The sequence below is a fragment of the Phocoena phocoena genome, chromosome 11 (assembly GCF_963924675.1).
Source record: "Phocoena phocoena chromosome 11, mPhoPho1.1, whole genome shotgun sequence".
Taxonomy (NCBI): domain Eukaryota; kingdom Metazoa; phylum Chordata; class Mammalia; order Artiodactyla; family Phocoenidae; genus Phocoena; species Phocoena phocoena.
Window position 1 is genome coordinate 791,312 of NC_089229.1, and position 70,026 is coordinate 861,337.

General features: G+C 54.2%; 3 protein-coding genes across 3 annotated transcripts; 1 reads left to right on the top strand and 2 right to left on the bottom strand.

Annotated features, from left to right (window-relative positions):
* Positions 1-13,578: 13,578 nt before the first annotated feature.
* Positions 13,579-21,388, bottom strand: CRELD2 (cysteine rich with EGF like domains 2). Its single transcript, XM_065887849.1, is given in 10 exon segments — positions 13,579-13,628; positions 14,870-15,016; positions 15,440-15,535; positions 16,549-16,632; positions 17,568-17,663; positions 19,027-19,203; positions 19,839-19,930; positions 20,232-20,342; positions 20,864-20,946; positions 21,266-21,388. Coding segments are annotated over 10 exon segments (1,059 nt in total).
* A 478-nt stretch (positions 21,389-21,866) lies between these two features.
* ALG12 (ALG12 alpha-1,6-mannosyltransferase) lies at positions 21,867-29,605 on the top strand. The gene is made up of 10 exons (XM_065887782.1): positions 21,867-21,915; positions 24,238-24,575; positions 24,649-24,781; positions 26,143-26,316; positions 26,925-27,119; positions 27,587-27,690; positions 28,260-28,483; positions 28,963-29,132; positions 29,221-29,296; positions 29,374-29,605. Exons 2-10 carry the CDS (start codon positions 24,408-24,410, stop codon positions 29,603-29,605), a joined length of 1,476 nt encoding a protein of 491 aa, XP_065743854.1. The 5' UTR covers positions 21,867-21,915; positions 24,238-24,407.
* A 16,846-nt stretch (positions 29,606-46,451) lies between these two features.
* Positions 46,452-49,976, bottom strand: ZBED4 (zinc finger BED-type containing 4). The gene has a single exon (XM_065888321.1). It carries the CDS (start codon positions 49,974-49,976, stop codon positions 46,452-46,454), a length of 3,525 nt encoding a protein of 1,174 aa, XP_065744393.1.
* Positions 49,977-70,026: the final 20,050 nt, after the last annotated feature.

The following is a 70,026-nucleotide window of genomic DNA, read 5'->3' on the forward strand; positions in this document are numbered from 1 at the left end:
GCATGATGAGAAGCCCGCGCACTGCAACAAAGAGTAGCCCCCGCTCGCCGCAACTAGAGAAAGCCCGCGCGTAGCAACGAAGACCCAACGAAGCCAAATAAATAAATAAATAAGCTAGGAAATATTACTAAAAAAAAAAAAGAATTCCTTTCCTTTTAAAGGCTGAGTAATATTCCACTGTGTGTAGAGACCACATTTTTTTAAATCCCTCCATCCACTGATGAACACATGGGCTTCTCCTGTCTTTGTCTGTCGTGAAGGATGCTGCCATGAGCACGGGTGTGCAAGGGTTTGTCAGAGACCCTGCTTTCAGATCTCTGAAAACAGAATCCTGGGTCGTGTGGGACTCGAGCCCATCCTGAGGAACGTCCGTGGTGTTTTCCACGCGGCTGCACCATTTTACAATCCCGTCAGCTGTGTGCACGAGGGTACCATTTTACTACAGGCTGCCAACACTTGGTACTTTCCGTTTCTTTGGTGGCAGCCATCCTGGTGGGCGTGATGTGGCATCTCAGGGGGGTCTTGATCTGCAGTCGCCCCAGGTTGTCACTGCCCGACACCCTCTCCCTGTCTTCACTGTCCTTCTCGCCCAGCTCAGACCCTGGACCCCCTGAACGCCCCCTTTCCCCCTCGGCCCCTCTCATGCCACTACCCCCGACTCAGGGCAGCTGGATGTGGCTGGAGAAACACCCTCCCCGCTGCCCTCCCCTTCTACTCCATCTCCCCCCCTCCCAAACCCTGACCCCTCTTGTCCTCTGCACCCCTCCCGCCCGCCCTGCGAGCCCCTCACAGGCCCCTCCATCCCCCACCATTAGTCCCCCCACCACCGTGTCCGACAGAGACCTGTGTGGCTTCCACCTCATCCGACAGCCTCTCTGGACCTCCCTCCTGCTGCGCGGGGTGGGCACTGCCCCCTCGCCCGGACACCCTGGTGTCTCCTCTCACACCCGCAGCTGGCTCCACCTTCAACATCATCTTTTGTTGTGTCTCGAGTTACCCCAAACCCTAATGGCCTACAACAACACAGGTTTATTGTCTTATGGCTCCTGTGGGTCTGGAATCCAGGCGTGGCTGTTCCCTCGTGCTGAGCAGGGCTGCGGTCTCATGGGGAGGCTCGACCGTGAAGGCATCGGTGTGGCCAGACCAGGTCCTCGCCGGCGGGGCCGCCTCAGCTCCACACACGTGGGCCCCTCCATGGAGTGACTGTCAGAGCCTTAGGAGCCGGCCGCCGGGTCCATGCTGGATGGGAGGGGACAGCACGGGGCAGGAGACTGGGAGGCCGGGATCCAGAATCTGCCTGGTGCTCACCACCCACCCCCCGGTCCTTGTCACCATCCCGTGTCGCCTGGATGACCCCAGTGCCCCTCCCCACTGGCCTCCCCGCCTCTACCCCAGCAGGACAGCCAGGGTGCCTGCGATGACTGAGTCACTGTCCTGCCACTGCTCTGCCCCCAGTCCTCCCAGGGGCCGCTCCACCCCAGCTCCACCTCTGGCTGAAGCCCCTGGCAGCTCCGAAGAAGTGGCCGGTGCTGGGGGGAGGACGGTGCAGCCTCGCAGGATTCCAGCGGGGTATCTTGTAGGGCGGACACAGGGTCTGCATTGACGTTGGTGCCTGGAAACCTGAAGAGTGTCGCGGCCCGTTAGAGCAGGGGCGCGTGGGGCCCTAGTTAGGGCAGGAGACCCACGGACCACAGTGGCCATTACCTCAGCCCCTGAACGTATAACCGGGGGGACATCTGTCCAGCTGGGGCGACCCCTGAACTAGATTCTCAGCCTGTGAGGGAAGAGCTCTCGTGGCGGGCACAGCCAGGTGGAAACTTCACCCCAGCCAAGACGGTAAACAGTGCCACATTCCGGGGACGTGACGTGGCGGAGCCCAGGGCCACCCTGCAGCCCTGAGGTGCAGGTGGTCCCCACCCCAGTCCCATCCAGTCACCACGCTGGCCCTAACCCTAACTCCTGGCAGAGACTGGACGGCTGCAGACTGCCTAGGAGCCGCTGAGCAGAGCGGCGGGGAGGCCAGGGCAGTCGGTAGCCTCTGGTGGGGGTGCATCGCCCCTGATTTGGTGAACGTGCTCTTTGCCGTCCCCATGGAGAAAGAGGACCAGGCACAGCTGTCACGAAGGACTGGCCGTGTGTGCGCTCCAGGCCTGTTCCAGGGCTGTCAAGGCTCCTGCGTTGGTATAATAAGGTCCTGGGACGGGGAACCCTCAGAAAGTCGCACTGTCCCCACGGTGGGAGAGTCACAGCACGGCCCTAGGCTCTGGAGCACGGCCTGCCACCCACAATGGGACCTGGGCGGTGCTGTGCCAGGGTCCACGAACGGGAGCATGAGTGGCCACTCCCGGTGTCGTCTCCCCACCCCCATGTCTATGCTCCTGTCCCCGCAGCTCCAGGCTCTGCAGGTCAGAGATCCTGGTGCCCAAGGAGGCCCAGTCTCTCCAGGGCGCGCAGCGAGGAACACAACCGAGCTGCCCAAGAGCAGCCGGTGGGCCGGCGGCCACCTCGTTGGAGGAGGCGGGCCCCGACCGGCGGGAGGTGGGGCTGCTTTCAACCCCGCCCCGGAGGAGGCGGGCCCTGACCGGCAGGAGGTGGGGCTGCTTTCAACCCCGCCCCAGTGTGACCACCAAGGCCAGACCCCTCAGGGACGGAGGCTTGGGTCAGTGAGGACTCACTGGCCGGAGTGTCCCAAAAGAGGGATCCTCGTTAATGGAGAAAACCTTCCGTCCCTGACATGCCTGTGGGTGCTTCCCCGAAGACCTGGGGCAGGAAGCGGGTAGGGGCTGAGGGCTGCAGGCAGGGAGGCCCTGGAAGGTCAGGGTGGCCGTGGGCTATGTGCCCTTCCAGCCACACTGCCCCTACCCACTCCCCAGCCCCCAGGTGGCTGCCGCTTCAGGGGCTCTGCTCTGGGTGTGTGGCTTCAGGGCAGGTACCTGAGGGTGATTTTTAGGGAAAGTGATTTTCAGGGAAAGCATTCAAAACTGCCAGGGTTGCTCACAGGGCTCCCCTGCATCCACGTCTCCCTGGGCCCCCAGGGCCTGAGCCTGGTGGGCGGCGGATGCCTGGCCCCCACGCAGGGGCAGCACCCTCCCTGCCTCCCCTCCCACTGCAACAGCCGGCCGGGACTCCGGTTGGGCCGACTCCAGGTCTGGGGGCTCTGGTGGGTGACGATGGGCCCTCCCATCACCCATCCCTCGGCCCAGGGCGGAGGAGCCTCCAGGGGGCTGCCCCACACCCCTCGGAGCCCAGCCTGGGTCCAGCTGCCCCGGGCAGGGCTCAAGCCTGACGGCCACCCAGCACAAGGCCTGCTGCGTCCTCAGAAGCTACAGGAGCGGCACTGAGGCCGCGTCTCCTCTGCTGCTTGGGAGCGTGACCTGGGGCTTGGGCAGGGGTCAGCAGCGGGACAGTGGTGTCGGGGGAACTCTTACCTGTCTGCTTACCTCTGCGGGCTTTTGGGCAGCCCCCCTGCAGGGGCTGTTACTGAGGGGGCAGATCCAGGCACTGGGACCAGGGATGTCGCTGGTGTCCAGCTGCCCGTGAGGGTCACTCTCCAGGCCTCAGTCCACACCCCGCCGGTCCAGGGCCTGGCATGAACTGGCTCAGTACCCTTCTTTCAATGGTTGAACAAAAGGAAGAACAATGGAAAACGCCAGAACGGCTTGGGTGGGGGTCCAAACACCGTCCTACCAGCAGCCTGAGGACGCGGCAGCATCAGGACGAGGGGAGGGGCAGGGGTTGACCTCCAGGCCCCGACAGATCCCGGCTTGGGGCTGCCCCTCCAGTCCAGGACCCTCCCCCTCTGGACAGCATCGCCTCTTGCCCACCCTCAGGGACACAGGTGGGCACGTGGACAGCGGGAAGGACAGGTGGGCAGGGGATGGCACGAGGGCTATCAGGCACCTGCGTGAAGGCCAGGATTCCAGGGCCCGCCCAGCCTCCCACGGACTCGACGTCCCTCCTCCCTGACTCCCCTGGACACCCACCCCACAGGACTGCGGTCCCAGACAGGGCACGAAGCAGGCGGACGAGCCCTGGGCCAGGGAGGGCTGGCGCCATGCTGGGGCGGGGGTGGGGAACGCTCACCCTGCCGCGGTGCTGGCCCAGCTCCCGCCCTGCGCCAGGCACCCTGTGGCACTTCACAGCTGCGCCGGGCTGGGAGACTCACAGGCCAGCTCGGGCCAGCGCCCGCGGGGTGGGCTGCGGGGTGAGCCAGCTGCACCTGCCCCGCTCCTCCAGCAGATGTGCGTCAGAGGTGGGGGGAGGGGTGGGTGCAGGGCGGTGTCCTGCACGTGGGGACGCGGTGACTACGTTGACGACCGGTGCCTGTGTGTCTGCGCCTGTGCGTGTGTGAGAACACGCGTGCGGATGCGTGTGACCGCATGTGCGTGGGTGTGCTCGTGTGAGTGCACACTTGCCCGTGCTGTGGGGGGTCCAGCTCGTGAGCAGCGTGTGAACCACGGGCTGGACTTGGCCTGGGTAGCAGCGACATGGCGACCTTTGACCCCAAGACCCACAGGGCCCCTGGGCAGGGAGGGGCAGTGCGCGGAGGCAGGAGGACACCTTAGGCTGACTAACCCTCCCCCTCAGCCCCTCCTCCCCGACCCTCCTCCCCCACGTCCTGTGCTCTGTGCCCCTTGGGTCTGAGGTCCAAGGATGCCCTCAGGGGCGCCCCTGCTGGCTGTGACCTAACAGAGGCCCCACTCCCACGTGTGTTTCCTGGCTCGTGGCGGCTTGCAGCGTGGGGCTGACCTCTCTGAGGGTTTCCGCATGGGTCTCTGGCTCCAGGGTGGCAGCACTCAGAGGGCCTGGCTGGGCCTGCTGTGCTCCCAGCTCTGCTGGAAGCCGGGCACCCAGGGGTGTTTCTCGGGTGTCCGTCCCTGTGCGACCAGGGTGCACCGTGCAGGAGACAGGTGACCTCCCTGACTACGGGCTGAGATGACAGATTTGCCCCAAAGCTGGAAGCCTGGGCCTCCAGCTCAGAGGGACATATAGACAAGTAGACGGACAGACGAGCAGCTGGTGACGGGCAGAAGCTGCTGAGAATTGCCGGAAGCCGGGCGGGTGGCCGGCGGGTGGCCCGACGGGTCCTGGAAATCCTCGCTTCCTGTTTTTCCAACAAAGGGCCTCTGTCCCTCGGGGAGGTTGCTGGCCAGCAGCAGCGGACGTGCCTTTTCCGTAAACAGGGCTGTTTCCTTTCTCCTCATGGCACAGGAACGGCGGTCTCCAAGCCCCCCATCCCAGCCACGGGCACGACCAGCCATAGGATCCCGTAGGGGAGACGGTCCTGGGACAGGGGCCAACCTGCCACGGTGCGAATGAGGGTTGTGGCTTGACCGGCTTCGATGAGGCCCCCAGAACAGGCAGGGGACAGGAATTCAGTGGTGCCTGCCCCCTGGGACAGGTGGGAGGCCAGAGCAGCCTGGGGTCCACGAGAGCCAGAGTCAGGGTGGGCAGGGGCTGTGCTGAGCCTAGACCCCCTTGGGGTTTGGCAGGGCCCTGTGACCCTCAGGCCCTGACCCAGCAGCCCTGAAAGCAGAAAGGCAGGGCTAAGTCCCCATGGGAGCTGGGTCTCCTGAGAGGTAGCAGCAGGGGCCAGGCCTGGCCTGCAGGTGGCTCTCCCTCCAGGCTGGCTGGGAGAGCTGCCCCTCGGTGCTCAGCCAGGTGGACACCACCACGGTGCCTGCTCCCCAAATGCGAAAGCTCAAGGGTCAGAGAGGACCTCTGACATGCCCAAGCCCCTGAGTATGGCCCTCGGGAGAAGACCGGGTGTGCTTCCCTCCGCGAGAACGAAGGCCAGGCCAGGCCCCGCAGGGGAAGGGCCGGAATGTCGGCTCCAGGCCCCTTGGCCGGGTGGCCTCAGGGGGTCACCGACATGGGGACAGAAACAACACCCCCTGGCTGGCCCTGGCTCGGGGAGGACCCCTGAGGGGTGCGGGGCAGCCTCAGCCAGGCGGCGTGAGCGGCCTCCGCGTCCTGGCCGTGCAGCCGGCCAGGAGTCAGCGCCCGGGCATGCGGCCGAGGGGGCCCGTGTGCAGGCGTGTGTGGGTGATTGTGTGCACCCAGGCGGCGGGTGCCTGGACTGGCTCGTGTGAGGGGCTGGTGGGGGTTATTTATAGTGGCTCCGCTGACGAGAGGCGCTATTAATAGTGAGGGTGGCGGGTGAATGAACAATATGCCTCCGGGTGGGGTGGGGGCCGGGCGCCATTCTCTGCCCGAGACACCCGGGGCTGGTACCCCGGCTGCTGGACAAGGGCCACTGTTATCCAGTCAGCAGCTGAGCCGGGGCCTGCGGTTCACCTGGGGCAGCAGGCTGGGGGGGGCCCAGGCTGATGCCCCGCGCCCTGCTCTCCCAGGGGGCCATTGGCCAGCCACCCTTCACCCCAAGGAGAGACGAGCTGATGCTGGGGAGTGTGAGATGGGAGGGGCAGGGCTAGGAGGGACCAGATGGAGGAGCGGGTGCTTAGATGGGCCCCCGCACCTGGCGTCAGGTGGCAACACGGGAGAGGGTGGACGAGGGGCCGCAGGGGGCTGGAGCCCTCAGCCCCAGCCCTGTGTTCTGTCACCTCATTTCTAGTCCACAACCGGAAGTGGCTTTGACACAGGGTCCCCGCTGACCTCGCAGGTCAACCCCGCCTCCAGCAGGGAGCAGTACATGGGGGCGGGGCAGCAGACCACACCAAGGGATGGGGGGCCGCTGCTCACCCCCGCGTCTGCCCGATTTAGCTTCATTCTCTTTGACTGTTTTCTGAAACCACAAAGGGATACTCAGCTCCTGGTAAAAAGGTCAGACCTGACCCCAGAAAGGGTGCAGCATGGAGCGGGGCTGCCTGCGGGCCGTCACTTGGATCCCCACTCTCCAGCCTCACGGGGCGGGGGCTGCTCCCCTCCTCTCCCGGAGCCCAGTCGGAGGTCCCCCGAGGCGCCCATCGGGAGGGTGGGCTGTGGTCCAGGGGCCCAGGGGCCGGCCGGCTGTAGCTCCCCGGGGAGGGAAAGCTGTGCGGGCGCAGGCCCTGCTGAGACCAGCCCTGGCGCGGCCCCCTCCCTCCCCAAGGCAGGGCCTGACCTGAGGTCCTGGAGGACACGGGGGGACGGCAGGGGAATAGACCCTCAGTGCCTGGGACGGGATCTCTACGCCCCGAGAGCCAGTGCGGGTCCGCGGCGCTCATCAGGCCCGAGCCCCTGGGCCCCGCCGGCTCCTTCCGGGGCTGAGACCCCGCGCCGCCGCCCCCCATCGGAGGACGCGGGGACGGATCTGCCGGGCCGCTCACATCTAATTCACCCGCCTGCTTCCGCCCGGCCTGTTTCTTTCGGGAACCCCCCACCCGCGATGACGTCAAGAGGGGCACGACCATCCCGCCCGCGGCCACCTGGCGCCAAGCGCTTTCCAAGAAGGTCGCGGCCCAGCGCGCACGCGCCGTGCCTACGTCCCCGAAACCTCGGGCTTTACCGTCGGCGTCATCACCCCTGCATCACTACAGCTCCGGGAAGGGGAAAGGGGGTTCCCAGGGCCCGGACGCGCGGGCGGGCCGTGGGCGGACCCCAGCCTTTCCGGCCGCCCTACCGCGGACGCGACGCGCGGGACGATCGCGCCCCTCCCCCGACTTCTCCGGCCCCCGCCACCCTCCGCCCCCACCCCCCCGCCCCGCGGCCCCTCCCGCGGCCGAAGCCTGGCCGACGCTTCCGGCGCCGCCCCCTTCCCGGCACGGCCGCGCCCCGCTTCCCGCCCGCAGGCCGAGCCCTTCCCCGCCCCGCCGCAGCGCCTGCCCTGCGAGGGCGGACACAGGGGTGGCGGATAACCCTCCCCTTGTCCGGGAGGTTAGTGGGGGGGGCAAGGCATCGACGGGTCGGGCCTGGAGGGAGGCGGGGAGGGGAGCTGGGGAAGGGGTGCCCCTGACCACGACCTCTTAGGCGCCGGGTCTCCCGAAGGGCTGAGCTGCCCAGAGGGTCCTCTGCCCCCTCGCGCCCAAGTCCGGAGCAGGGACACTGAAGCCCACGGGCCGCCCCTCTCTAAGAAGGTGGGCGCCCCGCACTGCACACGCCCCGTCAGGCCAGTGGTGTGGAGCCAGCCAGCCTGGCGTCTGGGATGACCCCAGCACAATGAGGGCTTTGAGGACCCTGAACTGGGAGGGGGCGTGTGGCCTGAACAGCAGCCTGTCCCCAGAGAGGCCCAAGGCTGGTCCCACCCAGCCCCGGCATGGAGCCGTCTGCCCCCATGGCTGCCCCCAGGACCGAGGCCTTCTGTGCTCCCCGCCCTCTACCCCTGCCCAGGATTCCAGTGCCCCCTCTGCATGGTCCCTGAGGTGCCCCCATCCCGGGGTCCATCGGGCTGGCTGTGGAGTCCCTCCCCACCCCTAGGCCTGCCTGTCTGAAAGACCCTGGCACCGCCGGATGGGGATGAAGAGCAGAGGCAGGAGAGCCCAGCAGTACCTGGGGGGCTAGAGGGCAGAGCCAGCGGGGTCTGGGAAGGCAGCTGGGGTGAACATCTGTGAGCCGGAGCAGTGGCTGAGGAGGCCCCAGGAGCCAGCCCTGTTCCAGGCCCCCGGCGGGTGGTCAGTGAGCAGCCCAGGAAGGATCACCCACAGAGGCTGGCCCTGGGCCGGGGCACCTCAGGGAGCCGGTGTAGTGGAGTTGGGGAGGGGCAGCCCCCCACTTCCACTGTGGGCCTCACACAGGGACACAGGCGTGAGAAGGGCAGCAGGCTCTAGGCAGGCGCCAGGGTTTGGGGCCTGGCGATGGGGCGGGGGGAAGGTAAGGCCTGTGCCCAGCTGCTGGGACCTCGCCCTTGGGCGCGGGACAGGTGTGAGGCCTGGCGGACGCAGCCATCTGGAGCGGGGAAAGGCAGCCTGCCCGGGCTCCCGCGGGCCCCGCTGCCAGTGGGAGAGGCTGTCACAGGATGGAGGGTGACGGGGGTGGTGGCGCCTGGTCGTCAGGGGCCGGTGCGTGCAGCTTCCGTGAGCGGCAGGGCTGAAGCTGGGCCAAGGGCCCGAGGCACCTGAGGTCATGGTTGACAGAGCACTGTGTTCCCGGGGACTGGACTGGTGGCCGAGGAGGAGAAGCCACGGGTGCGTGACCGGGAGGCCCCCGTGAAAGGTCGTGACCCTTGCCCCGTCTCCAGGCCCGAGGCAGGCTTCAGACCCAGAACCCCCACTGAAGGGCAGGCTGGGTCCCCAGTAGGCGGAGTCTGCCACATCGGCACACCTACCCCTGCCCTTCGCTGGACCCCGTAACTGAGCACACGGAGGAGAGATGCCGAGCATTTGAGGACTGCTAGACACGGGTGATGCTGGCACCTGGAGGCCCACAGCGTCCTCACGGCCCCCCAGGCCACGGGGGCTCTGCAGCCCGCAGTCACCTGGACCGGCTGCCCATCCTCCCTATCAACAGACCCGTGCTGAGCAGGCCAGGTGACCAGGAAGTGGCAAACACACTGGGGCCTTTGTAGGACACGTGCGCTCTAGGGAGAGGTGGGCCCCGCGCAGGGGCAGAGGCCTGGGGCCCCCCAAAGCAAGGTGCGTGCCACCATGAAGGAGGACGCGCAGGTCTGGAGGCTTCAGGTTCTGGAGCAGTACGTCCGGGCTCGGGCTCTGCTCCAATGCCCAGGGCCCCTAACGGCCCCCAGCTGGACGCAGCACAGAGCAGGAAGGCTGCAGCGCGGTGTCCCTGCCGCTGCATTTAATCCCATCCCGGGGGGCAGAGGCGTGGGTGGCTGAAGGGGAGGCCCTCCACGCGACCCCGGGGGCCAGAGCGGCAGGCGGTCTGCAGGCCGTGGCTCCCCCCGGGAGAGGGGGCACCTGGCCACGGGCTGCGGCCGTCGTCTCCCCAGAGGCCGACGCTTGGGGCTGGGTGTCCTGGGCTCTGGCCGGTGCCGAGCAGGATCCCTGGTCTCTACCCGCTTGAGCCAGAAACCCCGTTACCCCCGTGAGACGAGTGTCCCCAGACATGGCCTGTGTCCCCGGCGCCACCCATTGAGAACCGCTGGCTTCCAAAGCGTTTGATCCTGTGACACAGGCTCCCACGTCAGACCAAGGGACCCACTTTACAGCAAAGCCAGGACCGCGGGCACTCAGGCACCACACTTCCAGAAGCTCCTAACCCACGGTGCACAACAGCCTGCTGAGGACCAGGTGGACGGCCATGCTCTGTGGGGAGGGAAGCCACCCCAGGACCTGCATGTGGTGCGCACCTGGGCCCAGGTGCCGAGGGCGGGTGGGAGCAGCCCCAGGAGTCTGGGCCTCCAGACTCCGCAGAGCCGAGGTCCTGGCTCCCTCAAGGGATGCGGCAGAGTGCCCCCGCTGGGCTGCCAGGAACCTCGTGCAGGGCCCCGTGGGCGAGCAGAAGTGCCACCGGGGCACGGTCCTTGACCCTGACTGGCAGGACGGCATTGCACGCCATGACCCTGAGGAGGTGTGCGGAGGGGTCCCTGCAGTGTGGGACCGTGGAGGGCGCTGTGACTCACTGCCCCGGCAGCCCCGTCCATTCCTGTCCCGGGGCAGCACCCGAGGTGGGATGAGGGAGCAGAGGCGCGGCCCTTGCTGGAACCGGGTCACTCCAGCGGCCAGGGGTCCGGGCTCCCGGGGCGGGGGGGCCTCTGAGGTGTGACGTTCCGGCTCTGTCCCAGCCCTGCCCCAGCCCCGCTTCCTTCTACTCCCTGGACCTCCTGGTCCAGGGCTAGCACCCCACCCCCCGGCCGTCCAGACCGAGGGGCCCGGGGTGGTCCCACAGCGCCACCTGCTGGCCGCACCCGCCCCTCCGGCCCCGGGCCCAGTGGCTGATCCACCGAGGGGGCTGGACCTGTCCATCTGCTTGGCCAGAGGGGAGGACGCAGGACTTGGGCAGGGGTCACCGCCAAGTCACCCCCCCGCCCCGCCCCAGGCGGAGCCAGAGCCTCTGAAAGGACAGCATCGTTCAAGCCCCCGCGCCCACATCCCCACACCCTTGCACGTGGACGCCCAGCCACGGTAGTCCGGGGACCCTGCCTGCACCCTGAGCCCCTAGCCCGGCCTGGTGCAGCCCTACTGGGGGCGAGTCCCCCTCCCTGCCCAATCGGCAGCACCCACCTCCGCTTTGTCCGGCCCAGCTCCCGGGCTGGGAGTATCCTCCCGTTTACAGATGAGAAAGCCGAGACTGGGGGTGTTCCACCACTGACTCCAGACCTCGGGCTCAGAGGGGGCCAGGATCCCCTGCTGGGTGCAGAGACACGGCCCTGGGGAGCGGTGGGGGCTCACAGAAGGGTGCAATGTGGGCAAGGGGCTAGGGCCGACCTCTGAGGGTGACAGCTGGGCAGAGACCCCGTGGAGGGAGGGAGCGGTCGGAGCAGGTTCCTCCCCCGTGTCCCCAGCAGGAGGGACAAAAGTGCAAAGGCTCTGGGGTGGTACCGTGCATGGCGCTTTCAAGGAACCAGGTCAGCCTGACTTGCGCTGCCCTAGTGGGGCAGGGGCAGGGTTGGGGGGCCTGAGCGGGGGTCCCAGAGCAGAACGACGTGAGGGCCAAGGGAGCCCCCTGGGCTGTGGCCGCAGCTGCCGTCGGCACAGAGGTGCCCAGTGGCCTCATTCCTCTCCAAGCCACCCAGGGCCAGTAGTGCCCAATAGTGGAGGTGGTCTACCAGCAGGAAGGCAGCGTAGGGGCCGGGTATGGGACCCCTCGGGCCCCATGGGCCAGCGTAGTGGTCGCAGGGGAGCCAGCTGCAGGGCTCAAGCCAGGGTCCAGCTTTCGAGTGTCCAAAGCAGCGGGGCCCATCCCCTCCCCACTGCCAAGTGACTCTCCGGCCCCCTCAGGACACCTACTGATGCCACCTGTAGGGCGGATGGGGCAATGGCACCCACAGAGCTCCGGTGGGGGGAGGGCAGCCACCCAGGTGACCCTACCGTGTGTGTGGGGGGACAGTGCCACCCAGGGACCGTGAGCTCGGTCCCAGGGCCTGCAGTGAGGACGGGGGCCATCCGGTTCCAGCTGGAGAGGGGGTCAGTTCCCCAGTGCAGTCACGAGGCCCCACCCGCGGGATGGCTTTGGCACCTGAGCCTGGGCCCCACGTGCAGGGCCTGAGCCGGGCAGGGACCACCCGCCCAGGGTGCTGCCCCCGCCCCTCCCCGTCCCCAGCTGAAAGGGAAGGCTTCCCCTCTCTCCCCCTCCTGGGAGCCTTCTAGCCGCGCCTCCCTGAGGCGCCCCAGGCCAGAGGCCTCCCTCTCCTCGTCCACCCACTGGTCAGCACCTCCACCGCACCTGGCCACACCCACCTGACATGCATCCGCAGGGCCCCAGCCCACACGGCTTCCTGGAAGCCCCCAAACTGCAGGCTCCCCAGGGACCCCCGTCCCCTCACCTCCGTCTGGCCCCTCGCTGCCCTCCACACGCAGCCGTCACCTCCATCACCCCCGCTGGTGGCCGCGCCGTCCCATGTGCCCTGCCCCTCGGCCTGCACCGCCGTGTCCATCTCCAAGAGGACTGTGTCAGCTTGATGACTGGCCATCCCCCAGTGTGGACCCCCCAGGCCTGGACCAGACGACAGCAGCCTGGAACCCGTGCTGCTCGTTGGCCTTGCTGAGCCCACTGGACTCCACGCCCCCTCTAGGGATTCGGGCCCCCTAACCTCAGGCCTGGCACTGGAAGCTCCACCTCCGCCATGGCAGAGACGAGAGACCGGGGAGAGCCCGAGGTGCACTGGGGTGTGGCCAGCGCCTGCGGCCCTTGGGTGCTGTGGTCGCCCCTTCCCAGTAGGGACCCCTGAGGCAGAGTCCCACCTGCAGGTGCCCTGTCCCAGTGCCCAGGTGAGAGGGCCCAGCTCAGGCTCGGAGAGCACAGGTGCAGCAAGGGGACAGATGGATGGTCACTGGTGCCAGGACAGTGGGAGACGTTTACAGGGATGACGTGAGGCCTGGCGGGGGCGGGGGGGACAGGAGGCCAGAGGGGCTGGGGGAGCATGAGTGAGGGGAATGGGTGGGATGGTGGCCACTGGGCAATCACCGGGGGGCAGCCCTGGGGGGCTGGAGCGGAAGCCATGGTCTGACCGCCACACGGACTGGTGGGAACGGGCTGGGCTGGGCTGCGGGGGGTCCATGCAGCCTTCTTCCCACGTGACGACCTGGCCCTGGGGCTCACGACTGAGGTTTTCTCCAGCTTAGCCCCCAGGGTCCCTGGCGACACTCACTCTAGCGGCCCAAAGGTGGGGCCCTGAAACTCACCCAGTTAAGGTTCTGATGGTGCTTGCAAGCCTGGGGGGTGGTGGCAGGAGCCCCTTGGGGACAGCCTGGCTGTGCTGCCTCAAAAACCCCCGCAGGCCTGGGGGCTCCAGCAGGACGGGGCAAACTCCGTTCTAAAGGTCCACACGCTTCCAAGGAGACAAACGCACACCTGTTGTCTGCCCAGCTACCTTCAGTGGCCAATTTTATTATAAAGAACGGTATCAAAATATACAAATCTGTTTAAGAACAACCAAGAAATGCAGCTTTAAGGGTCAAATAAGCATCAGCCGTTTCAATGGAAGCAGCTTCCCCTGGAGCGACGGTGTGACATGAAGGGCCACGTCCAGGAGACAGTCTGAATAATTTAAAGGAAGGGTGTGACTTCCGACGTGGATGCACATCATAAATCTTCATGGGATGGCAGCTGTGTTGGGCTTGCTTCTGTGACTTCTGTCAGAAAGCAAACAGATCGGTCCGTAAAATCCTAGCACGAAAGGTCCTGAGGACGCGGCCACGAGGCAGGCGCTGGGGCCGTGGTAACGTGTGGACACGCTGCCCATGGCCGTGGGGTGGCTCCAGGCTCCCTCTGGATACAGCAGCCCCAAGCACCCCACGGCTGGGGTGTCCCGACGGCACCCCAGAGCCGCCACACCGCTGTGGGAGAGACGGGCGATGGGAGCCGATGAGGTGCCCCCAGAACCAGCTGGGACGAGACAACAGCCTGCGTGATGTGTGGGGACAGACAGTGCGTGGCTGCGGCCCCTCCGCGGCCCTCGCTGACTGTCAGGCCCCTCGGTTCCTACAGGGCGTCTACGTGTGGATTAGCTTCTCTTTATCCTGCCGGGACCCAGGGAGCTTCTGGAGCCTCAGCCGTCTTACTGCTTTGGGAAAACTCTCAGCCATTGTCTTTTTTAACGTGGCTTCTTTCCCGTTCTCCTTGTTGTTCTAGAACTTGTATGAGATGACTGTGGGAAGAACTGTGTACCCCCCAAAAGAAGACAGGTTGGCATCCTAATCCCCGGTGCCTGTGAACGTGACCCTACTTGGAAATAGAGTCCCTGCGGGTGAGCAGGTTAAGAACTCACTGGAGTGGGCCCTGACCCAATGGCTGGTGTCCCTATAAGTAGAGGGAACTTCAGACACAGGCTCCAGGGAGAAGGCCATGTGACAAACAGAGGCAGAGGCTGGAGGGACGCCAAGAGTGACAGCCACCAGAGCCAGAAGAGGCAGGAAGGATGCTCCCCGACAGGCTTCAGGGGGAGGCAGCCCTGCCGACACCTTGATCTCAGACATCCAGCCTCCAGGACTGGGAGACAACGCGCCTCTGGGGTTGAAGCCGCCGGGTCTGTGGCACTTTGTCACGGCTCCCAGGAGCCCCCGTGGAGCCGTCTGCCCCTCCCGCCACCTCCCTGCCCATGTCTCAGGCAGACCCGGGGGCTGCTCAGCTGGTGGCCCATCTGCTGACCTTCCTTTGCGTCTCCCTCCATCCATACAAGAGGGAGTCCCCTGGGGCTTCGTCCCCATAGAGGACTTTACGCTCTTGTCTTCCAGGAACCCCGGCTCCCATCATCCCAGGGCCACTTTTTGTGTAAATTTCTTAACTTGGGGACAGGTGGCAGCGCACCCAGGCCCCGCGGCCGAGGGCAAAGGGCAGAGGGCAGAGGGTGGCCGTGGGGTGAGCAGTCACTCACCGGCCCCCGCCGGCCCCGTCTGCACACAGATGTCCTCGGCCTCCTCGAAGCCCTCGGGGCACACGCAGACGAAGCTCCCGGGTGTGTTGTAGCAGTTTTCATTCCTCCTCAGACAGGGCCTTTCCGCCAGCGAGCACTCGTCAATGTCTAAATAAACACATTCCGCTGACCAGGTGACTTCGTTCAGCAAACATGCACATCGGGGATCGAGGGATTCACACGTCGTGATTCCCTCACACACAGAAAGCGCAGAGATGGAACCATCCCATTAGAGAAAGGAGACAGAGGGGAGGATTTAACAGGAGCCCCAGAGCCAGGCCGTCGGGGGCGGGAAGAAGAGACGGTCCAGGCAAACGTGAGGGCGGGAGCCCGGTGGTTCTCCACCCGGGTTCCAGCCGGGCTTGACTGTCGAGGTGGATGCCCAGACGGAGCCTGCAGGCCCTTGCTCGGCCCCCACCCCCATGGGCGCGTGAGAATCGGAGTCTGCAGCCCAGGGTCCCGTCCCCACCAGCGCGCATGGCCTCTGGGAAGGTTCCCGCCCCCGAGTTGAACGCAGATGCGCCCGCTGACCTGCGCACTGGCCGCTCTCTTTCGAGTAGCCGGGGAGGCACTCCTTACACTGTCCAGGACCCTCCCCTGTGCAGCCCATGCAGGTAGAATCACATTCTGGAAACAAGAGGGGAGGGAGATGACGACATGAGACCCCCATCCTGTGGGCAAAGTGCGACCCGAAACCACACACGAGATGGTGGAGGCTCTGCGGCCGGGAGAGCCCAGTGTCCCCATCCCGGGGGCGCTGGGGAGCAGACAGCGTGGGCTTGAGGCAAAGTGCACACTTGCTGCGATTGACCGATTGACCATTGGTCCTGCGTTGCTGAGGGACCTCGGTGCAGGCCGGGCTGCGGGAGCAGCAGTGATGGGGCCCCTCCATGACCTCTGTCATGGGAAGGATGGGGGGCAGCATCTTCTCTCAAACAAAACCCGCCTCCAGCTGTGACATTGCTAGGAGCTTGGTGCCAACAACGGCAGAGAACGTGTGATGCTTTGGGGGGCGTCTCATTGAAGCTGTGTGTCCACAAACATGGGGACAGGACGGCATGGCCGCGGACACGGTGAGGGGGCACGCGGGGGGGAAGGCGAGGAATCGGCACCACCTTTCAACCTTTCGGGGGCTGGGTGGCCCTAAAATCCACATTCCCTTGAACTGACCAACTCGGAAACTCATCCAAAGAAAATAACGAAGAATGTAAAAAGCTTTTCCTACAGGGGTTTCAAAGTTTGTAACTGTGGGAAACCGTGTATGACAAATATTCAATGATACAGATTGCTGAAGAAAACCGTGAAATCACAGCATGCTCCAAGATAATTAACACGACGTACAGAAATGTGACGTGCAAAGGCGGTCACGATACTGTTGAATGAAAAGCAGACAGGTAGCGAGGCGCCGCTCAGATCAGCACTGCCCCGACCGGCCTGCCAGGGCCCTCCCCAGGGACTGGATGCTTGCCAACTTCTTTCAACTTATCTGAATTCTCTGATTCTTCTTCAGGAAACATCTATCACTTGTGTTGCCACCTTCAATGTTTTAAGTAGGCAGAGCATACAGGGGTCCTGCGGGCACACCACAAACATCTCGGGGGAAGGCGTGCTGCAGCGGGCAGGCCGGGCGGCGCGCTCACCCTGGCACACGAACGAGCCGTTGAGGTTCTCGCAGTATTGCTGCTCCTCGCAGGGGGCCGGCTCTGCCGTGCATTCGTCCACATCTGGAGAGGACGGCACAGCTGTGGGCGGCAGCCGCGCCCCGACCGCTGGCCAGAGGGACCGCCGTGGGGAGACACACGGTCAGTCATCCTCGGGGGCCTCCGTGTGCAGGTGGGACCAGCGGCTGACCCGTGAGTGCTTCCCCGGGGCCTCGGTGAAGCTCCAAGGCGGGGCTGGGGGGCGGGCACCACCCTCCCCATTCAATTTGGGACGTGAGGCTCCCGACTTGCCTGAAGCTGAGCAGCTGTGAGAATGAGACCAAAACCGAGGCCCTGGCGGGAGGACGGCAGCCTGGCGGCCACCCACCCCCAACCCGCCATCCCCGCCAGCACCTGGGCCTGCATGGACTCGGGCAGGGCCGAGATGCTGGCGGCCGGGCTGTAGGGCTGCAGCTCGAGAAGACACCCCGGGAACAGGCGGGGCCCCAGCTGGCTGGGCACGGTGGACAGGGAGAGCCACGCGCCACGGCTAGGGCCTCCAGACCGAGGGGCCGTGCAGAGTCCACCACAGTCAGAGGCTGCCCACGCCCTGCAGTGTCCACTTGCCGGCCAGAGCCCCCCACCCCACGTCTGTCTCTTTTATGAAACCAGGGCCCGAGGACACACGATTGCGCCTAAGTCCCAGGCTTCCCTCCCGGGCCCTGAGCCAACAGGACCACCGGGGCCACCTGACGGCAAGGACGGGGGACAGGGGCCACCTTCCCAGCCCAGAGTCCAGGCCACAGAGGGCTCACGTGAGCAACCAGCCCACAGGCAGGCAAGCCCAGCCTCCACGCTGTGGCCCATTACAATACAGCCTGGAACGTCAGAGGCCGCTTCCCCACGAGTAAGAAGGGGGCAGGGGGCAGGAGTGGGGTGTCCTGAGGGTAGCTGGGGGCTGTGCAGATGCCACGAGAGAGTGGGGGGAAGGGGTGGGGGAGGGCAGCCGCCAGCCTCACCTACGCAGGCGTCGTCCTCCCGCGCCCAGCCCACTTCGCACTGGCCGCAGTCTCTGTTGGTAGGGCCCGTGCACGTCTTGCAGGACTCGTCACAGGCTGGAAGGCAGAGGTGGGACGGCCGTCAGTAGGTGGGGATCCCGTCTCAGGAGTGAACTCGATGCAAAGGGCGTTTCGGAAATTAGGAGCTGACATTCATAGGGTGAAAACAAAAACCAGCAAAAAATCCCAGCGGAGCAAGATACGTTCAACGACAGAGAAACTCGTGTGATTCACAACATCCCTGACCTTAAGGAGAGAAGAGGACACACGGGGATTTCCATGCCCAGGGGTGATAAAATTCTCAGCAAACGAGGACTCCAGAGGAATTGCTCATAACCTGGCAGAGGTAGCCTCCCAAATGCTGGAGCCCACACCCAGCTGGGTGTGTGCATGCCGCCCGCCAACACGCGTGGACGTTCTGGGCCCGGGAAAGGCCGGGGGGTAGGAATCGGAGGGGCTGGCCTCCCAGGCACCCAGCACATTCTCCACGGGGATGCCCAAGGGAGCGCAGCCTCACCGCCAGCCCTGACGGGAGAATTCAACACGACTGCTGACGCCCATAAAGGTCTTCCTGTATATCAGTGACAACCAACAAGAAAACACATCGAGACAGGGTGCGCCTCGTGGCTTCCTCCCTGGACTTACACATCTACACCCCGCCAGAGGACGCCATCCTGGGCTGGCGCAGCCTCACGAGCAGGGCATGGGTCTCCCCAACCACAAGGGAGAAGCGTGCCCATCACAGCCGAGAAGGCTCCATCCGTGCAACCCCACGGCCCATCTCAGAACTCACGGGGGCGCCCAGAACGACAGTCAGGGCACCTCTGAAGACCCAGGTGGGAGAGCCCACCTTACCCGACACCAGGGTGACCAAGACGGCGCGTCCTCTACACGGGGACCTGGGGCCAGGAGGTCACACTGCGTGGCCTCCGCTGTCCCGGTTCTCACCTGGGCCACCTCCCCACCCTGCTGGTGCCCTGACGTGGCCAGACTCGGCCCTGCCTCTGCTCACTCCGAGACCCTAAGCCTGAGTGACAGCGGGGACACCAGCCTCTGATCCCCGAGTTGCGCCCAAGGACACCCGAGCCTCCTGCTGGGACAGCCGCGAGGAGAGCAAAGCTCGGGCCAGACACTCCAGGTGCAGGTCCGGGGCCCCGGGACCGGCGTGGACGTCACAGAGCTGGAGGTGCCACACTGTCCACCCTCTGAGCCCTTCTCCAGAAGGACATCGCGGGTAAGCAACTCACACGTCCCTCCTGGGGCTTGTTTGGGGACAGGAAGTGAGACCATCCCCGGCTGCTGGTCCTGTCATGTCCCTTCTTACGTCGTACAAGGGCCCACGCCTTCCCCCTCAGCTCCCAGAAGCCTGGGTCAGCGGTCACCGGGTCCCCCTCCCATCTACACAGGCAGCTCCGGGTACCTGAGCAGATGCTGTGCGTCTCGTTCCTCAGTGAGTTGAAGTAGCCGTCCATGCAGTCGGCGCACAGCGGTCCCCGGTACCCCGGGTGGCACTGGCACGACCCGTCGCCCTGTCTGCTGCCGTCTCCGCTGCAGTGGCCGTTCCCGCTGCAGGGCCGCTCGGACCCACCCTGGCACGCTGCGGGGACCCCGAGCCCGCTCAGAGCGCAGCCCGCGACACATTCATAAAAACAGCTCTCTGCGTCTCGCTGAAACCCCAGCCCTGCTTCACCCCTTCTGTCTGGGAGCATAGGAGCCCCACACTGGTGAGGTGTCTGGAGGAGGCATCGGCTTGCCTCACGCGGGACACGGGGCCAAGGACGGGACAGTGAGGGCCCGCGCTGTGACGCCACACCGGCGGGACAGGCTGGGGCAGCCTCGGCCAGGGTGGGGCCTGAGCGCCAGCATCGTGCCCCATGCCCAGTTGATCCACGTGAACATTCTGGTGACGCCTGGGCGGCAGCCGTGGCTTCACTCAGTCTCTTCACCCCCGGAGGCTGGACGCCCCTGGCCCCGGCCTCTCACACAGGCTTCGCTGCTTATGGACCACCTCCCCGCACCCAGAGGGCGGCACCCAGGTGGGCGACCAGGGGTTCTGTGGAGCCCTGAATTAGGAGCATACTTGGGACCAGATACCCAGAGGCGAAGATCGCTGCAGCTGGGAGGAGGCTGCACAGGGCCCACGTTCCCACCCGAGCTCCTGCCCAGCCGGGAATCACGACAGGGCTAACCGGAAACACACAGGACGTGCACGAGTCCCCGCAGAAAACTCACCCAGGCAGTCTGGCCCGTAAGTTCCTGGAGCACAACAAACTTTCAGTGTTTTCACACAAAACCATTCAAATAAGTCAGGATACTTCTTCTTCCTGAGGATTTTAAAAAGTGTTCAATAAATCTCACGCGGCAGATTTCCTCAAAACAGAAACACAGTTGAACACGTAACGTGCTTCTGAGTATCATGGGATCTGGGAGACGAGGGTCTGGGTGCCAAAAGGCTCTTCCAGCTGACACCCTCGTCTGGATGGTCGCGCTTTGGTGATAAAGGATGGGAACACGGGTACGGAAGAAAACAGGTGTGTGGAAACCCCTACTATTCTTGTAGCTTTTTAAACCTGACATCATTTCAAAGGCCAGGAGTCGCTGGCACTGGTCCCCGGGGACGCAGGCACTCACAGCCACCAGGTCTCCAGGAGCCCCTCGTGCTCCTCCAGCAGCTGGTTGCACTCGAAGTCGCTGGGCCCACACAGGCCCTCCATGATCTCCAGCAGGCGGACCTCGCTGAAACACAAGGCCGTCAGCACGGCGAGGCTGGGGCAAGGGGCACCTCAGCGGTCAGCGTCCATTCCCCAGGGATGTCCCGAGGCCCCACCTGCGGCCAGGCCACGACTACAGTGGCACTTCCGTGAAAAAAGACCCTCAGCAAACACCCAACTGGGGCCGGGGGTAGAGAACTAAACATGGAGTGTGGGGCTGGTCAGGGAGGCCTGTCCGTGCTCACGGTGGGACTTCGGGTGTGGGGTGTGCCAGGGGAAGCCCTGCAATGGGGCCGGAGGAGGCCAGAGCTCGGGGGCGGGGGCAGGAGGGATTTACCCCACCTATGTTTTTAAGAAACCACCGTGTCTGCCGAGTGGAGGCCGAGCGGGACAAGTGTGCGAGCCAAAAGGCCAGCCAGGAACCAGTGTGCCAGCCCCAGGCAAGGACAGGTGACAAGCCCCAAGAGACGCTGTGTCTGTCAACGCTCCCAGGAACACGTCAGGCACCAAAGGCAGGCGCTGGGCCAGTAAGAGCAGGGCGCCCACCTGAATTCATACTTGGACAGCGTCTTTTCCTCCCAAGCCGTGTTTCCACCACCAAAGTTCTTCTTTGCTGTGTCCACCATTCCCTGCGGGGAGACGGCCGCACAGAGCTCAGCACTGCTGCCTCACCCCGTCCATGGTGAGGTGACCGGTCTATGGTGGGGTGACCACAGTTCATGGTGGGGTGACCCAGTCCATGGTGGAATGACCCCAGATTCATGGTGGGATGGCCCAGTCCATGGTGGGGCAACCCTGGGTCCCTGGTATGGTGACCACAGTTCACGGAGGGGGTAACCCCAGTAGATGGCGGGACAACCCTAGTCCATGGGGGGGTGACCCTGGTCCATGGCGGGGCGACCGCGGCCAGACCCCTGGCCTCGTGTCCCCGCGGGGTGATCGGCCCACCTGGTTGAACTTGTCCACCAGCTCCCGGCATCGCTTGCAGGGCGTCGGCTTCTTGGTGGCCTCGCCGGGCGACAGCAGCGTCAGAAGCAGCAGCCCCAGCACGGCCGGGGCCGGCGGGCGCATGGCTGGCCGACGTGGACAGCGCTGCGGAACGCGGCCGCACGGGCACTGGCCGAGGTCCAGCGGGAACCGGCCGAGCGCTCCGGCCTCCGGCCGCCCACCGGCTCCGAAGAGCCGGCCGTTCCCGGGGCTACTTGACGGCGCCGGCCGGGGCCCCGCCCCGCGCCAGCCTTTCCATCGCTATTGGTCGGCTGGGCCCACACCGTCCCCATGTGGCCCAATCCGGGCTCGCCACGAGAGGCGACCAATAGGAAGGCCCCGGGTCAGCGTCCAGCCGGGACGCCGGGTTGGGCACAGGGGGCGTGGAGATCCGAGCCCGCCCCTCGCGCCGGTTTCTCCCCTGCACCGCCCGCGGCGGCCATCTTTACTCCGGTCAGAGAGGGCGCCCGCCGCGACGGCAGCCGGGGTTTAGTGGCCATGTTAGGTTCGGGCAAGGGCGTCGCCTCTATTCTCGGTTTCCGCCACCCGACTTCCGGCTGAGGGCAGCCCAGGCGGACGCGCTTCGAGGGACCGCGCCGTGGGCCGGCGAGGTCAGCGTGCGCGGCTGGGGCTCTTGGGACGGGATGCGGGGACCCCGGGCCGGCGCTCTCGCGGTGCTCCTTGGGCCTCACCGTGCGTGGCCACGCGGGACGACCGTTGGGCTCCTCACCTGGGGGCAGTCTTCTCACCTAGGGTTGGGGCTCCTTGCCCGGGGCCTGATGAGTGTGTTTCTGGGGTTCCAGACATCTGCATTTCCCCACGTGCCCGAGGCAATTGGCACTGGAACCCGTGGTTTAAGTTAGGAAGAACGAAGGTGGGCATTACCTGGTTTCTAGTAGGACAGAACTGCCAGAAGGAAGCAGTACAAATGATAGAGTTTTCTCTGGCCGAATTTGTACCAGTTCCTTTGTGTTTCCAGCCAGGGATTAATAACGTGAGCATCTGACTTGACCAGTTTCAGTAGAGACCTTAGAATCCGAATAGACGGGGACAAGAAGCCCTTTGCACCTAATCTGAGGGGTCACCATCCTATAAACTACGTGTTTTAAAGGCGCGGCCTGTCTTGGCCTGTGGGCGCCTCAGATTAACAACCCGAACAGCTGCAAGCACGTGCGTCTGCTCAGCGTCTCGGGCCCGGTGGGGGTTGACCATGGTTTCTGTACTTGCTTATGTCCTGTTTGTCTCCTCGTGGTCCCGGGTGGGCATGCAGGGTGCCGCTAGCGCCTTCCAACGTCAGCTGCTTTGCCGGTTGGTTTCTGCCGTTGGTCATCGGCACAGAGCACACTCTCATCTGGGTGAGAAGCTCCTGGGGCCCGGAGCGGGGTTTGGCCCCACAGCTCGTGAAGTAACAGAGTCTAGATCTTCCCGCAGGGGAACCTCCTCTGGGCAGAGGTGTGGAGTGGGGTGTGCAGGGACTGGCCTGGGACAGCTGTGAGCCCGAGCGAGGTCCCTGCCACGGAGCACCTGTGCAGCTGCTCCAACCGCCTGGCCTTAGAGATGCTTCCTAGTTCTTTAGACTCTTTTTTCCTCTCGAACAGTAAGAGAACAGAGAGTAGTATATGAACGTTCCGTGGTCTCTTCGGCTTCACTGGAAATTAAAGCGTGAACGTTTCTTTAATGAAAATGTAAACTGGTGTGATGAGATCCACGCTTAGTTTTTATGAATTTCTTCTTCAAGTAGTTTATTGAGCACCTGCTATGCGCCAGGCTGTGCTGATACAGCAGTGAGTCAGCCCTGCCCTCAGGCTGTGAGCCCAGTAGGGGAGACAGATGGCCCCTGTGATGACCAGAGTCCATCCTTGCTGAGGTTACAGTGGGCAGCGGGGGACAGAAAAATCCCGCCCTTACATTTGGTAAGAGAAAAGTTCTGTTTCTTCCCTGGGAACTGCATGTTATTTTGGTAATTCTTAATTCTTAGAGCCCTTTGACCCCCTTACTTCCCTCACCTCACCACCATATCCGACAGGATTCCTGTTCCCCCAGTTGTTGATTCCCCACTTGCTATCTTAGGAGAGTACAGACTTCATACCTCTCCCTCGAACCAAAAAGTAGTTTTAGCAAACAGTAAGCACCGTGGTTCTCTCCTTTCACTTCTTGCCCTTCTGGTTTTGATCAAATAAAAGCAAACCTGTTTTCAGACAAGCCAGAAAGAGGAAGAGTTTGCCATCTTCCTTCCCTCGCCAGATTGAAAGATGGAGGTCTTCCATGAGTAGGAACTGCCCCAGACACTTCCATGGTTTTCTCAGGAAGCTTCGTGGCATGGGGTGCCCCCCAAAATGCCGTTGGTGTTTGGGTGGCCCATTGCAGGCACATCTGTCTGCATCCCCACCCTCCCAGGAACACACTCTTGCTTTCTGCCATATCCACGAGTTTGTGCTCATGACCAGCGTGGTGCTCCCCGGGGCTCTAAGAGGCTCAGGGGGTGAAGTTCAGAACACAGCAGGTGGGTGTCCGCGGCCCTGTCTCACCATCCTTGGGGTGCAGGGCTTTGCTGGTGCCCCGAGCCCTGCGCCTCACCTCCTCTCCTCTCGTGGCTGTCCCTCTGCAGTTCTCCAGGCGCACCGCTCCCGCCCTTCTACTTCACAGCCTCCCGGCCCGTCTCCCTCGGCCAGTACCGTGCGGGCCGAGCCCAGCTTGTTCCTAACTCTCCGGCCAGATTTCAGCTTCTCGAGCACGGGGGTCGTCCTGCTGCCCTCCAGCGCCGGGCTGGCCCAGGGCCCGGCTGCACAGTGGACTAAACTCGGGTCCTGCCACTCAGGTCTTTCTTCCTGGAAAAGTATTCACACAACTTAAAGCGTAAGAAGGCTGGTTAAAGTATGAAAGCTTCTCTGGCGTGATTTTTCTTTCAGCGTTCTATTTTGATGTGTTTTCAGATTACAGAAGCTGCAGCAGTTCAAAGGATTCCCATTCCCTCCAAACACATTTCACAGGTGTTAACTCGAGTGTGAGTTTTGAAGCTTGGGGACCTGCGACTCTGTTCTCTCAAAACGATTCGAGTGGCGGTGCCGACGGTGGATGAAGGTCCGTGAGGCTGACGTGCAGAATGGCCGGGAAGAGGCCGTCGGGCCTGGGCAAGCAGCGCCGGCTCCTGGGGCTGCTGGTGGTGGTAGCCGCTGTCCACCTGGTTGCCTGCCCCTACACCAAAGTGGAGGAGAGCTTCAACCTGCAGGCCGTGCACGACCTGCTCTACCACCGGCTGGATGTGGAGAAGGTGAGTTCCCGCCCAAGCCGTGCATCGACCCCCGCTTCCTGGGGCCTCTGCTGACCTGTCCTTCTCCCCGCAGTTTGACCATCTCGAGTTCCCTGGCGTGGTCCCCAGGACGTTCCTCGGGCCGCTGGTGATCGCGGCACTCTCCAGCCCCGCCGTTTACGTGCTTTCGCTCTTGGAAACGTCCAAGTTCTATTCTCAGCTAGTAGGTAAGGGGGTCTTCAAACGGGGACGGGGTGGAGAACTGCAGTGTTGTCAGAGGGTCTCAGTCACCCAGGTTGAGGGTCCCTCGTGCAGGAGGGTCCACCTGTTGGAATCTCGGCCACTCGGCAGAAGGACTCAGAGTGGGGACAGCGTCAGCCCCGCCGGGCTGTGACCTCGTGACTGCAGTGGGGGCCGAGCCCCGTCCCCCGAGCAGAAGCAGCACGTTTCCCAGCTGAGTCAAACACATCTCACGGCTGGTTGGTCCGGCCTGTATGGAGAGCTTTAAGAATTGCACATTCCTGGGGAAGAAGCAGTTCTGCTTCTTGAAAGATGAGGAAACGGAAATTCACCCTCGCTCTAGGCTCTTGTGGTCACATGGTGGGGGCCAGGAAGCCTTGGACGGGAGAGTTGGGGGCCACGTCTGAGCATCAGGTCCTTGGTAAACGTGGCCCTGGAGGTATCGGCCAGGTGGCGGGGCCGCTGGGGTCGGTGCCGGGCTGTCGTCCTGATGCTCCTGGCCTGCCCAGCGGCTGACTGCCACAGGCCCCCGCCTTGGGATCCGGGGGCCAGGGTCTAGGCTGTCCGTCTTCCACGGCCAGCCCATTTTTTGGACAGTTTCAAAAGTTTAATAAACAATGTGACAGGACACGAAATGTGGCCCACCACACTCAAAATTAAGAGAATTCAGTTAATAGTGAGTGAAACACAAAATGAACAAATTCACCTAATGCTAGTTTCAGTGAAAAATATACTGTCACTTTAACATATTTTAGTCTCATTCGTTTTACGTGTCTGTTTTTTTAAATTGAAGTGTAGCTGTTCGCAGTATGGCGTTGTATCAGATGTACAGCAAAGTGATTCCGTTATGTGTATATTTTTCAGGTTCTTTTCATTATGGGTTATTATAAGATACTGAATATAGTTCCGTGTGTTATACAGTGTATCTTTGTTAATTATCTGTTTTATATCCAGTAGCGTGTATCTGTTGATCCCAAACTCCTAATTTATCCCTCTCCTCCTTCCTCTTTGGTAACCATACGTCTATTCTCTGCGTCTGTGAGTCTGTTTCTGTTGTGTATATAGGTTCATTCGTGTCACGTTTTAGATTCCACACGTAAGTGAGTCCATGTGGTATTTGTCCTCCTCTGTGCGACTGACTTCACTTAGTTTGATCACCTCTGGGTTCCTCCACGTTGCTGCAGTGGCATGGTTTCCTCCGCTATGGCTGAGTACTATTCTGCTGTGTACACCCAGCCCGTTTTTAGTACCGAAGGCAGCTCCCCTCCCTCAGGGCCATTTCGAGACCCGGTGGTCGCTGAGGGCCCCGCCTCGCCGCTGTCGCACACACGGCGCCCTCTCTGTTCAGTCAGGGCCGTCCTTGGACTCGGCGTGATCTTTGGACTCTGGACTTTACAAAAAGAAGTGAGGCGGCAGTTTGGGGCCACGGTGGCCACGCTGTTCTGCTGTGTGACGGCCTCGCAGTTCCACCTGATGTTCTACTGCACGCGGACACTCCCCAACGTGCTGGCCCTGCCTGTGGGTATGTAGCCACCCGGCCGGCCTGCCCGGGGGGTCCCTCCGAGGCGTCTGCCCATCGAAAGCTGCTCCCCACCAGGCGTCTCAGAAACCCTGCGAGGGGAGCAGGGCCCTGTCCTCGGTGCTGGACTGAGGCCCGGCTGCCAGGGCTCGGCTTCTCTTGAGCAGGGCCGGAGCTGGAGCTGGTCCGCGGAGCTGGGAGGAGGGCAAGCCGCGTGCGGGGCCGGTGCGGACGCTCCGGGAGCCTCGGGAGGCCGAGTGCGGGGAGCAGGGACCTTGGAGGGACGGGGCGGGAGAGGCAGCCGGCAGCAGGAGAGGGGAGGAGGCGGCCGAGGTTGGCGCTGGCCGTGCGAGCGCGAGGCTGAGGAGGAGGCAGGAAGTGGCATGGACGCCGGCGTCTGGGGCCGTCTGGGGCCGTCTGGCCTGCGGAAGTGCCTCGGGCTATGTCACAGCACAGGACGCGGGCCGGGGGAGGGGGGGGCTGTCACGGTGCAGCCTCGGGCCCGCGTTGGTGGGTCTGGTTCTGAGAGGTGCTAGCTGTCTTCTGGAGGGTTCTGTGTGGCTTTCCCGAGGGAGGAGTAAGCGGCCTGCCTCTTGGCCTGTGCCTTACAGTCCTGCTAGCCCTCGCAGCCTGGCTGCAGCAGAGGTGGACGCGCTTCGTCCGGCTCTCGGCCTTCGCCATCCTGGTCCTCAGAGCCGAGCTGAGCCTGCTCCTGGGCCTGGCGCTGCTGCTGCCGCTCTGCCTGCGGAAGGTCTCGGTGGCCCGGGCCTTGCGCTGCGCCGTGCCGGCTGGGATCCTCTGCTTAGGTGAGTCGGGTCACCGCGGCTGCGCTGTCGGGGGCCTGTGCTTTCTTTGTCTTGTTTTATGGAGACAAAACTTGGGAGGTTTTCTTATTTTTGTTTTTCGTTAAATGAAATTACCTTCACCTTCAGTGGTGGTAAAATGTCTCGGTGCAGGTCCCTGGCTGCTCTGCCCAAGGGTCCCCCACCCCCTGCTGCCCGGGGCCTCCATCGGGGGGCTCTTCTCCTTGTGTGTCTCAGCCAGGCCAGGCGGCCACGAGGGACCTGCTTGAAGAGGCTCGTTCGGGGGTAGGTCCCGACGCCTCAGCTCCTTTACGTGAAGCTGCTGGTGGCTCCTGGTTTCTGTGCTGACGGGCCTGCGTCTCGGGAACATCTCCCTGTGACCAGGACTCCGCAGCTGCCGTTCAGCCAGCTGCGTCGAGATCCGAGCTTCCCAAGTGGCCGTGTTCTTTCCTGAGGTCTTCTTTTCTTAGGGCTGACGGTGGCCGTGGACTCCTATTTTTGGCGCTATCTCGTATGGCCAGAAGGAAAGGTGCTCTGGTACAACACCGTCCTGAACAAAAGTTCCAACTGGGGCGTATCCTTCCAGTGTCTGCACAATGGCCCACGGGGCGGGGCTGTGCCGTGAGCCACTCTCCTCCTGTGTCCGCACCTGATGGAGCACGGCAGCTGCTGCAGCGCCAGCACTGGCGCCTTCTTCCCCGTAGTCCGGGCCTCCCCTGGCCCAGTGGCCGCCACCCGTTGTCTGTAGCCGAGGTGTCTCCTTTGTCCTCGTGGTGATCTGCTTTTCTTTCACATTTTATTCTGGAGTAGTTAAACGCACGCAAATAGAATACTGAGTCCCGAGTGGGCCCATCACTCTGGGACAGTCTGTTTTTATGGTGAAAAATGGAGGGAAAAGTTAAAGAACTCTGCACAGCCCCACTCGCCATCCACGGCCAGGCTCTGGCACCGACACCCGAGTCCCAGCCTCTGTCCGCGTGTTGAAGCGGTCACGCCATGGCCCGAGGCGTGGGGGTCCCGGGTGTTGCAGGCAGGGGCGCCGTCAGGGCTGCATCTCCCGCACGCTCCTGGCTCCCGCCTGAGCTCGGCCCGGGGACGGGCAGCTGTGGCTGGCGCGTGGCCTCCTTAACCCTCCTGCCGCAGACCTCGCCTCTGCTCTGGTACTTCTACTCGGCCCTGCCCCGCGGCCTGGGCTGCAGCCTGCTCTTCGTGCCCCTGGGCGCCGTGGACAGAAGGGCCCTGGCACTGCTCCTGCCGGCGCTGGGCTTCGTGGCTCTGTACTCGCTTCTCCCGCACAAGGAGCTGCGCTTCATCATCTATGCCTTCCCCGTGCTCAATATCGTGGCCGCCAGGGGCTGCGCCCGTGTGTGAGTGCCACCACCGAGACGCTGCTGCCTGGGCTTCCCTGGGGGCGGTTTACCGGGTCACAAAGGGGAAGATGCTTAGGGTAAACCAATGTGTTTAACTGGGCACCTGGCCAGGCTTTGGTCAAGGGTCCAGCCCTAGTCTACAGAGCCCGCAACTGGCCTGTAAAGGACAGATGCCGAGTGCCTCGCTCCGTGGGCTCCGCGGTCCTGCCTGCGCACTGTGACAGCGGCCTCATCCCGTCCGCTTCAGCTACGCGCAGGCAGCGCGGTATTTGGCCCGGAGGCTACGCTCTGACCCAAGTAATGACGTGGGATGCTTGAAAATGTAATCTGAGTTTTAAAATGGCATCTGGGTGGAATTTCAGAGAGACAGTGTCACGTCTGTCGCTTGGTGATGACTCTCGCTCAGCGACAGCGGGCGGCGGGCTTCTGCTCTGCTGCTGCCGCTGCCTTCCCGCAAGGGGCACTGCTCTTTACAGGCTGAGTAACTATAAGAAGTCCTGGCTGTGTAAGGTGGGGTCCCTCCTCGTGATAGGACACCTCGTGGTGAACGCCACATACTCGGCCACAGGCCTGTACGTGTCCCACTTCAACTACCCTGGCGGCGTGGCGATGCAGAGGCTGCACGAGCTGGTGCCCTCCCGCACAGGTAGGCGCTCGGCCCCCCGCTACCGGCTGCGGCTCTGGCCAGAGGTGCCGGATTCGCAGCGCTAACCGAGCAGACGCGGTTTCCACAGATGTCGTTGTGCACATCGATGTGGCTGCTGCCCAGACAGGTGTGTCCCGGTTTTTGGAAGTCAACAGTGCCTGGAGGTACGTCCTCGTCTCGTGCACGGGCGCCCGGGGGCCGCCACGGACCCCGCAGTGCACAGCCTTGCTCTCGTTTGCAGGTACGAGAAGAGAGAGGACGTGCAGCCCGGCTCCGAGCGCATGCTGGCCTACACGCACCTCCTCGTGGAGGCCGCCCCCGCGCAGCTGGCCCCCTACCGGGACACGCACCGGGTGCTGGCCAGCGTCCCAGGCACGACCGGTCTGAGCCTCAACCTGAGCCGGCTGCCCCCCTTTGACGTGAACCTACAGACCAAGCTGGTGCTTCTGGAGAGGCTTCTCGGGCCTTCCTGAGGAGGAGCCAGAGGCCCTCCAGAAACATCGGCAGGACGAGACGGGAAACGCGCAGAGGACCACGGGGGTGCCCTCAGGGGGGCGCGTCCACAGCCACAGCCGGGGCACCCACGTCCATGCTGCCCGCCGCTTGTGAGAACGAGGGGCCTGGCACCCCCGCCAGGGTGACGGTGGGTGGGATGCCGTTTACCGTCCAGACCGCAGCGGGATGTGGATCTTGCCCGCGGAGCTGCTTCTGGGCAGCAGGCTGTGGCCTCTCGGCCCCTGAAAAGTCGTCCCCCTGGGGCAGCGTAACCGCAGAAACTCAGCACCCAGCCCTCGGGGCGGGGCCTCCTTTGTGGTCTCAGCCGTTTCCATTTCAGATGAGGCTTTAGGAGATAAACTCGTTCAAAAAGAGTGAGAGTCAAATTGTAAATGTCTTCTTATTGTTGATCTCAGGTGATGCTGCCACAGACTGCTTCCACCTGCGTTTGGTTTAAGTGATTTGGGCACTTTCCCACTTTGCTCAGTGTTTACTGAGTTCCTGACACGTGTCTGACTTCACCAGGCACTGAAGACGATGCAGGGAACTGAGCGTGCTTTGCCCGCATGCCCACACACCGTGCACATGCGCGCACACGCTACACACGTGTGCGGAGACGCAGGCTGTCTTTCCTGAGCCATTCCAGAGGGAGTTGCCTGCACCTGGCCTCCGGCCTGAGTGCCTCGGAAGGAGGTGGCGCTTCCTGACCTTTAGTTACTGTTTCTCCCACCGAAGCTGACTAGCAGGCTGTGCGGGCCCCTCCCCAAACCTCCCCGACACAGCGCCCACTGGTGATTCCTGCTGCGGCCGCCCGCCACTCAGCAGGCGCCCGCCTTCCCCCGTTGCCTGTTTCTCGTGAGCGTTCGTTACTTACCTGTCATCGGCAGTTCTCAGTGTTTAGATGTGGCCCCCGGTTGTCAGCCGGCACGCGTGGACTGCTGCCGGATCCCGATGGGCCGTGAGCTGCCCTGTCGGTTGCCTTGGTGTTCAAACTGCAGATACCCCTGGGGGGGGGGGGCCTGTCAAGCCGTCCTGTCCCGGCTGCCTGCCGCGTCGCTAAGGTTTTGAGCACTTCCCTGCCTCCTGGCACAAGGAGTCCCACCCAGGCTCCTCGGGCCTCTCTGTCTCCACCCTGGAGTCGGCCGTTTGGAGGGCCCAGGCTCCTCCCGGCGGGGACTGGTTTCAGAGACCGATATCTGGGTGCACGGCGCGCTCACTGCCATCAGGATGCCCGTGTTTCTAGGCCCTTTCTTCGGAGACGGAGGACAGGCACGCCTGCACGCGGGCACACGCTGCACGTGCACAGGCGTGAGAGGTCACAGCACCACGCTGACCCCTCCAGTTCCACCCCATCTCTGCGGGCGTCTGTTTGCCTCCCTCATGCCACGTCTGCATGTCCTGTCCCTGCACTGAGAGTCCTGACCCCGACAGCATCAACGTACGTTTGACCCGTGTCAAGGGACACCGACCCCCACGCAGTCGGAAGTCCGCATATAACCTTTGACCCCCCCCACCCCTGCCAAGGCTTAATTACTAATAGCTCCTGTTGAGTGGAAGATTTACCCATAACACGAACGGTCGATGACACATATCTATATGTTACATGTCAGATGCTGTATTCTTTCAATTATGTAAGCTACAGAAAAGAAAATGTTAATTAAGAAAATCATAGGGGGACTTCCCTGGCGGTCCAGTGGTTAAGACTCTGCCTTCCAGTGCAGGGGGTGCAGGTTCGATCCCTGGTCGGGGAGCTGAGATCCCACATGCCTCGGGGCCAAAAAACCAAAAACATAAAACAAGCAATATTGTATCAAATTCAGTTAAAAAAAAAAGAAATCATAGGGAATTCCCTGGCGGTCCAGTGGTTAGGGCTCTGCGCTTCCACTGCTGGGGGCCTGGGTTTGATCCCCGATCGGGTAACTAAGATCCTGCAAGCTGTGCGGTGGGCCAAAAAAAAAAAAAAAGAAAATCAAAAAAGAAAATATTTATAGTACTGTATTTATCAACAGCATGAGTTTTCGTCATGTTTCCAAGATGAATAGTCAGTACCTACATCATTATTGTCTTAGACGATACGAAAGGCTGTAGATGTTACACGTATAACGAATACTAGACATCAATAATGAAAAGGTAATGTGAAAAAGAAGTTCACGTTTATTTACAGGTACAATGATGTGTGCATTGATAACGAAGCAGCAGCAACATGGCTGCTTTATGGTTGCCTACTGTGATCGATGCGGTCACTCCCGGGTAGCCCGGCCTATACACTAATGGGTGGGTCGTCGTAAAATTTTTATGACATATAGTATTGCAGTCATATTCATACTACAGTATTGGGAACACTGTTACATTAAAAAAACCCTAGGATGATAGACTGCTCACAGTTTGTCCAATGACGAGTCAGGGAGGGAGGGAGACTACCTAATTCTTTGAAAGCAAAGTTATAGAAACCACATTGTTAATTTTATACTTAGTATCACTCAGCTTATGCCTGTGTGAGGATGCACTGTCCACTTCAATGTGTGTCGTACACGGTGTACAGCTGTTAGATTTTCACATCGAGGCACACAACAGAGAGGTCTCAACCGCAGCGTGATGACTGTGTACTGTGCGTTAGGCGGAGGTGGGTCGTCACAGGTCTTCATCCCCCTGGTCCTCACGCTGAGGCTGGGGAGGAGGAAGCGGAGCGGAGGTCTTGCTGTCTCGGGCGGCAGAGCCGTGGGGGGTGGAAGCAGGGGAGGCCGGTGCACTCGGTGAACTTGGCAGAACTGCCGACTTATTTGCTTTCTCATTTCTCTAGAGTGTTTCTGTCTACTACCAATCCTTCCACCGTTTGCTTTAGCTTCAGTACCCGTATCACGGAAGGGTCCATATTGTAAAACAAGTCAAAAGTCGTCTTGATTCATTGGAACTGTTCTGCCAGGCAGTCTGATGTCAGTTTGTTTCCTGGCGCTGCTGCTTCTGCACCTGTCTCATCGTCTGCCTCTAGCTCAGGAGCCCTCGTCTATCTCCATCAGGTCGTCTTCTGTGGGTTCCTCCGGTGTGCTGCCTAGTAGCCCTTGAATTTTTTTTTTTTTTTTAGACTGTGCCACGTGGCTTGTGGAATCTTAGCTCCCCAACCAGGGATCGAACCCAGGCCCCTTGTAGTGGAAGCTCGGAGTCCTAACCACTGGACTACCGGGGAAGTCCCAGTCCTTTAATTTCTTGAAGACCCATATCTCGGAACCGTTCACCACCCCCCCCCCGCCCACTTTATTTGCCAAACCCACAATCTCATGATTCCCTTGATTGATTTATTTATTTTTGGCTGTGTTGGGTCTTTGTTGCTGTGCGTGGGGTTTCTCTAGCTGCGGTGTGTGGGCTTCTCATTGCAGCAGCTTCTTGTTGTGGAGCATGGGCTCTAGGCGTGTGGGCTTCAGTAGCTGTGCCATGTGGGCTCAGTAGTTGTGCCTCACGGGCTCTAGAGTGCAGTTGTGGCACGTGGGCTTAGTTGCTCCGCGGCATGTAGGATCTTCCCGGATCAGGGCTCGAACCCGTGTCCCCTTCACTGGCAGGCGGATTCTTAACCACTGCACCACCAGGGAAGCCCCCCATGATTTCCTTGATTGAGTGTGTCCTAAATCCTGTGAAGTCACGCACAGCATCTGGACAGTTTTCTCCAGCAGGAATGTATTGTTGTGGGCTTTATGGCTCTCACGGCTTTTTTTTTTTTTTTTTTTTTAATAACAACGATCGCATCCTCAGTGGTAAGATCCTCCCAGACTCTCACGACGTTCTCTGTGTCAGGGTTCTCTTCCATAGCGTTGACGATCCTTTCCACACAGTGTCGTGTGTAATGAGCCTTAAAGGTCCTATGGCCCCCTGACCTAGAGACTGAATAGAGACATTGTGTCTGGGGGCAAGCAGACCACTTCAGCACTTCAGCGCCTTTGGTGTTGAACTCATGGGGTTCTGGGCGGGCAGGCGTGTTGCCCAGTATCAAAAGAACTGTAAAAGGCGGTCTCTTCCTGACAAGGTGCTTCCTGAATTCAGGGACAAGGAATCGATGGAACCAATCCAGAAAGAGTGTTCTGGTTGCCCAGGCCCTTGTGATGTCCAATCAAAAGACTGGCAGTTGCTGTTCATCTTCTCCCTGCAAGGCTGGGGGTCAGCAGCTTTACAGATGAGCGCAGTCCTGGCCGTAAACCCGACCACATTTGTGCAGGGTAACAGAGACAGCCCATTCCTTCCTGCCTTAAATCCTGCTGCTTGCTTCTCCTTACTGATGAATGTCCTTGGTGGCATTTTTTCCCAGAATAGGGCAGTCTCATCTGTATTAAAAACTTGTTCAGGGCTTCCCTGGTGGCGCAGTGGTTGAGAGTCCGCCTGCCGATGCAGGGGACACGGGTTCGTGCCCCGGTCCGGGAAGATCCCACATGCCGCGGAGCGGCTGGGCCCGTGAGCCATGGCCGCTGAGCCTGCGCGTCCGGAGCCTGTGCTCCGCAATGGGAGGGGCCACAACAGTGAGAGGCCCGCGTAACGCAAAAAAAAAAAAAAAAAAAAACTTGTTCAGGCAGATGTCCTTTCTCCCCAATGATTTTCTTCACAGCGTCTGAGAACGTGTCTGCGCCGCCTCTCCCGTTACCTTGACATTTTAAAGCCAAATCTCTTTCTAAAAGCATCAAACCATCCTTTGCTGGCATTCAAGTCTCCAGCTTTACAACCTTCCCCTCCCTTTCGCTTAAGTTGTCGTATGATGATTTTGCTTTTTCTCGAATCATTCTTAGATTCTATATAGGTGCACCTTTCTTAGGGCAAGCCTGCGCCCGCCTAAAAGCTGCTTTTTCAAATAAAAAGGTATTTCACAAGAAGTGCAAGGTTTTCTGCCTGCTGGTGTAGCTGCAGTGCCAGCTTCATGGATTTCCTTTCCTTTTTTACATTCATCTTGAAGTGGCGGCAGCTGCAGCTGCGGACCTCACTCTGCGACGCACATCAAGCCATTCAGCTTTTTCTCTTCACGTCTTGCCTTTTCTCTGCGTCTCGGGAGCGCTTGCAGCATAGCCAGGGCACTTCGTGGGTCCCGTGGTGGTGGTCAAGGTTCCTGGTGTTGCGCTAAATACAATGAAATAATCCGCAAGAACCACAAGAGATTGCGATTTACTGGAGAGACCACCTGCTCCGGAGGGGGTGAGCGCACACGGCGTTGTAGGCAGACGCGGGGAATACGCGCGCCGGAAGCAGCAGCAGGGGTGGCTGCAGCATTATTACTATAGGTGCTACAGTTAATTCATGCAGTGAGGACTTCATACGGCATCTTTACGTTTGCTTCCTTTCTCTGCACTTCAAATGGAGCCATGTGTTGTGTGCCTCAGGTTTGTTTTTTTAAAAAATAAATTTATTTATTTTTGGCTGCATTGGGTCTTCATTGCTGCGTGCGGGCTTTCTCTAATTGTGGCGAGCGGGGGCTACTCTTCGTTGCGGTGCATGGGCTTCTCGTTGCAGTGGCTTGTTGCAGAGCACGGGCTCTAGGCACGTGGGCTTCAGTAGTTGTGGCACATGGGCTCAGTAGTTGTGGTGCATGGGCTTAGCTGCTCCGCGGCATAAGGGATCTTCCCGGACCAGGGACTGAACCCATGTCCCCTGCATTGGCAGGCGGATTCTTAACCACTGCGCCACCAGGGAAGTCCTGTGCCTCAGGTTTGATACGTTTTAGCTTTATATCATAAATTCATGTATGTTTTATGGTAGTAAATGATAAGATAGACTAACATCTACATATGTTTTATGCATTCATGACACACCTTTTTAATTTTTTCAATATTTGTAAGCCACATGGTGCATCTGTGAGTTTTTTGAAGCTGTCGAAAGTCTCCAAAAACTTTTCCAATTTATTGAAAAAAATCCACGTATGAGTGGACCGTGCAGTTCGAACCTGTGTTGTTCAAGGGTCAACTGGGATTACTCAAGATGATACATGGTTTCGGGATCCCTTTGCCATACAAACAAGACATCTGGATTCATGCACTTTGCTCCCTTGCCCACGACTGTCAATACTGCATTATAAATTCCTTGGATTACCCACCTCAGTGTGTTACGTTTTTCTTTTGATTCACTTTTCATTTGCTTTCAGCCCTAGGATCCGATTCCGCCTCCTGTTTAATTGGTAGAACGTGACCACACACTCTTCTAGATGTCCGAACTCCTCCTGAAGGCGTGCTCAGGGAAGTCGCTCCCTCCCTCCCATAACTCCTCCCCATTTTTTGTAGCGAATGTCATTGTTTTCTGGTTTATCCTTCATGTGTTTCTTTTTGTAAAGACCAGCAGATACACATATTCTTTATTCCCCTTCGTTCTTCCCGAAGGGCAGTGGCATTCCATACGCTCTTTGTTTTTTTCACATCTCCTGGAGATCTTCTAGAAATCGCTCTGTCTGTTCACAGGGATTTCTCGCATCCTTTGGAACCACAGTACTTCATTATGTGGACGTGCACTAATGCACTCGGTCAACCTCCTGCATGTGGGCATTGAGGTGGTTGCCCATAGTTTGCAACTTCAAATAATGCTACAAAGAATAACCTTATGCATTTGTATTTTCAAATTGTTTGAGGTATATCTTTAGGGCAAATTCCTGGAAGTGGAAATGCTAGGCCAAGGGTAAATGCGTGGTAGCTTTGCTAGGTATTGCCAAGTTCCCCTCCACAAGGGTGGTACCATTTCCCATTTCCACAGGGCCCACAGAATATGTTAACCTTTTTCAATCTGCCAGTCTGATGGGTAAGCAGTAGCATCTCAGTATAGTTTTAATCTTCATTTCCCTATGAGTGGAGCTGAATGTCTTCATAGGTTTAAGGGCCATCTGTCTTTGTAAATTGTTTGTAGTTTTTGTCCATTTTCCATTGTATTTTTGGTCATCTCCCCTCACTTTATAAAAATTCTTCAATTAATAGGGGTACTTGCCCTTTATATCCAATATATATTGAAAATAATCTCTCCCCGTTTGTCATTTGAATCTGCTTCCGAAGTCCTTTTCCCATGCAGAATTTTTGTCAATTGTATGTTTTCACGTTGATCAGTCTTTTCTTTACCTGCTCCTAGTTGGGAAGCTTCCCCACTCAGGAGCTCAGCTCTGCCTTCTTTCAGTACTTGTATATTTTCATTTTTGCATGTAGACCTGCTGATCCAGTTGGAGTTTACTTTAAAAAAAAAAAAAAGAATATTTATTTATTTGTTTATTTGGCTGTGCCCAGTCTTAGTTGTGGCACACAGGATCTTTAGTTGCGGCATGCGGGATCTTTAGTTGCGGCATGTGAACTCTAGCTCCCTGACCAGGGATCGAACCTGGGCCCCCTGCAGTGGGAGCACAGAGTCTTAGCCACTGGACCACAGGGAAGTCCCTGGAGTTTACTTTTGTGTGCAGTGTGCGGGGTAGGCCTAATCGTATCTTTTTCCAAACATACCTTATTAAAGGTACATCTTGGCCTCTGAGATTTGAAGCCACAAACTGAACTTCCACATTTTAAGTTTTGGCAATCATGAATAAAGCTGCTGTAAACACGTGTGCAGGTTTTTGTGTGAACGTAAGTTTCCAACTCCTTTGGGTAAATACTGAGGAGCATGATTGCTGGATCGTATGGTAAGAGTATGCCTAGTTTTTTGTAAGAATCCACCAAAGTGTCATCCCAAGTGGCTGCACCGTGTTGCATTCCCAGCAGCAATGGTGAGAGTTCCTGTTGCTCCACATCCTCGTCAGCATTTGGTGTTGTCAGTGTTCTGGATTTTGGCCATTCTCATAGGTGTGTAGTGGTGTCTTGCTTTAATTTGCATTTTGCTGATGACGTATGATGAGGAGCATCTTTTCATATTATTACTTGGCATCTATATGTCTTTTTTGGTGAAGCAGTCTCCCTGCTTTTTTTTTTTTTGTGGTACGCGGGCCTCTCACAGCTGTGGCCTCTCCCGTGGCGGAGCACAGGCTCCGGGCGCGCAGGCTCAGCGGCCATGGCTCACGGACCCAGCCGCTCCGCGGCATATGGGATCTTCCTGGACCGGGGCAGGCGGACTCTCAACCACTGTGCCACCAGGGAAGCCCCTTCCTGCTTTTTTAAGCCCCCTTTTTTTAGTCAGTTTGCTTGTTTTCTTATTGTTGAGTTTTAAGAGTTCTTTGTATATTTTGAATGATAGTCCTTTATCAGATGTCTTTTGCAAATGTTTTCTCCCAGTCTGTGGCTTGTCTTCTCATTCTCTTGACACTGTCAACAGAAGTTTCTAATTTTAACTAAGTCTAGCTATGGATTCTTTCATGGATCGTGCCTTTGATGTTGTACCTAAAAAGTCATCACCACACCCAAGGTCATCTAGGTTTTCTCCTTTGTTATCTTCAAGGAGTTTTATAGTTTCTTTAAGGGATATGGGCCTGCGGTTTTCTTTTCTTGTAATATTTTTGTCTGGTTTTGATATTAGGGTAATACTTGCCTCATAGAAAGAGGAAGTATTCCCTTTGCTTCTATCCCCTGGAAGAGGTTGTAGAGAATTTGTATAATTTCTCCTTAAATGTTTGATAGAATCCACCAGTGCACTCATCTGCCCTGGTGCTTGCTGTTTTGGAAGGTTATTAATTCTTGATTCAATTGCTTTAACTGATAGAGACCTATTCAGATAGTCTACTTCTTGTGTGACTTTTGGCTGACTGTGTCTTTCAAGAAACTGGACTGTTTTATCAAGGTCATCAAATTTGTGTTCACGGAGTTGTTCACAGCATTCTTCTATTATCTTTTTAATGTCCATGGGATGTCATGATGACTCCTTTCATTTCTGTTGTTAGTAATTAGCATAATTTCTCTTTTTTTTCTTAGTCTGACTAGAAGCTTATCAATGTTATTAATCTTTTCAAAGAACCAGCTTTGGGCTTCATTGATATTCTCTATTCATTTCCCATCTTCAAATTAATTGATTTCCACTCCGGTGCTTATTATCTCTTTTCTTCTGCTTATGCTGGACTTCTAGTTCCTTAAGGTGGAAACTTAGATTACTGACTTTACATCTTTCTTCTTTTGTAATATATGCATTGAATGCTGTAATGTAATATATGCATTACATTTTCCTCTAAGCATGGCTTTCACTGCATCCCACGAGTTTTGGTAAGTTGTGTTTCTCATTTAGTTATAATTATTTTAAAATTTCTCTTGAAATCTCCTTTGACCCATGTGTTATTTAGAAGTGTGATGTTTTTAATCTCCATGTATTTTCCAGTTACCTTTCTGTTACTGATTTCTAGTTTAATTCCATCATGGTCTGAGAGCTGACATTGTATGAATTTTATTCCTTTAAATCTGTTAAGGTATGCTTTATGGCGAGAATGTGATGTATCTTGGTGAATGTTCCATATAAGCTGGAGATTATGTGTATCCTGTTGCCGTTGGACAAAGTAGTCTGTCGATGGCCAATTGACTGATGGTGTTGTTGAGTTCAACTATGTCCTTACTGATTTTCTGTCTCCAGGATCTGACCATTTCTGAGTGTTGTTGAAGTCTCCAATTATGACAGTAATTCATCTATTTCTCTTTGTAACTCTATTAGTTTTTGCCTCATATAGTTTGACACACTGTTAAGGCACATACACATTAAGGATTATTATGTCTTCTTGGAGAATTGACCCCTTTATCATTACAGAATACCCTTCTTTATCTCTGATAACTTTCCCTGTTTGGAAGTCTGCTGTCTGAAATGTGGCTACTCCTGCTTTCCTTTGACTAGTGTTATCATGGTATACTTTCCTCCATCCGTTTACTTTTAATCTATATGGGTCTTTATATTTGAAGTGGATTTCTTGTAGATAACATATAGTTGGGTCATGCTTTTTTAATCTACTCGGACAATCTTTTAATTGAGCATTTTATATGATTCCATTTTCTCTTCTTTTTAGCATATGGGTTATACTTCTGTACTTTTTTTTCTTAGTGGTTGCCCTAGAGTTTGCAATGTATTATATATTTACAGCTAATCCAAGTCAATTTTCAAATTATTGGGTTGGCCAAAAATATGCACAGAAAACCCGAATGAACTTTTTGGCCAAGCCAATACTATGCCACTTCCTGTGTAACGTGCAGACTTACAGTTCCTCTCTCTGATCACCTGTATCATTGTTGGCACTCATTCCACTTATATAGCAGCTACACACAAACACACACACACACATATACGTATATATAATATACACTCATATATATTCATACATGTATAAGCATACAGAATTGAATATATTGTTGGTATTATTGTGAACAAACTGTTAATTCCTAGATCAATTAAGAATTTAAAAATTAATTTATTCCTTCTTTGAGCTCTTCCTTATTTTATGTAGATCCAAGTTTCTGACCTGTATCATTTTCCTTCTCTCTAAAGAACTTCCTTTAACATTTCCTGCCAGGCAGTCTACTGGCCACAAATTCCCTCGACTTTTGTTTTTCTGAGAAGGTCTTTATTTCTCTTTCATTTTTAAGAATAATTTCAAAGGGTATAGAATTCTAAGTTGGTGGGGTTTTTCTCTCAACACTTTAAATATTTCAGTCCACTTTCCTCTTGCTTTTGCACGATTTCTGAGGAGTCAGTTGTAGTTCTTATCTTTGTTATTTTGTAGGTAGGGTATTCCCCCCCTCAACCCTGCCGGTTTCTTTGAGGTTTCTGTCTTTGATTTTCTTTAGTTTAAAAATGATACGTAAAGGTGTAGATTTTTTGTTTTATTTATTGGCATTTATCCTGCTTGATGTTCTCTGAGCTTCCTGTTTTGGTGTCTGACATTTCAGTTGCGGAAATTGTCAGTCGTTATTTTAAATCTTCTGTTTCTTCCTCTTTGTTCCTTCCAATATTCCTATTATACAAGTTACACCTTATGTAATTGTCCCATAGATCTTGGACATTGTTTTTTCCAGTCTTTGTTCTCCCTGCTTTTTGCTTTTTGAGGATTCTACTGAGACATCCTCTAGCTCAGAGGTTCTTTCCTCAGCCATGTCCAGTCTGCTAATAAGCCCACCAAAGGCTTCACTTCTGTCAGTGTTTCTTTATCTCAAGCCTTCCTTCTCAGCTCTTTTCGGGGAGTTCCGACTCTCTGCTCGCATTGCCCATCTGTTCTTACATGTCGTCTACTTTATCCACGAGAGCCCTCAGCATATTGAACTTAATGGTTTTAAATTCCCAGTCTGATAATTCCAACATCTCTGCCATATCTGGTTCTGAACCTTGCTCTATCTCTTCAAATTGTGTTTTTTGCCTTTTACCTGTGTAATTTTTTCCTGGTAGCCAGACATGATGTACTGGGTGAAAGGAACTGCTATAAATAGGCCTTAATAATGTGGAGGTGAGGTGTGGGAGAGGGGACGCCTTCTACGGTCCTGTGATCAGGCCTCAGTTCTTTTACTGAGCCTGTGCCTCTGGACTGTGAACTTCACAAGTGTTTCTCAGTCCTTTATCTCCCCTTGGTTGGGACGGGCTGCCCAGAGAGGCTGGAGCTGGGCATTTCCCTTCCCCTGGTCAGTTAGGCTCTGATAACACCCCAGCAGGTCAGGCTCTGGTTAACAAGTTTCCCTTGAGAGCAGCCTTGTTAAGGGGAGCAGAGTGCTCTGTCGCGGTAGGAAATGGTTCCTTCCCTCCCCCTGCAGAAAGCTTGAGGGGGCTTTGCTGATATTTACTTGGGAACCTGCTCAGGCTCCAGGGGTAAATCTCACAGTATTGTGTGGGCTCCCTCATGACTGGGTCCCCCGGAGTTTTTTGTTTTTTTTTTTTTTTTTTTGTGGTACGCGGGCCTCTCACTGTTGTGGCCTCTCCCGTTGCGGAGCACAGGCTCCGGATGCGCAGGCCCAGCCGCTCCGTGGCATATGGGATCCTCCCGGACCAGGCCACGAACCCATGTCCCCTGCATTGGCAGGCGGACTCTCAACCACTGCGCCACCAGGGAAGGCCCCCCCATAGGTTTTAACTCTCACAGTTGCTGACAACTTTGAGTCTCCTGAAATCCATCAACTGCAGTTTAAGTTTTTCTGCCCCAGAACTGGTTTCCCAGGCCAGGTTGCACTCCTGACTCTCTACTCTGGTAAACCATGATTCACTGTACTTGCCTGTCTCCCCAGTCTTGGGTGCAACAGTTTGACTTGTGTCCGCCAGGAAGAGTTTTTGATTTTTCAGATTGTTCTGCTTTTTACTTGTTAGGATGGAGTTGCAATTTCCAAGCTCCTCACATGCAGATATCAAAACTGGAAGTATATATATATGTGTGCGAATGTGTATATATATAATTTTTTTTTCTTTTTTAACGTATTAGTCTCTTAAACATGGGGGAGAAAAAAACCAAAAGTGGAGTTACAACGCACTTCACAATACTAGGTTTTGTAGCTGCGTATATATTTACCTCTCTGAACACTTTATTTCTTCACATGGCTTTGAGTCACTGTCTGATGTCCCTTCATCTCACCTGCAGGGCTCCCTTGAGCATTTCTTGCAGGGCAGGTCTAGTGGTCACTAACTCCCTCAGCTTTTGCGTATCTGGGATTGTCTTCATTTCTCCCTCGTTTTATTTTTGGCTGTGTCACGCGGAATACAGGATCTTAGTTCCCAGAGCAGGGATCAAACCCATGCCCCCTGCAGTGGAAGTGTGGCGTCTTAACCACTGGACTGCCAGAGAAATCCCTCTCCCTCATTTTTGAAGGATAGTTTAGCCAGATATAAAATTCCTGATCAACAATTTTTTTTTCTCTTAGCACTTTGAATATATCAGCCCACTGTCTTCTGGGCTCCAAGGTTTCTGGTGAGAAATCTGCTAATATCTTATTGATGATCCTTGTGTGTGGTGAGTCACTTCTCTTGATGCTTTCAAGATTCTCTGCCTTTCGACAGTTTGATTATATAACGTGTCTCAGTGTGGGTCTCTTTGAGTTCATCTTACTTGAAGTTCATGAGCTTCTTGGATGTTTATATTTGTGTCTTTCATCAAATTTGGGAAGTTATCGGCCATTATATCTTCACATATTCTTTCGGCCCCCACCCATAGCTTCTTCCTCTGGGACTCCCACAGTACGTATGTTGGCTTGCTTAGTGGTGCCCACATATCCCTTAGCTCTGTTCACTTTTCTTCAATCTTTTTTCTGTTTCTCAAACTTGATGATTTCCATTGTACTATATTCAGAGTTGCTGATTCTTTATTCATTCTGCTTAAATCTGCCTTTGAATCTTTCTAGTGACAATTTCCATCTCAGTTGTACTTTTCAGCTCCAAATTTCATTTTGGTTTTTTAGGTTTTCTATGTCTTTATTGATATTTCCACCTTTTTCATACATTATTTTCTTGACTTTCTCCATGTCCTATGTAGTTCTTTGAGCATCTTTAAGACTGCTGTTTTAAAGTCTCTGTCCAGTATATCCACCATCAGGTCTTTTTGCAGGGAGAGACTGTTGAATTATTTTTTTCCTTCGGGTAAATAGTATTTTGACCATACTTTCCTGTTTCTTTGTATGCCTTGCGACTTTTTTGTTGTGCACTGGACATTTTCATTTAACAATTTGGTGACTCTGGAAATCAGATTCTTCCTCTTCCCTAGGCTTTGTGCTTTCCCTAGGTTTTGTTTTTGTCTTTGTGCCAAGGGTCAGCCTGAGGCGTAAAGTTAATGTCTTCTTAAGTGTTTTCTGAGCCGTTCCCTGGGCACAAGTAGTCACATTCTAATTCTCCCCGTATATGCAGTTATTTTTATATGTCCTTAGTCTTTAATGTCTGGCTCCTGAAAGGGGAAAAGCAAAAAATACAGGGGATTAAAAAAGGGCTCTGGGGACTGCCCTGGTGGCGCAGTGGTTGGGAATCCACCTGCCAATGCAGGGGACACGGGTTTGATCCCTGGTCCAGGAAGATCCCACATGCCGCAGAACAACTAAAGCCGTGCACTGCAACTACTGAGCCTGTACTCTAGAGCCCGTGAGCCACAACTACTGAGCCCATGTGCCATAACTACTGAATCCCGTGTGCCTAGAGCCCGTGCTCCACAAAAAGAGAAGCCACCGTGATGAGAAGCCCACGCACCGCAACGAAGGGTAGCCCCCACTCGCCGCAACTAGAGAAAGCCCGTGCGCAACAATGAAGACCCAATGCAGCCAAAAGTAAATAAATAAAAAATATTTTTTTAGAAAAAGGGCTCTGGCCCTTTAAATCCCCTGGAAGACACTCGAGGAGAGGCAGAGGGTCTTGCAACAATGCAGGGGTGCGGGGTCGGGGTCGGTACAACAACAATGGCGTCTGCCTCTTTCTCTGCACCTGTGAGATCAGAAGCAGTGATGAGCTATCAGAGCACAGATCCCCAGTATCTGGAGGACAGGGTCCTTTCTTTCCCCGCCCTGGCTCCTGTAAGCTGTGTGCAAGCTGCTCCAGGACCCATGCTCAGCTGCCTGCCAGGTGGCTGGGGCTGGGGGTGGGGCGCTGCCACCCTGCAAGTCTCCCCTGGGGGTTACAAGCCTTCTGTATTCTCCAGCGTTCCCGACAGTTACGGCAGACCGGTTCCGGCAGGGGATGGGGACTTGCGGTGCTCCTACTGCGCCATCTTCCCAGACCCTTTCTCGTTCTGACACTAATGGATTTGTCTTAATTGAACTATAACTGACATACGATGTAGGTATACCACAGTGATTCGATATTTTTATACGTTATAAAAACGATCACAGTAAGTCTAGCTACCATCTGTCACCACACCAAGCTTTTCCAGTATTACTGACTATATGCCCTATGCTGTACATTACAACCTGGTGGCTCATTCTGTCAATGGAAGTTTGTGCCTCTTCCTCTCCCTCACCTGTTTCACTCATCCCTCATCCTCTCCCTTCTGGAAACTACCAGTTTATTCTCTGTACCTATGAGTGTGTTCCTGTTTCATTTTGTTTTTAGATTCCACATTTGCGTGAAATCATGTGGTATTTGTCTCTCTCTGTCCAACTTATTTCACTTAGCATAACACTCTCCAGATCTATCCATTTTGTTGCAAATGGCAAGATTTTTTTATGGCTAAGTAATATTCCATTGTGTGTATATATATATATATATATATATATATATATACACATATATATATATACACACACCATATCTTCTCTATCCATTCATCTGTTGATGGACACTTGGGTTGCTCCCATATCTTGCAATCATAAATAATGTTGCTATGACATGGGGGTACATATATCTTTTCAAATTAGTGTTTTTGCCTTCAGAAGAATATCCAGGAGTGGGATGCTGAGTCATACGGTAGCATGTGATGTTTTGAGGAGCCTCCATACTCTTTTCCACAGCGGCTGCTCTTCCCCTCCAGCACCACAGGCTGCACAGCACTCGCTCTGAACACAAGGCCCGGAGAGTTCTCATACATCACTGCCGCTATCAGAAATGCTGTTGTAAGAATTACTCCTCCACTTCCCCTGGGTCCCACCTGGGGCTAAGGTGAAAGTCCAAAGGCTGCATGAATGTGGTTTCTGTGTATGTTGGCCCCCAAGAGTAGGACTGTTTTATTATCCTAAGAATAAAAAGCCAGTGTCCTCCAGCAGTAGAAAATTGCAAATAAAAAGTTTAATTTCAGAAACTGGGTTCACCATTTATAAATACACTAAAACGTAGTCGATGCAAATTCAGATTAACAACAGGTACAGTATCTGAACAAAACGCCAACTTTTCTAAAAGGCCACAGGCAAATCAGTGACTTGTTTCACCCAGAGTATTTACCTGGTTCGAAATAAGAAAATGAACCCTTTTCTAGACACTGAGGCAAAAACTTTGAAGACGTATTATTGTTAAAAAAACCTGATGACTGATACTCCATTTTGATGTCCTTGGGATTCTAAAATATCCCATTGATGGCTGAATCTTCCCTATTATCAAAAACAAAATCTAAACACCTAAGGCTATTCTTACAACTGTATTATAGCAATCTTCTTCCCTGTGAATAAGCCACCTCTTCTAAAAAGGACTGTATACATAATTTGATCGAATTGGGGGTCAGTGCACAAATTTCAAGATAGCTTCATGGTGTAGAGCCACTGAGTCAGAGGCTTGGAGATTCCATCAACAGGATGCTGTAAACGTGTCACGCTGTGCACTAGCTACACAGCAGGCACCACCGGCGCTCACTGTGAATGGCGGGGATGTGTCCGAGCTAACAGCCCACGTGGCACCGAGGGCAAACCCCTGAAACGGCAGTGCTCTCTCCCCTGAACCCTACATGACTGACATTCCGGGATACGTGTGAGTGCAGGCTTGTCTTCGAAAGCCACGTCTCTGTCGTGTAAACAGTCACCTCCCAGAACACTCGCCGTCCCCTGAACGTACTTTGGAGCCTGCAGCCAGGAACTGCTCAGTCGGGATGGCTTGAACTCCACCTCCTGTACACAGGTTTTGTCTGACAGCCACAAGAGCGGTTTTGTTGCAATTAAAGCAATTTTAAACTAAAGTACAGTACCTGATTTGTGGTTTTTACATAATCGAATAAAGAGCCTACTGAATAAAACTGCTTATATCTCCTCCGCCATTCTAGTAAAACAAACTCCTAACCCCCAACTTTTAAAAAATTTTACAGTTACGAATGAAAACCTAATCATTGTATTTCATAACTGACAAGACAGGCTGTTTCTACTGGACTTCTTAAAAAACACACCGTGGTACCTGGCCTGAAGGACTGGGTAAGGCACATGTGGACATGACGGCGAGGGCCGGGACGGGAACCTCCCGTGGATGTGGACCTGAGCGCCCGGCCTGCTGTCCCGCAGGGCCCCGACCGCAGCGAGCCGCCAGCCCGGGACAGATGCTGCTTCTCGTCTGGTGGCTCCACCGTGAGCTTCAATACTGGAAGCATATTAAGGGAAGATTCACTTTCAGAAAAATAAGTTTCTCGAAATGCTCCATCGTGAGCCGGGACTGGCCAAAGCTGCCGTTCTCAGTGGGTGTGCTGAACAGCCTCTCGGAGGGAACGATGCTCGGGGGGCAGCCCAGAAACCGCACGGCCAAGGTGGAGAGGCCCGGCCAGGCCGCCCTCTTCAGGTTCCAGTAGGCGAGCGGGTCACAGCTGTGCTCCAGCACCTCCTCCTCCAGGTACGCGAGCACCATGTCCTCCGGGACCTTCGTCCTCCCTCTGGGCTCGGTCTTCTTCATCTTGGCCATGAGTGACCACAGGCTCTCCTCGCCGGCACAGTCTCGCGGTGGGGAGCCCGGGTCGCATCCGTTGGAGACGGGCGTGGGCTCTGAGGTAGAATTCAGCGTTTCTAGTTCCCTGATCAAGTCCTGCTTATACTGCTCCGCCTCCTCCTCAGAGAAGAGGGAGGCTTTGTAGCGCGGGTCCAGCAGGGTGGCCAGCACGTACCTGGGGTCGTGGAGGGTGGCGGACAGGCGGCTCACCATGGCCTCCCTGAGGGACTTGAGCATGGTGTCGATGCCCATGGTCTCCTCAAACAGCATCTCCACCCTCCTGTTGAGGATGTGGATCATGGGGATGACCTGGCTGAGCGTGGACACGTGGGTGCTCATCTCCCGCCTGGCGGCGTCGAAGGGCTTCAGCGCATGGCAAACGGACTGCATCACCTCCCACTGGTCGCAGCTGATGAGCTCCCGGAAGTTACACTCGACAGACAGCTCGTTCACCGCCCTCTTCTGCTCGATAAGCCGCTCCAGCATGTGAAACGACGTGTTCCACTTGGACGGGACGTCCTGGAGGAGGTGGTGGGGCGGCAGCTCGTACTCTTTCTGCAGCTCCGCCAGCTTTGCTTTCGCCCGGGGCGACCGGTGGACCCGTTCGCATATTTTCCGTGCGGTGCTGAGTAGGTTCTGGACCATCCTCTGGCTCTTGATGGCCTCGCTGACGATGAGGCTGACCGTGTGACTGAAGCACTGCACGCTCGAGCGGGCCCCCTCGTTCAGGGCCTTCCCTATGCTGGGGCTGTCGGTGACCGTGATGCCCACCTGCAGGCCAGTGGACGTCACCCAGGCCTCCCACCAGCACTCCAGCTGCTTCTGGACGCTGCCGCCGCTGTAGTCGCAGTCGACCTGCGACACGTCCAGCAGCGCCGAGCAGTGGTGGTCCTCGCGGTGCGGTCGGGCCGACGACTCAAAGGTGACCCAGTGGGCGGTGAGGGTCAGGTACTCCCGGGTCTGGCTGCTCATCCAGATTCCAGACGTGAAGTGGACCACACCGCTCTCGGCTTCCTGGAGATGTGACATGATGATGTGTTTCACATTGTCGTACATACCTGGGATGGCCGTCCTGGAGAAGTAGGACGGAGGGGGCAGAGAGTACTGAGGTTTCAAGTATCCGAGCAGCCTATTGAAGCCAACGTTGTCCACAAACGAGTACGGCTGGAGGTCAAGTGCGATCATTTCAGCAACGAGACTTGTTATTTTTTTGGCAACTGGATGCGAATCATAAAACTTCTCGTTGGTGTCATCGCAGGAGGAGGCGCCTGCCGACTCGGAGCTCAGGGGCCCACGGGCACCAGGAGGGGAGGGTGGCGCCGTCCTGGGGGCGTCGGGCTTCAGCACGCCACCGTGGAACCGCTGTAGGTGCCTCAGGAGACAGCTGGTGCCCAGGTTGGTCGGCTTCTTGCCTCTGCTGATGGTCCGGCCACAGTGCAAGCACACGACCTTCGTGGGGTCTGCGGAGCAGATAGAAAAGTGATTCCACAACTTGGAGGTCTTTTTGCTGTTGACAGGAAACACAACTTGATTGTTTTTTGTGACCATGGTCGGCAGGTCAGTTAATCTGGAGGAGGAAGTTTCCGCAGAAGCCAAGGTGGCGTATGGCGAATTCGCCAAGCTGGCCCCCAGAAAGCCCTTCTGGTTCCCAACGACCTCCGGGTGGCGCCTGTAGAGATGCCGCATCAAACAGCTCGTGCCCACGTCGCCCTTCTTGCCCCGGCTGATGACGCAGCCACAGTGCCTGCACACGGCCTTGAGGCTGTCCGTGGGGGCCAGCGAGAAGTGATGCCAGACTTCCGACTTCAGCCTCCTCATGACCTTCTTGTTCTGCTGGAACACGGCACCGGACTCGAGTGGGCGAGGGCTGGGCGTGTCGCCCGGCTGCTTCTCGGGAGAGGACGCCCACGAGGCCTCACCCACGTCAGAGGAGGAGGACAACGCCCACGTGTCTTCCACCTGCGTGTCTCCGAGGTTCCAGTGTGCTGGCGGGTCCTCCGCCAGCCGGTCGGGGGAGGAGGGCGCAGAGGCGGAGTCCTGCACCGGCTTCCCCGGAGACGAGGACGTGGGGCTGGGCTCTCCGTCAGGCGGCGGCGGGGTGGGCAGCAGGGTTGGGGGTGCGGAGTAGGGGGGCGGCACGCCGGCGCCCCCGCCGTTCTCCCGAAGCACGATGGCACGGTGCGCCCGCCACATGTGCCTGATGAGGCAGCTGGTGCCCAGGTCCTTCCCGTTCTTGCCCCGGCTGAACTCGTTCATGCAGTGGATGCACACGGCCTTGGAGTTGTCCAGGGGCGACAGGTAGAAGTGCTTCCAGACGGCAGACCTCCTCCTGGACCCGGATGCGCTCCTGGGCAGGGGGAGGTTTTTCTCAGCCCCATTCTCTGCAGGCTCGTCGCAGTGAAGGCTGGAGGGCTGGGGAGGCGGCCCCGCCAGGGCTTCATCCCTGCTGTACCTCTCAGAGACTGACACGTCAGAGGGGGCCTCTTCGGAAGAAACCACAGAGCCAAGTTCCTCTGTCACCTGATGGGGAGATGGGCTCTTAGAGGCCGTTCTGGGGACGAGTTTGCCAGGTGACAGGACGGTGCCCGGGTCTCCGGCATCAGTGGGCGGCGGGAGCCGCGGCAGAGGAGCAGGGAGGGGGGCCGGGGCCGGCGCGCTGCCGTTTTCCTCCACAAGAACGGTGGGGTGTGCCCGCCTCACATGCCGCATCAGACAGCTGGTGCTCAGGTCCTTCTCGTTCTTGCCCCTGCTGAACTCCTTCATGCAGTACGTACAGATGGCCTTCGTGCTATCCCGGGGTGAGATGAAAAAATGCTTCCAAGCCGGGGACTTCTTCCTGGAGCTGATGCCGCGGCCGGAGAGCAGGCTCTGCGTCACGGCCTCCATGGCCACGCTGTACAGGGTGCTGTTATACTGTGACAATAGGGCCCCGTAGTCGTCCTCGGGGTCAGGAGAGACGCGCCTCCCCGGGGGCTGGCAGCCACAGCTCGCCTCTCTGCCCTCTGCCCGTTCATCCCCGCTGCCAGCCCGTTTCCTGTTCTCCTGCTCGTTTCTAAAGTCCATTCTTTCCAAACTGTGGTCAGCGATGTGATCGTCATCTTCCTCTTCTATTTTAAAATGTATCTGATCAGAAGCAAAGTCCCCACCCGCTTCGGGACGCGTCTCCTGGTGACTCTCCATGACTGACCATAACTATTCTGGCTGCCTCACGATGCTGACCGCCTGGGCTGGTAGAAAACTGAGGCAAACGCTCCTCTGTGCCTCCAAATGTACATTATCTCCAGTTCTTTCAAGAGAATCCTATCTTCCGGGATGCTCATGAATATGGCTAATCATACATCTCACTGAGGAGTAGACCAGGGAACTGGTGAGCGCGTCATCAGGGTGCGGACCGCTGCCTTCCAGAAGTTCTACTCTTAAACACTCCACGGTGCAGACACGCATTCACGCCGCGGGGACCTGCTTGTCTCAGACACAGGATCGCCGTCATCTTGGTGGCACAGCGATCCTTCTGCATTATCTACAGAAGAGGAGATCAAGTCAGACACTGGACTCAGTCACATTTCAAATCTACACTGTCATGGATATACGAGTCTCAGTGTATGCAGAGTAAGGAATTCCATAATGGGAAATTAAAACAGAAAAGTCTGTTCCTTGACTTTTTTACAAACCAGTTACACAATGAAAGTACCCTCTAAATAGACATGTCCCCCAAGAAGACAAACAGATGGCCAAACGGCACGTGAAAAGATGCTCAACGTCACCAATCGTTAGAGAAACGCAAATCGGAACTACAATGAGGTCCCACCTCCCACCTGTCAGAACGGCCATCATCAAAAAGTCTACAAATAACAAATGCTGGAGAGGGTGTGGAGAAAAGGGAACCCTCCTACACTGTGGGTGGGAATGTAAATTGGTGCAGCCACTATGGAGAACAGTATGGAGGTTCCTTAAAAAGCTAAAAATAGAATTACCATGTGATCCAGCAATCCCACTCCTGGGCATATATCCAAAGAAAACCACAGGTGAAGATACAGGCATCCCAGTGTTCATAGCTACACTACTTACAGGAGCCAGGACATGGGAACAACGTAACGTCCACCGACAGAAAATGGATAAAGAAGGTGTGGTCCATATACACGATGGAACATCACTCAGCCATAAAGAAGAGTGAAATAAAGCCACTGGAGCAACATGGATGGACCTGGAGATGATCATACTAAGTGAAGTCAGGAAGAGAAAGACAAATATCGTAAGATATCACTTATATGTGGAATCTAAAAAAATGATACAAATGAACTTATTTACAAAACAGAAATAGACTCTCGGACATAGAAAACAAGCTTATGGTTACCAAAGGGGAAAGGTAGGCGGGAGGGAAAATCAGGAATTTGGGAGTAACATATACACATTACTATATATCCAAAAGGTGAGAAAAAGATGGTAAAGAGAAAATACTAAGACTTGGTAAGGTCCATCAATCTAATTTTAGCCCTTCTAGTTAGTAGGTATGTAAAGGTATCTTATTCCGGCCTTACTGGCAATGTCCTTAAGGACTGATAATGTTGAACATTTTACGTGTGTATTTGCCATTAGGTCCATCAATCTAATTTTAGCCCTTCTAGTTAATAGGTATGTAAAGGTATCTTATTCCGGCCTTATTGGCAATGTCCTTAAGGACTGATAATGTTGAACATTTTACGTATTTGCCATTTGCTTCTCTCCGTTGGTGAAGCATCTGTTCACGTGTTTTGCCCACGTTTTCACAGATTGTGTATTTTCTTAGAGTTCTTTACATGCCTGGAAAGAAGCCCTTTATCAGGTATATGATTCTAGTCTGTAGCTTGTCTTTTCATTCTCTTAACAGTATTTTTGGAAAAGAAATGCCCTTAATTTTAGTGAAGTCCAATTTACCAATTTGTTCTTTCATGGACTGTACTTTTGGGGTTGTATCTAAGAAAGATTTTCTCCTGTGTTTTCTAGAAGTTTTATATTTTATACTTGGATCTTTGAAAGATTCAAATTCATTGTTTGCATATGAATATCTAATTGTGCAAACACCATTTGTTGAAAAGACCATCCTTCTGAACAAAAGGATGCCTTTGTAACTTTGCTGAAAGTTCGTTGCATGTGAGCGCCTATGCTCATACGATTTGTCCACGAATGTCGGCAGCGAGCCGGTTACGTATATAAACATGATGTGTGTGTTGGACAAACTGTACCCTTTAAATGAGTGCAGTTTATTGTATGCCAATCGCACCCAATGTGAAAACGCATGAAATATGCATGTACACTGGTCTGTGCCCCCGGTTTCTGCCACAGAGCTCCTAAAACCCTTGGCAGTTCCTGAGTGACAGGAACATCTCTTGTTCTAACGAGGTGACTCCTGGATGGAGGCCCAAGACCAGAAAGAGCCGCGGCCAGAAACTTGGGACTCTCAGCCACACCCCCACCCCCCAGGACGGGCTGGAGACTGAGTTAATACTGATCACGCCCATGTGATGAAACCACTATAGAATCCCAGTTGTCCCGGGGTTAGGGGAACTGCTGGGCTAGTGAACACAACCACGTGTCGGGCGGGTGACGCACCCCAACTCCGGGAGGACAGAAGCCCCTGCACTCAGGACCCTCCCAGACCTCGCCCTGTGCATCTTCACGTGGCTGTTCACCTGTGTCCCTTATCGTATCCTTTTCCTACAGTAAAGCAATACATGTCAGTAAGGGTTCCCTGAGTTCTGTGAGCCACCCTAGCACTTTATTGTGGGAACCCAGACTTAAGCCGTTGGTCAGAAATACAGGGGACAACTGCGGTTGGTGTCTGAATGGGAGCGGTCTTGTGGGACTGGGCCCTGACCCGGGGAATCTGAGGATGACTTCAGGCGGTCGTGTCAGAACTGAACTGAGGGGTGGCCAGCTGGTGCTGGAGAACGGCCAGTGTGGACACAAGACCACGTATCGGTGGCCAGACGTGAAGCATTCTGGGAGCAGAGCATCAGAGGAAAGAAGACACAGGACACAGCCTACACAACCAATAAAGTTGTATTTTAAGAAAGGCACGGATTGTCAGGTTGGGTAAAAAACTAAGACTAACTATATGTTGCCTACAAAAAACACGTTAAACATCAAGACACAAACAGGTTCAAAGCAAAAGGACAGAAGGGGTGTAGCACAGTAACACCAGCCGGGAGCAGGCTGGCGCCCAAGTCAGCGTGAGGCGGGGGGCGAGAACGACACAGAAGGGGGACGGGGACCTCACATAAAAGGACAAAGGGGCCAGTGCATCAGACGCGCACACAGCTACCAACAGACTTCCCAAATGCATGAAGCAAACCCGACAGACCTAAAGGGAGACTTGACCAAAATTACAGATGGGATTTCACACCCCCATTCAGTAGTTAACTAACAATTAGACAGAACAGCAGTAAAGATAACGGAAGACTTTCAATCACTATCATCAACTTGACCTAAATGACATTTATGGAACAGTCCAAACAACAACGGAATATCACTTAAAGGTGGACACAAAACATTCATCAAAACAGACTGTTCTCTGGACAGTAAAGCAAATCTCAATAAATTTAAAAGAACTGAAATCAAACAAAGAATGGTCTCCGACAATAAGGGAACTGAATGAGAAATCAACGTCAGAATGATATCTGGAAAAATCCTAAACATCTTCAAATAAATAACACTTCTATATTAAGCCGAGGGTTAAAGAAAAAAAATCACAAGGAAAAGTAAAGCAAATTTAATCCCAAAGCAAACAAAGGGAAGGAAACAATAAAGAAAAGATTTGAAATCACTGAAATTGGGGGCGTGGGCGAAGAGGCAGGGGAGGAAAAAAGAAAAAAAATCAATGAAACCTAACACCGGTTCTTTGGACAGATCAACAAAATTGGCAAACTTCTACAGACTGATTAAAGAAAAAAATGGTAAAGACATAAAATTACCAATAGCAGGAATTAAAGAGGGGATTTTCCACCAAAGATCTTACAGATGCAAAAAGATAGTAAGGAAATAGATGAGTGACTTTATGATGGTAAATTCAGCAGCTTAGATGAAACGGGTAAATCCTGGAAAGACACACATTACAAAAACTCACAAAAGAGATAACCTGAACAGCCCTCTATCTCTTTTAAGACCTGAACTTGTAGTTAAAAACCTTCCCTTAAAGAAACTTGCAAGCCAAGATGGCTTCACTGGTGAATTTCACCAAACATTAAAGAAAAAAAACCTGGTGAAACACAAACTCTTCCAGAAAATAGAAGAAACACTTCCCAAGTCTTTTTTTTATGAGGCAGTATTACCCTGACTCTAAAACAAGCAAAGACATTAGAAGAAAAGAATCAGATTCATATCCCTATGATCATAGAAAAACCTTAAGAAAATGTAGCAAGTTCTTAAAAATTTAACAAATCAAATTCAGCACATTAAAGATAATACACCGTGAGTAAGGGGGGTTCATCACAAGCATGTCTGGTTTAACCTTCAATGTTCAACCAACAGAATTCACCACATTAATGGAAAAAAGGAGGAAAACCATAGAGTCATGTCATTAGATGCAGAAGAACATTTAACATCATTTCTATTCCTATTCACGACAGAAACTCTCAGCAAGGTAGGAAGAGAGGAGAACTTCCTCAACCTTACGAGGGCTTTTAGGAGCACTCTACGGTTACCGTCACGCTGGGCAGGGAAAGCTCAGGAACGAGGCAAGGACCCCCCACCCCTGCCTCACACTTGCACCCAGCGTCACACTGGGGGTCCAGGCAAGAGGCAGGTCAGGAAGGAAAGGTCACACTGCTTTAGTCACGGAAGACACAGTTCCCTATGTAATAAAGGTTATAAGGCCTCTGTGAGGAAGTGCTGGACCTCAGTACGCTCAGGAAGGTCACAGGCTCAAGGTCACTCTGCCCTGCAGCTCCTTCCCTTATGGCCTCGGCGCCCGGTGTCTTCTCAGTCCTGGGCAGCCTCGTCCTCATTCCTCTCTCCGGGTCTGGGAGAAACCAGCTCTTCTCCCTTCATGGCAAACATTACATCCCAGGTTGACTCTGACTCTCTCTGGAGATGCTCCTGGGGCAAGAGCACGGCGTGACGAGAATGAGAGAGCTGACAGTGACTGTTTACCGTGGGTTCAACCTGCGTTGTCTCACTTAAACCACATGAAAATCTTTCGAGGAAGATTCAGTTTGCGATTTCTCCTTCTACACACGAGGACCCTGAGGTTTAGAGAGGGTGAGAAACATGTCCAGGGCACACGGGTGGAGACAGGCCACTGCTCACATGCAGAAGTGAGTACTGGAAGCCCTGGGGGGCCAGAGCGGTGCACAGAAGACAGGAGTGCAGGAAGAAGAAGAGATGTGGCTGTGACTGCAGCGACATGTGACTGCAGCGACATGTGGCTGTGACTGCAGCTGTGACTGCAGCGACATGTGACTGGAGATGATCACACTGAGTGAGTGAGACAGAGACACATACCACGTGAGATCACTTATACGTGGAATCTAAAATACGACACAAGTGCACTTATCTACAAAACAGACTCAGACTTGTGGTTGCCAAGGAGGAGGGCAGGCGGGGGAGGGAAGGATTTGGAGTTTGGGATTAGCAGGTGCAAACTAGTGTCTATAGGATGGATAAACAACAAGGTCCTACTGTATAGCACAGGGAACTCTATTCAGTATGCTGTGATAAACCACAACAGAGAAAAACCAGGAAAAAAAAAAAGGCAGTTCAGATCAAAGACTTCAGAGCACAGATTCGAGAGTCCCTACAAACCCCAAGCAAGATTTAAAGAAAAAGAAACAAACAGTGTTAAAAACAAGAGATAAAGCAGATAAAAGTGACCAGGGAGGGAGGCGCACATGGAAATACCACCGAAATCCAGACTCTGGGAAACTCTACAGGACAAACAACCCAGCTTCTTTAACAAATTATACTTGAATCCTGGTCTGAATTAGCAAACTGTATAATAACATTTTTTAGACTATGTGGGAAACTTGGATACTGAAGTAACATTCGATAATAAGTAATTCTTCGTTTATCAAGGTATAAAAATACTGTAGATAAAACGTTTCAAAGAATCCCATCATTTCAAGATACTTACTGAAAACTATCCCGATGAAATATGGTTTCCGGTACCTGCTTTAACATAACTGGGTGGGGGGAGGGACACAGATGAAACAAGAGCAGCCCTGAGCTGGTAATTGTTAAAGCCAGGTGATGAGTGCACAGGTCATCACACTAGTATATATTACACCACTTCCATAGGAATTCTTTTAAGAAAACATAACTAGACAGACTACTGACCTTTCAAGAGAAGCAACGTAAACCAGGAGACAAAGGAATGCTATCTTCATAGTTGTGAAAAAAAGAAAAGCCAAACCAGAATTCAATACTCAGCAAAAATACTCCTGCAGGAATTAATATGAAATAAAAACACCGTCAGACAAATCAAACACAGAATGTGTCACCAGGTGACCTGTACTGAAGCAAATACAAGAGTGTTCTTCAGGCAGAAATAATCCCACCTGGAAATTCAGTGACGCACAGAAAACGACAAGAGTTAACAAAACAGTAATGGTGGGTAAAGAGTGAGGTGCTTGGTGCGCCCGCTGTCACTGCGGTGCCTTTGTTTCTAGGCCCTTTCAATGGAATTAAGTAAAAACCATTAATACACACGTACGCCTACATGCACACGCACAGGTGGATAAAAACCACATGTTCACGCTGACGCCTCCAATTTCAATCCAACCTCCCAGGATCACCCGAGCCTCCCCAGTTCCGTATCTGTAACTTCTTTCTCCAATTGCAAGAAATCTGGCTCCCACTAGCCTTAAAAGATTTGCTCATTTGTTCAATCCTTCAATATTCAGAAAGTAGTTTCAGAATGCTAACCCACACCACCAAGGAAACACAAGCTTTTGAACAGAAATATTAGTTTATACATTTTTGTCTTGGGGCTTGAGGGTATATGAACAAGCACTGTGTCCAAGAGTTTCTTGGGTCAGTTTTTTCTCTTAAGTGTAGTTATTTATTCACTTGAACTTAAGTTCATTGTTTCAGTTGGTAATACAGCGCAGAACTAAAAGAGCAAACCCACAAGCTCATGGATGAGACCAACAAGAAGACAAACCTGACGAGGGATTTCCTTCACTCCAAAATATAAGCCAACAGGACAAACCAAGAATATATGCAAGGCCCATGCGGTATTAGATCTGTACAGGCAGAAAAAGAAAGCAGCCCTGGGCATGTGATTACTGATAGTCCCAAAGTAGCCAACAGGTATTCACCGGAAGCCCCGAGGACCAAGCTGCTGAGACTGGGAGGAGCTTTCTGCACTCATCAGAGTGGACGTATGTCAGTGGTCCAGCGTAAGGTCCAAAGAGGCTGGAGAAAAACCACCCAGCCCATGCCTCCTCCAGGACAAAGACCCGTTTCAAAGAGGAACTGCTGGGAACAGACTCTGAATTGAGCAGTTCAGGGACAAAAGAAACAGCAAAGGAAGGGTAGAGAAGGAGAACTCTCACGACGCAGGCACTGCTCAGAGTGGCAGGTGAGGACCTCCATGACCCAGTGGCTGCAGGACAGCAAAGGCAGTGCTAGGCAGTGTCAACATCAAACTGTTCACAACTCTGGGGCTTAAGCCAAGGCTTGCAGCAATCTGAGGAGCATTTACTTTAAGAAAAACTGTGGGAGCTCGTTAGAACATTTCACTCCCATCCATCCTTCCCCACAGGAACCACAGGACCACGGGAGCTGTGAAAACAGCAGCCTTGCAGCCACCAGAGGGGCAGACCTGGCCTGCGGTCCCTCAGAAAGTCCCACTGTCTGCAGCACTGTCACCATGTGACCTTCGTCACAGGTCCCTGGAAAAGCCCTGCTCACAGGGCACGGTAGTTATTTGACCCGATTCAGAGCCTTCAGTGGGAAAAACCCTCTCCCTGGGCTTCTGCTGAAAAACAAACAGCTGCACTTCTGTATCATCACAGTTGCCTAACCCTGCAACTCCAGTGGGGCAAACGAGAGCCTGGCCAAAGGCTGAGAAGGAAGATGGGGGGGACGCGATGTCTGCAGGGAGCTGTGAAAGGCTCTGACACATCCCTGCAGCTGTAGAAGGACAAGCCCAGGAGAGACCTGCGGGGCCACCCCATCTCTCACCTCTGGCTGACCTTGAAGCCCTGTGCAAGGAGAAGGTCCAACACACACACGCACACGCACAGGCACAGGCACACGCACAGGCAGCTCTTGGCAAAGATAGCGGGCGCATCTGTTGGCAGCGTTTAAGGAAATCATTCAGCTCAGTGGATTTCAGGAAATCACTGACACCAAGCTAACCAGGCAGAGACTGAAGTGTCCAAACACTACAAGGAGTACACAGCCTTTTCAGAATTAGTCCAGGAAGGTCACTAAGGGAACAAACAGGCAAAAACAGAACAAACCCCCAGCAATAACAAATGATGTCCAGTTTTCCACAAAAACAAAAAAATGACAAGACACGCAAAAAAAAAAAAGCAGGGAAGTATGGCCCACACATGGGGGAAAAATAAACCAAGAAACTGTTCCTGAGGGTGTCCAGAGGTTGGACTTACTAGACAAAGACTTTAAATCAGCTACTCTAATAAGCTGAAAGAACTAAAGGAAACCACATATAAAGACACTACAGGAAAGTAGGACAATGTCTCCCCAAGTAAGTATCAGTATAGAGAGAAAAATTATGAAAAAGAACCAATGATGAACTTAGAAATTATGGAGCTGAAATGCGTAACTGTAACGAAAAATTCACTAGAGGGGCTTGGTAGCCAGCGGAAGAAAGAACCAGCAAACCTGAAGGGAGGCCAACTAGAACAGCAAGACAGAAAGTCAGTGAGGACACAGACGACCTGAACAGTGCTGTTAACCAGCTTGAACTGGCAGATCTACACAGGGCTCCATCCGACAGCAGCACGATACTTACCCTTTTCAACTGCACACAACACATTCCACAGTACAGACCAGAGGCTGGGCCATAAAACAAGTATTAATAAATCTAAAAGAACTGAAATGATACAAACATATCCTTCAACCAGAATGAAGTTAAATTACAAGACAGTAACAGAGGAAAATTTGAAAAATCAATAAATATTTGGAAATAATAACACATTGCTAAATAATCCACAGGTCAAAAAGAAACTACAAGGGAAATTAGAAAGTATTTTCATCTGAATGAAAATAAAAACGCGACAAACCAAAATACATGAGATGCAGCTAAACTGGTGCTCAGAGAGAAATTTATAGCTTTAAACACCTATATTAGAAAAGAAGACAGATCTCAAATCAATAATGTAAACATTCACCTCCAGATAAAAAGAAAACAAAAGCAAACTAGAAAAAGAACAGACCAAACCAAGGTAGGAAAAAGGAAATAATAAAGATTAGAGTGGATGCTAATGGAATAGAAAACAGAAAAGTGATATAGAACTTCAATGAAACTGAAAGTTGGTTCTTTGAAAACACTGACAAAATTGACAAATCCCTAGCTACATTAACCAAGAGAAAAAGAAGACATAGATTGCGAAAACCTGGGAGCATTACCACTGTCTCCTCAGAAACTAAATGAGGGACTTCCCTGTGGTCCAGTGGTTAAGACTTTGTCTTCCAGTGCAGGGGGTGTGGGTTTGATCCCTGGTCAGGGAGCTAAGATCCCACATGGCTTACGGCCAAAAAACCAAAACATAAAACAGAAGCAATATTGTAACAAATTCAATAAAGACTTTAAAAATGGTTCACATCAAAAAACCTTAAAACAACAAAAAAAAAGTAACTAAATGAAATATAAGACAGGACCATGAACAACTGTCTACCAACAAATTCAACAACTTACATGAAATGGAAAAATTCCTACAAAGTAACAAATTAACTAAAGTGACTCAAGAAGTAACAAAATCAGAATAGACCTATAGCAAGTAAAGACATTGAATTAGTAACTTAAAATTTTCCCATGAAGAAAAATGTAGGCCCAGATGGCCTCACTGGTGAATTTTATCATTTACAGAAGAAATGATATCAATACTCCATAAACTCTTTGAAAGAGGATAGAATACTTTCCAGTTTATTCTAAGAGGTCAGTATCACCTGGGTACCAAAGCCAAAGACATAACAAGAAAACTACAGATATTCCTAGATATACAACGTCAAACATAAAAATGGAAGCCGCCACATTTTCAGTAGTAGATAAAGACTGCAGAATAGGAAGCACCATGAGTTAGGACAAGTTATCCTCAGCCACCTCTCCTTCTTGAATGTGAAAAATTAGTATTAGGACTTCCCTGATGGCGCAGGGGTGAAGCATCCGCCTGCCAGTGCAGGGGACATGGGTTCAAGCCCTGGTCCAGGAAGATCCCACATACCGTGGAGCAACTAAGCCCCATGAGCCACAACTACTGAGCCTGCGAGCTACAACTACCGAGCCTGTGAGCCACAACTACTGAGCCTGCACTCTAGGGCCCGCAAGCCACAACTACTGAGCCCGTGAGCCACAACTACTGGATCCCGTGCACCTAGAGCCTGTGCTCCACAACAAGAGAAGCCACCATGATGAGTAGCACGTGCACCACAATGAAGAGTAGACCCTGCTCGCTGCAACAAAGACCCAATGCAGCCGAAATTAACTATAAATAAATAAATTTATTTAAAAAACAAAACAAAACTAGTATCAGATAAAAATGAGTGTGGCAGGCAGAGTGATCGGTCCTCAAAGAAGTGCACGTCCTAATCCTCAGACCTGTGATTGTGTTAGGTCACACAGCAAAGTAGGATTATTAATAAGGACGCAGATGGAATTAAGGTTACTGATCCAGGATAATAAGAAGACTATCCTGGATTATCTGGGTGGACCCAATGTTATCACAAGGACCTTTAAAAGTGGGAAGAAGAGGCAGAAGAGAGACTTCACAAGGTCAGAGAGATGCAGTGTTGCTGGCTTTGAAGACAAAGGGAGGGGGCCCACATCCAAGGACACAGGCAGCCTCTAGAAAGTGTAAAAGGCAAGGAAACATTCACTGCTAGAGCCTCCAGAAAGAAAGGCAGCCTGCCAACATCTTGATTTAAGCTCAGTGAGACCCATCTCAGATTTCTGACCTCCAAAGTTATGCTGTTTTCAACCACTCTGTGACAATTTGTTAAAGCAGCACTAGAAAACTAAAACAATAAGCAACAGAAAAGAATTAAGGTCAAATCCTACAAAAGGATAAGAGAGAAAAAAAAAACGAAGACCAGAAAAACATCTCTATAGATAATGAAAGCACACTAGAAAAATATAAGCACAAATTACATGAAAACTATAACTTATTTCAAAAGAAGCTAAAGAAATTAAGAAAATAATACAAAAGAACAAAATAAATCAGAATAGAAAAACACTGAAATGAGGTTATGGATCCTAAGAAAATATTACAAGTAAAAGTAAAATGTCATTTTACAAATCGCAAATCATGAGGCTAGGAGAGAAAAAGGCGAAAGTTGGAGGGGGAAGAAAGAGAAAGAGCCTTATCTGTTCAAACAAGAGAATGAAGCCAGCAAAACGGGGCGGTGGGTGGTGGCCGTGGGCCATGTATACGGCCTCCCTGTAACCTGAAATCTTCAGCAAAATAAACACACACGCTCAAAAACAAAAAGTAAAATGCCATTTTAAGAATAAAGACTAAGAAGCAACATAAGAACAAATAAACCCCACAGATGATTTCTTAAGATAAACAGAAGAGTTTAGAAAATAAAGTTTTTTAATGAAGAAGAAATGAAGAGCTAAAAAAGACTCAGGAGAAGCTGGCCAATTGAAAACACAGGCAAAGAAGATCCAACACATGTATAATCAGAGCATCCCCCACAGAAAAAGGAGGGCACAAAGCAAAAGAAGAGAATACTAAACACTTTGAAATAAAAATTGTAAAACTACGTATATTGAAAGAGCATATCGTAAAGCTGAGAAAATCCATCCTTAACAATTAACACTGAGGTATATTCTAGGAAAACCACTGGACTTAAAAAAAAAGAAATGCCATTGAGGGGAAAACCAAGGTCACGTACAAGGGAAAGAAAATAAAATTGTCATGAGTTTGACAGCAATGTTTTATGCTATAAGACAACAGAATAACATATTTAAGATATCTGAGGAAAAAATATGTGAGCCAAGCATTTTATATCCAGTCAACCTGGCTTACAAGTGTAAGGGACACAGAAAAACTATCATCAACGTGCAAGAATTCAGGAACTGTTTTTCCTTGAGTCTTCCCGGAGAAATCTAACAGAGAACGAGCTCAACCAAAAAGTCTAGAGAAACACCGATGAAAGGACCGTGGGAGCGCTCAGTATACACTTCCTTGCCGGACTAAGACCGAGTGAGGGTCTCCGGGAGAGAGCACAGTAGGCAATGGTCACCGCGCTTCCACGTAGAGCCCGAATCACTGCAAAGAGGGATGGGAAGACGATGAGAAGTCTTTGGCAAAAAGTATCAACCTGTTCTCAGTAATGACACAGCCACTGTTACTCGGAGACTGAGGTGTGTGCAGTGAGAGTGAAGCACAGGAGTGGCCAGCAATAGCACAAGACCGTCACCTCCCATGTCCCTGAGAAGCAGCGTCCTCAGACAGAGACCGAGGCCCAGGGCAAGAGGTCAAATGCACATCCTACAGCCGGTGAGCAGGACGCCCATCCCAGCTCTGCCCACTGCAAAGGCCTAAAAACAGTGACCAACCCAATGGGAATGAGCTTACCTGACATCCGGACTATAGTTGTGAAACATCATTTCCCATTAAAGAAGACCAGGGCTTTTGAAGGAATGGCTGATTGCAGGTCTTGGGCAGGAAGAATACAAAATGAGCCTAGAACATTCTGGCACACCAGAGAGCAAGGAACCTCTGAGAGAGGACGAGAATTGTGTCAGAAGGATCTAGGTGCCAACTTGTAAGGGCTCCCACTGTCCAAAAAAATGAGACCATTTGAACGTAAATGAGGACCGTCATAATAATGCATTAAAGCACATCAAATATGTTAAATCTAGGAGTGCATGACACCGAGATAAAAGGCTCGATTGGTCACCTTTGGAGGATGATAGGAAACTGATAAAGAAGCAAGCATTCTTCTTCAGTTTCCTACATAAACTATAGCACCAGATAACCACGGAGGAGCTAAGGACAGGGTCCTCTTACTCCAAGCCCAGCTCATGAACAAAGACGCAGTAACTGAGCCGGAACGTCCCTTTCCCATAACTTTCACTGATTAAAGCCTGCAGGTCTGTGCAGCGCTGGCTGCCAACAGCAAAGAGAGCGAGAGCCTCACACACGAGGTCCTTCCTAAGGGAGCAACACAGCAGCCAGGAAGGAGGCTGAACCTCATCAGGCCTTAGATCCACCACCAATTTAAAGGAACCAAGAGCAGGCAAACACATTAAACCACACCTGAGGGCCGTGGCTGGCAAAATCCAGACTGAGAAACACGAGTCCACCCACCTGGCTTCTTCCACACCAAACTCCCACGGGAGGAGGGGGTGCCCTGTAGGTAAGGGACTGAAACGTCACGTGAAAAACAGGCAACACTTAACTACTGCTTAAAGACGTGCAATCCCGTCGTAAAACTACGAAGAAAGGGAAGTGTCTGGCATCAAAGGGAGGGATGTGGCTGGGATAGGGCACGTGGAAGGATTCCACCCAAGGGATGGTTACAAAAGTGCCCACCTTATCATCATCCATCAAGCTATTGATTTATGCAGTTTGTCTCCGTGCCATACTTTATTTTTATTGTAGGCCGTGTTGGGTCTTAGTTGCAGCACGCGTGATCTTTGCTGAGGTATGCAGGATCTTTTCCGTTGTGAGGCGCGGCTTTCTCATCTCTAGTTGTGGCACGCATGCTCCAGGGTGCGTGGGCTCTGTAGTATGCGGCACGCAGGCTCTCTAGTTGAGGCGCACGAGCTCAGTAGTTGCCCCGCGGCATGTCAGATCTTAGTTCCCTGACCAGGGATCGAACCTGAGTCCCCTGCATTGTAAGGTGGATTCTTTACCGCTGGACCATCAGGAAAGTCCCCCTGTGCTATACTTTAAGAAAAAAAGGTTTTTAAAAACCTCATGAGGGGCTTCCCTGGTGGCGCAGTGGTTAAGAATCCACCTGCCAATGCAGGAGACGTGCGTTTGAGCCCTGGTCCGGGAAGATTCCACATGCTGTGGAGCAACAAAGCCCGTGCACCACAACTACTGAGCCTGCGCTCTAGAGCCCGCGAGCCACAACTACTGAAGCCCACGCGCCTAGGACCCATGCTCCGCAACAAGAGAAGCCACCGTGATGAGAAGCCCACGCACCGCAACGAAGAGTAGCAGCCAAAAATAAATAAATTTATTTAAAAAAAAAAAAGATAAAAAGGATTTTAAAAACCTCATGAGGGGCTTCCCTGGTGGTGCAGTGGTTAAGAATCCGTCTGCCAATGCAGGGGACACGGGTTTGAGCCCTACTCTGGGAAGATCCCACGTGCCACGGAGCAACTAAGCCTGTGCGCCACAACTACTGAGCCTGCGCTCTAGAGCCCGTGCTCCGCAACAAGAGAAGCCACCGCAATGAGAAGCCCGCGCCCTGCAACGAAGAGTAGCCCCCGCTCGCCACAAGTAGAGAAAGCCCGCGCGCAGCAACGGAGACCCAACGCGGCCAAAATAAATAAATAAATAAAATAAAATATTTTTTCCAACTTTAAAAAAACACACACACAAAAAAACACCTCATGAAACTATCGTGACACAGGCAAGGACCATCCCAGCAGGAGGGAGGCCCCACCCCACTGCCCTCGGCACAGACGGGAGGGTCAGGCAGGCCCGGGGTGTAAACGCACCCACACGTGTGAATGTGCATCTGGAACGTGGTCATCCGGAGAGACTTTCACCTTCTATTTTATGTATTTCTCTACTACTGGGCTAGTTTTGTAAATATTATTTCAAAATCATAGATAACAAAGATGTTTCTTTTTCTTTTTTTTTTTTTGGCCACACGGCACAGCATGGGGGATCTTAGTTCCCTGACCAGGGATGGAACCAGGGCCCTCTGCATTGGAAGCATGCAGTCTTAACCACTGGACTGCCAGGGAAGTCCCTGTTGTTTCTATTTTAGGAAAAATGCTGTCATTTGCTCTAACAGCTTACTACTAAAGAAAATAATTTTTCTACTATTTTAGCACCAAATTTTAAAAAAGACAAAAAAGCACGTTAGCTTTAGTTTTCCAACCACAAAAGGATTATGTTGCTGAGGCATTTTTGATAATTTTCTATGTGTGTGAATAACAATTTGGTTTTTGTCACCTGCCCTAAAACTTTGGAGGCTACTCTGGCCTTGAAAGGTGAGGGCTACCTATTCACCGTGCATCTGGATGGCATCTGGAACCAGCCTTTCCGTGGTTCTGCTTCTGTTCTCCAGCAAATCAGATTTAGTCTAAAATAAAATCAGTCAGCATGAGTAGTAAATAGGGCAATCAATGGCAATAAGGGAAACGGTCCTTCTAGAACAAATCCCATCAGTTTCCTTGCTGTGGGTGCTGCCTGCAGCCCCTGGCCCCCCAAGGCGAAGGGTGCCCAGTCTCACTCAGCCCCACTCATCTCTTGATAGCTAGAGGACTGCTCTGAAGCACCGAGGAGATTAAGAAAATACAGGTACACTTGAACAGTGAGCATGGCGCTCCGAAATTATGAGCAGAGACTGGAGGGAGAGGATGATGAGGGGTAGAAAGGAGGCATCCAAAACCCACATTTTCTGAAATTCACTTTACATTTTTTAGTTTCAAAGCCGAAAACACCTAAAAGTAGAGGTAGCTAATCAGAGGATCCTTTCCATGGGCTAGTTACAAATATACGCGTGTGTGCTTATTTCTGCAGGATAAAGTAGAGATAAAAACGGTTGCTGGGCTTCCCTGGCGGCGCAGTGGTTGAGAGTCCGCCTGCCGATGCAGGGGACACGGGTTCGTGCCCTGGTCTGGGAAGATCCCATATGCCGTGGAGCGGCTGGGCCCGTGAGCCATGGCCGCTGGGCCTGCGCTCCGCAACAGGAGAGGCCACAACAGTGAGAGGCCCGCGTACTGCAAAAAAAAAAAAAAAAAAAAAAAAAAGTTGCCTATAGGGGCTTCCCTGGTGGCGCAGTGGTTAAGAATCCTCCTGCCAATGCAGGGGACACAGGTTCGAGCCCTGGCCCGGGAAGATCCCATATGCCACACAGCAACTAAGCCCGTGTGCCACAACTACTGAGCCTGAGCTCTAGAGCCCACGAGCCACAGCTACTGAGCCCGTGTATCACAACTACTGAAGCCCGCACGCCTAGAGCCCGTGCTCCGCAACAAGAGAAGCCACCGCAATAAGAAGCCCGCGCACCGCCAACAAAGAGTAGCCCCCGCTCACCGCAACTGGAGAAAGCCTGCGCGCAGCAACAAAGACCAAATGTAGCCAAAAAAAAAACAAAAGTGTTGCCTATAAAGAGTGGAGGAGATAGGAATGCAAGTGAGGTTTCTGATCGTACCTTCAAAAAGAATTTAAAAACAAAAAAACACCTTAAATTTTGCTAAGTGATTTCATTAGCAGTCATAACATAATATTGTCATTTTATCCATTTTTTGTGTACTTTAGCATAAAACAAATAAGTAATTATGCCAATGGCATTAAGGAATCATAATTTTCTACTCAATGCCCTGTGGTGACCTAAATGGGAAGGAAATCCAAAAAAGAGGGGATATATGTATATCTATAGCTGATTCACTTTGCTGTACAGTAGAAACTAACACAATATTGTAAAGCAACTATACTCCAACAAAAATTAATAAAAAAAAATCAAAAATTTCAGGATAAGAAAAAGACAGAGGGACCTTCCCTGGTGGCGCAGCGGTTAAGAATTCGCCTGCCAACGCAGGGCACACGGGTTTGATCCCTGGTCTGGGAAGATCCCACATGCCGTGGAGCAACTAAGCCCGTGCGCCACAACTACTGAAGCCCGTACACCTAGAGCCCGTGCTCCGCATCAAGAGAAGCCACTGCAACGAGAAGCCCGCGCACTGCAACGAAGAGTAGCCCCCGTTCGCCACAACTAGAGAAAGGCCGCATGCAGCAGCAAAGACCTAATGCGGCCAAAAATAAATTAATTAATTAAAAAAAAGGACATTTTTTAAAAATCAAAGAAATTAAGTGAAACTATATAATTTTAAATCTGCATTGAAAATATAACTCTTGATGTTGTAAAAATACATTTCCTAGCTCTGTGCGCCAGACCAACACTTAAAGCTGCAGTAATACCCAGAGACAACAAACAGATCTAATACCTAGATCTTGGTGTCTAAATACCTTCTGCACCAAAGGGAAGCAAAGTGCCCTGCAGAAAGAGCTGGCTGCAGCTCTGGCAAAGGAACGGAAGGCGGCAGAAGGGAAGTGCTGCCAGGATGATGCCGAAGTAGCACCCGGAGCCGGCTTCGCCGGGGCTCCCGACGGGTCAGTCACAACCATCTGAACACCAGAAAACAGAACCAGAGGACTTTACTAGGCTACGATGTAACGAATAAATGAAAACCTGTTAGTCAGCACTGATACTCAGAGAAGAAAAAGGACAAATGAAAACATTTGCCACAGCGCAGGTGAATATTACAGCCACTGCTCCCCAGAAAGAGGTAATACAAGGAGAGAATTCAGCATTTTTCCTGTCTTCCTTGAATGTAACGGACAAGGGAAACACAGATGTAACACAGAAAGAAAGAACAACAGCCCTAGAAAGTGGGCGTCAGTCCCAAAAGGACAGCCTCTGAGGGCGGCAAACAGGAAGCCCGGCACCACCCGCGTGAAGACGTGCAGGTCCCCGGCTGGTGGCATCCGAGGATGGGAAGCAGCTGTGGACACCGAGGGCCGACTATAACTTATCCTCGGATTTCCGACTATGCGGAGGGTGGCGCCCCCAACCGCCTGCCGTGTTGTTCAAGGGTCAACTGTAAACGACAAAAAGGAAAATGGCAAACAAACCCAGAACATGGGACATTCGCGAGACAACTGGCCTAGTCTCTTCAAAAAGTCAGTGTCACGGAAAAAAATGGGGGCGGGTTATTGTTCCAGAATAAAAAAGTCTAAAGAGACAGACTCAGTGCAGTGACCTGGACTAGATTCTGGTTTGGAACAAACAAGCTAATAAACACAAGTAGGGAAATCGGACTGCGGCTTGGCCACTGAATGTGATGAGGGATTATCGTTCATTTCCTTCACAGCTGGACTGCTGGTGAGAGAGAAGAACATCCCTTTGCCTCTTCTTTTTCTTTTTTGGGGGGGCCACGCTCTGCGGCACGCGGGATCTTAGTTCCCTGACCAGGGACTGAACCCAGGCCACGGCAATGCAAGTGCTGAAGCGCCAAGACCTAACCACTGGACCGCCAGGGAATTCCTCCCTTTGCCTTTCCTTAGAAGAAAAGGACACTTAGAGGTGAAGTGCTGTGATATCTGCAATCTCCTTAGAGAAAGTCTGGAAGCACCATACAGGCGAAGGTGGCAGCCATGGCAGTGCCATGGCAATGTCATGACACGTGCTCCATCTTGGGGCAGGTCGGAGAGCGCCACGGACTGTTCTTCCAACTCTCCACAACACAGCCTTTAAAATACAGAAGCGTATCTGCTTTCAACTCAAAGTCCACGTGCTCCCTAAGAGCTGCCAAGTACACCGAGGGCATCAGGGCCGCCACCGGCACCCCTGCCTGGCTCACCCTTGGACGTGGTAGTCTTTCCACCAAGGCTATAAATTAAGATCTGGTCCACGTCTGAGAGTAACCGTAGCACCTTCTGAGGGTGGAGAGCCATGACTCACATATTCCAGGGGTGGCAACAGCGTCAACTACCTCCCATGCAGAAGTGCCAGCACCCACTCACATGGAGAAACCACCCCCCAGGCCTGGCCGAGCTGAGGCGGAGGACCCAGACTCAGAGCCAGAGCCCACCGCAGAGAGGCGAACTCAGAAACCTAGAACCGGAGCCACTTCCACGATATGGTCAGAGAACCTGATACGGCCACCCTGGAAACAAAGCACATTCCAGAGGAGGCAAACAGACTCCGTTCGGGGTGGCTGGTCCCTGTTCTACCCCTGAAATGTTCTGGGTCACAGACCAGGGCTATCTGGGTTGCTCCGCTCTGTCTTTTTGAGGGTCCCTTTACCCAACACCAGCACCTTTCCCCCCGGCATACAGGGCAGTCCCACCAGTGACAGGTTTGAAATTGCTGCTGTGGCTGGAAGCTGCTGGAAGAGTGTTTAGAGTCCTTTTACTTCCAAGATGTGGCACATGGCCTGCGGCAGAGTAACCGGAGCTCTCACCAAACAGCACACAGCTCCCTCCGCCGCTGCCTCTGTGGCACGAGAGCCACAAGGTAAGGCTCAGTTAGCTGTGGCCCTGGATGAAAACGCAGTCCCTTGGTTTACATCTGTGGGGGCGGGGTGCAGGCCACACGGATCAAAGAGCCATCACACAGAGCCCCCGGGTGGGTCAGCGGGGGACACCCCAGCCCAGCCCAGCCCAGCATCAGTGGTTTCTACGACACAGACTTTGCGGGGGGGAAAGGGCGGGGCCCGGCAGTTGGAAGGCCTTCACCTGAATGCGAGCAGAAACCAAGCAGAGCGGGCACCTGATCAAGGCTGGGAAGGGGGCTTTACGACAGGACATGGGCTCAAACGGAGGGGCCAACCTCTCCCACAGCAGTGGAGGCCCTGCTGCTTCTTACTCAGGGCCTCCACTCCATCACCCCCAGACCCTGCAGGGCGGGGCTCAAAGGTCCTCTCCCCCTAAAAGAGGTCTTCCCGGAGCATGCTTCGCACACTGCCATCACCCCCGCCCTCGCCTGCCTGTGCTCCTCCTGGAGCACCCTTCTCTGGTTTGAGTCCATCCCACCATCACTATGTTAAGTTCTCCTATGGCAGGGCCTTCTTTTAAAAACCACCGTTGCCCCCAGCAGGTAGAACAGCGCCAGGTGCAGAGTAGAGAGGTGAGAAAACCTCATGCAGAGTCCGGCACCTTTGTCTCTCCTGGTCCCCTCTACCTCAGAAATAGGGGGCGTGAGAAGAAAAGACTTAATTTTGTTCCTAACAACGCCTTCCAGGATTTGAACTACCAAAAGCACACATCAAACAATTAGCTAGGAAGTGATGTGAACTATTCCAGAATGATGCAAAGTCAGGCAATGACAAGTAGGGTGAGGGAGAAGGGCAGGAGAGACAGGGCTGTGG

Bases quoted from the DNA above. Each gene is read 5' to 3' on its own strand.
- ALG12 (XM_065887782.1), top strand. From the start codon at position 24,408: ATGGCCGGGAAGAGGCCGTCGGGCCTGGGCAAGCAGCGCCGGCTCCTG. The intron at 24,782-26,142 runs GTAAGGGGGTCT...CTCTCTGTTCAG, and splicing joins GTTCTATTCTCAGCTAGTAG to TCAGGGCCGTCCTTGGACTC. The intron at 26,317-26,924 runs GTATGTAGCCAC...TGTGCCTTACAG, and splicing joins CGTGCTGGCCCTGCCTGTGG to TCCTGCTAGCCCTCGCAGCC.
- ZBED4 (XM_065888321.1), bottom strand. From the start codon at position 49,976: ATGGAGAGTCACCAGGAGACGCGTCCCGAAGCGGGTGGGGACTTTGCT.